The 66,193-nt window shown below is 46.6% G+C and overlaps 2 protein-coding genes across 2 annotated transcripts; one reads left to right on the top strand and one right to left on the bottom strand.

Moving 5' to 3' along the window:
- Positions 1–13,240: 13,240 nt before the first annotated feature.
- immp2l (inner mitochondrial membrane peptidase subunit 2) lies at positions 13,241–32,192 on the bottom strand. The gene is made up of 4 exons (XM_034678608.1): positions 32,094–32,192; positions 27,988–28,053; positions 19,225–19,327; positions 13,241–13,763 (listed from the first exon to the last, which is right to left on the bottom strand). Exons 1-4 carry the CDS (start codon positions 32,153–32,155, stop codon positions 13,638–13,640), a joined length of 357 nt encoding a protein of 118 aa, XP_034534499.1. The 5' UTR covers positions 32,156–32,192; the 3' UTR covers positions 13,241–13,637.
- An 11,289-nt stretch (positions 32,193–43,481) lies between these two features.
- Positions 43,482–46,012, top strand: LOC117808935 (leucine-rich repeat neuronal protein 3-like). Its single transcript, XM_034678607.1, has one exon. It carries the CDS (start codon positions 43,482–43,484, stop codon positions 45,582–45,584), a length of 2,103 nt encoding a protein of 700 aa, XP_034534498.1. The 3' UTR covers positions 45,585–46,012.
- The last annotated feature ends 20,181 nt before the right edge of the window (positions 46,013–66,193 follow it).

The raw sequence follows: 66,193 nt of genomic DNA, 5'->3' as shown, positions 1-66,193 counted from the left end.
CCCAAATGTGGAAAGTCCACGGACACTTAAACCAGTGGGAACACACATACCACAACGAATAATCCAGGTCCATGCGCAAGACCCAGAAGCTCTGCGTCCCTTGGAGGACAAATCCTCCATAGGGGACTTGGACCTCACACTACATGAGGAGGCTGCCTCAGATTCGGAGGAGGAATTCTTGGACAGTTCTTCGGTTGCAAGTAAGACAGAACCAGAATCACAAAGAACCTCAACTCCCACCGAGGAACTTTGACCTGGAGACGGAAAGCGAACAGGAAGATGTAGTGGACGAAGAAGTGGACCTCTCTTCCAAAAAAGGAACCAAGGAGACGGTGAGTCTTCAAAAACCACATTGAAACCCACCTTCCACACAAAAGATAGCGGACTGGACACTGAGAGCACAAAAAAAGTGGTTGATCATCGGGGACTCCAAACTTGCCAGAGTCCCAGGATTCAATATTCCGGATCTTCAGGTGGAGAGCTATCCAGGTGAGAATTTCCGTCACATGGGAACCATTCTTGCCAAGCTATCTCCTACCAACACAGTAGAGAAAGTGATTCTTTCAGTGGGACTTAACAACAAAGGACAAAAGCCCAAGGCAACGTCTATCAAACAACTCCAGGGTTCCCTGAGAGCCACCAAAACGGATTTTCCTGTGGCTGAAATATGGATCCCCATCATTAACTTCTCCAAGGAACTGCCCAAGACGGAACAAGAGAACTTTGAGATCATCAACAACCACATTAAGACACACATGCCGTTCTTACCACCACTACCAGACAAGGACTTTAACACAGAATGGGACAGGATACATTGGACCGGCACAACAGCATCAGCTATGCTGGACCGCTGGTCCTCGTTGTCAAACTTGGTTGCCCGTTAAGGCCAAACCTTTGGACAGGGCTACCAAGAGTTCATGAAAATTCATGTTCAGATCAAAAGTTTATATGAGACATACAGGCTAACTTTGAAAATGTTGTTGTATTAGCTAAAAACTTTAAACCCACATATCACCAGTTAAAATTGGTCTTACATTTATACCCACTACCAACATTAATAAAAATCAAAAATCACAGATGATGGTCGACATACAGACCTATCACAGGAGACTTGGGTTGGCAACATATTTTGAAGAAGGAAAAAGAGAGAGCATTTGCCCTTCAGACCCAACTCTAATTGGACCCCTAACTTGGGATCACTTCCACCCTTGATCGGATCCCTAATCAGAGCGGATCTATACGCAGTAAAAAACTTTAACTGGGATATCAGGGACACTCCAAACCTATCTCCAGAAGAGATGGAGGCTCTGGGACAATTAAAGACCAACAATCATATCGTCATTAAGCCAGCAGAAAAAGGTAGTGCTGTTGTCATTATGGACAGAGAACAATATATATGGGAGGCATAAAGACAATTATCTAATAAACAACACTATAAAAAATTGGAAAAACATCTTTTTGGACACAATACCTGTAGTGAGCAAAATATTAAACCAGATGTGTATGGAGGGCTACATAGACCAAAAACAGAAAAAATACCTTCTAGGAAACACAGGTCCACGTCCCAGAAGGTTGTACCTTCTACCAAAAATTCATAAAGAACCTGCACAGTGGAGCAAACCCTTTGAGATACCCCCAGGACGCCCCATAGTCTCAGATTGTAATAGTGAAACATATAAAATTACAGAATTCATTGAATATCATCTGAACCCGATTTCCAACAAACATTTTAGTTACATAAAAGATACATATGACTTTTTAGATAAAATTAAGGAGTTGCAAATACCAGCCAATTCATTTTTATTCACCATAGATATTGAAAGTCTTTACACCAACATCGAGAGAAAATCAGGTATTGAATCCATAAAAAGAAGCTTTAGGATGCATCCTAATCCCAAAAGACCAGAGAATCATTCGATTCAGTTGTTGGAGATCAATTTGAATAAGAATGACTTTGAGTTCAATAATGAATATTATTTACAAATTAGTGGCACCGCCATGGGTAAAAAATCCGCCCCCTCTTATGCAAATATTTTTATGGCATATTGGGAGGAAACAGCATTAGAAAAATCCCCCAAAATACCAATGTATTATTATAGATTCTTAGATGACATATGGGGCGTTTGGGTTCATTCCAAGGCAGACTTTGAACAATTCATTAAAACCTTGAATGGTCATCATCCATCAATCAAAGTGAAATGTAGCTCTAGTGAAAGTTCAGATGGGAAGACTATAAATCAATCACAGCAGTTTAACTCTCCTCTCCCTCGTTCAATACCTCAGCCGCTTCCAGCTTCACGTTCCGGAGCTGTCATTGGCTAATCAGCAGCGGCGTCATCCAATAGCTCAGTGACACGCCCTTATCATCAGCCTATCAACTCTCTGCTGTCTTTTTAAATGTGTCTCTCTCTCCTGCTAGTTCCTTCTTGCATTGATGGTGCGCACCCCTCCACCTCCCCGTCTCTACCTGGTCTCTGCAAGTCTTCAATTCCTTGGACCACCACCACCAGAGTCTGGACTCTAGGGGGATTTCTTCAGCTGCCAAATTCACGCATCCTACGCCCATAACATTATCCCCATAGAGTCCTTACGCCAAAGACTTCTGTCAAGTTCCAGCATTCATTCAGTTGTAATAAATAACCTTAATATTCAAATTGTGTCTCTCCTGATTGAAATATATTTTAAATGACAAACCCGTCATTTTTTTGGATGTGTTTACATTCAAAGACGACACATTTGAAACAATAGGTCAGTTACATTTTAAAGTTTATTTCATATAAACTGACACACATGCTCTACTTTGGAAAAACAGTTTTCATCCAAAACACACCTTTAGAGGAATAGTTAAGTCACAATTGCTTATTTTTCACAAAATCTGTAGTAAAAAAATGTATTTCGAAGAGGCTACGTCAACCGTGTTTCGGGCCTTAGGAAGCGCAGGTATTCCTGTTCATTTTTACGTGGTATCCGTAGGACCTTTCTGGATCCAAGATCGGAGAAGGAGAGCATATATCACAAGTTAAAATACGGGACAGAGTTAAACCAAGGAGAGATGAAGATGCCAAGCTTTGAATCAGATACCAAAGACTCTGAGGTCTCTGCTGTTCCTGACAACAGTCAGCTCACCTGGAAACAAGGAAGACAATTACACAGAGATGTGAAGGGTAACGTTGGCGGTCACCAAATTGTAAATTCTAACTCAACTTTACTTTTGGTCGACCTAGCATGAGGCAAAGAGGCGAAGCGGGCCTTTAGCTTCCTTTTAGGGGAGTTTAGCGGTGGTTACAGAACATAGTGAGGCCTTCAAAATCAAACATGGCCACTGGTGAAAAGCTTGATTATTTCTACATACTACTTTTTAAAGTGTGCCAGGTATATTCGTACCTGATACTGCCACTTATAGGTGTCCGACAAAATAGTAAGACACATTATTTGACTTTTCGTTTGCATGCCTCAGGTAAAAGCTCCAAACTGTCACAGGTATGGGTTAAATACAGTTACAGGAGCTTATTTTGTGAGGGTGTTCGTAGTCATAGAGAGTGTGAATCCACACACTCACTGATTTAAAAGAGCAGATGCAAAGTGAATGTTTGACTCTGCCATATGCGGCTGTCTTCATTTCCACCTGCAGCTCATCTCCGTGTGAGACGCCCTGAGGGAAACACAAACACCATATGAAACGTGTCAGCCGGCAGCACTCTGCACATTTCTTAATTACCCTGTAAGACCTTCCACAAATTGCCTGTTGTTGCCACCAGTGCTGCAGATAGCGCAGGTCGGACCGGTGTTCCCATGGCGGGGGGAGGCACTGTGGGTTGTTGTAATACACAACATCTGAACGCTTAACCGCTTATCAGCTAGCCCACGCCGTCGCTCTCTCTGCAGGACTTTAAATGGCCGAATTGAGTTTTTAATTGGTTCTGCAGGAGCCCGTGCGGGAGAGTCGTGTCGGCTCCGTTTGGAGGAACAGGCTGTCGGGGACTCGGCGTGTTGATACTGCTGACACCCTGCTGAGAGGTTCAGGCTGTCAATAGCTGGGTGCTTTAAGCTGCTGCAGGTTTGATTTGGAGGTCAGAGTAATAAAGGAGAGAGCTGTCATGCAGCTGCAGGCGGGAGGGGATTAAGATAACATTTCATGTATAGTGTTCGAATATTTCTATTACTCTAAAGTGCTGAGAGAAAGAGGAACATGTTCTGCTGCATTTTCCTCCCTATGGGTGTGGGAGGTTCTCACGAAATCCAAAATATACATGTAAGGCAGAGTTTCAAATGAAATTAAAAGGCCTTTATTTATATTTGATCATCTCAATATACATTTGTTATTGTGTTTGGGGTCAGTGATCAGCACACATTCAGTCTCAGCTTCAGTGTAAACAGTTCCACAGTCTCAGTTTCACTATAAACAGTTCCTCAGAGTCTCAGTTTCACTGTAAACAGTTCCTCAGAGTCTCAGTTTCACTATAAACAGTTCCTCAGAGTCTCAGTTTCACTGTAAACAGTTCCTCAGAGTCTCAGTTTCACTGTAAACAGTTCCACAGTCTCAGTTTCACTATAAACAGTTCCACAGTCTCAGTTTCACTATAAACAGTTCCTCAGAGTCTCAGTTTGACTGTAAACAGTTCCACAGAGTCTCAGTTTCACTGTAAACAGTTCCACAGAGTCTCAGTTTCACTGTAAACAGTTCCACAGTCTCAGTTTCACTATAAACAGTTCCTCAGAGTCTCAGTTTCACTGTAAACAGTTCCTCAGAGTCTCAGTTTCACTGTAAACAGTTCCACAGAGTCTCAGCTTCACTGTAAACAGTTTGACAGAGTCTCAGTTTCACTGTAAACAGTTCCACAGAGTCTCAGCTTCACTGTAAACAGTTCCACAGAGTCTCAGTTTCACTGTTAACAGTTCCACAGAGTCTCAGTTTCACTGTAAACAGTTCCACAGTCTCAGTTTCACTATAAACAGTTCCACAGAGTCTCAGTTTCACTGTAAACAGTTCCATAGAGTATCAGCTTCACTGTAAACAGTTTGACAGAGTCTCAGCTTCACTGTAAACAGTTCCACAGAGTCTCAGCTTCACTGTAAACAGTTCCACAGAGTCTCAGCTTCACTGTAAACAGTTTGACAGTCTCAGTTTCACTGTAAACAGTTCCACAGAGTCTCAGCTTCACTGTAAACAGTTCCACAGAGTCTCAGCTTCACTGTAAACAGTTCCACAGAGTCTCAGCTTCACTGTAAACAGTTCCACAGAGTCTCAGTTTCACTATAAACAGTTCCACAGAGTCTCAGTTTCACTGTAAACAGTTCCACAGAGTCTCAGTTTCACTGTAAACAGTTCCACAGAGTCTCAGCTTCACTGTAAACAGTTCCACAGAGTCTCAGCTTCACTGTAAACAGTTCCACAGAGTCTGAGCTTCACTGTAAACAGTTCCACAGAGTCTCAGCTGATGGTGTATATCAGAATATAATGAGGACGAAAGATGACCCCCTGCGGACGAGCTGTATATATGTTAATAATATACAGAGTACGGTGTAGACAACACGATGGAGGACGAAGGCACAGAGACCGACACTGAAACCACGTGGAAACCGATGGATGTGCGTCTTCACTGTTCTTCAACCTCTGATGTTTAAATTAATTCCATAACTTGTCACTCTCACGTTTACACACTCGTTACCCAATAAAGAGACAGCTCTGCACGTTTACACACTCCTGTTGAATTTTTCCAGATATGGAAAAAGTCTGAATAACATCAGGTTGAAACACTTGGATGTTTCCCAGCAGCAACACTGAGATGGAAGAAAGGAAGGAAGTGAGCTGAGCTGGAAACATCCTTCCACCTGTAAATATCAGGCGCTACATCCAACATTTATGAGCCAGCTGTAATGTGTTTCATGATGAAGGTGAGGGATGCGTTTCATTATCTCTCTGGGATATGATATTAAGGCTCACACGTTCTGAAGGATGTGTCTGAAGACCTGATGTAATTAGAAACGATTTATTCCAGGCGAGTGTGCGCTGATATAAATCTGTGAACCTTAATCCAACATGGCAGCTAATGCTGCCTCTTTAATGTTATTACTGGAGGCTTTAAAGTCCAATAAAGAACCATTTCTTTCTCTTTCATTTGCTTTATCTAACAGACGGTGACATCCGCAGATAATGAACTTTAATTTCTGTCACAGCCGCGGAGTGAAAAGAGGAAACTTTATCAGGGAACTTTTTTCTGTAAAATATCGTATTTTTCAAAATAACTTTTAAATTATTCACGAAAAGCTCATCAGCTGTTATCTCTGCGAGGCAATATTTCTTTTTCATTGAGGAAGCGTAATGTGCCAATAAGAATGAGCCGTGGCTCGGCGTGAGGAGTTCACTGGGATGAAACGTATCACAGCCGCGTGGAGGAGAAACCGCCGGAAGCTCACGGAGAGACAATGCAGACGTTTAATCTCTCTGTAACACTCAGTTACATCATGTTTAACTGCTGCTGCATATGAAACCTCTGCACTCTCTCCTTAAATCAACTCTGCACAATGACGTCAGTATTTTACAATCACCTCTGCTCACAGCCGGGACCTTTGAACTCCTCTCACACCACGAAAAATCAGAGAGCAGTGTCACAGTACTCGTGTCTGAGTTCTGATAGTTTGAGGAGCTCATGTAAGATGCTGTTTCTTTTTAGGTAGATGACGACAAACAGGTCGTAAATTAAAGAAGACAATAATTTAAAAAGACATATGAAAGCGTTGTAAAATTCAGTCAGACAACTCACGTTTACTGAAGATAAGTTTATTATTAAGTATTGTGTTTGGTGTACGGGCTCCGAACCACATTACTCCTCGTAGATTATTTAAATGCAGACATTTAGGAGTAATGGGACAGGACTAACCCCCCTCGGAGCCTGCAGGTGGAAGCCGGGGAGGAGGTGGGTACGAAGTTTTCACACAGCACTGAGCAGGACAGCAGGAGCGCTGGCAGAGCAGAGGCAGAGACAGGGAAACTTGCAGCTTAAAGAGACCGCCAATGAGAGGATGTTGAGATCAGCTGATAGGGAGGATGACGACGTGTCACTATGAATGAGTGCAGCTTGAGTTGTCTGCCTGAACTAGCTTGCAGGCGGCGCTCCATTCCTGTGGAAATGACTTCATGTCAAGGACAAAGTTCCTTTAAAAGGCAGAAACCTCCAGCAGGACCAGACTCATGTTAGACACACATCTGCTGAGACCGTGTTGGAGAGAGGGATAGAGGGAGATGAAGAGAGAGAGAGAGATGATAGTGGGGAGACGGATAGTAGTAGTTGCAGCAGCTCGAGTCTGGACCACGTCCACAGCAGCAGAGATCCAGAGGAACCTACGAGACAAGGGAGCTCAGGGACTCCAGAAAGGGAGCAAGACTTCAGTTGTGTTCACACCAAACTCGATTCAAATCGTTTGTTGAGTGAAATACACGTAAAGTCATTTTAAAGACCAAGCGGCGACCTCCGTCGCGAGAATAGGAGCCAATGCGGGAGTGTTAAAAAACGCAGTTCCTCAAATGTCCAATAGAGGCTGGCTGCAGAAACACAGGAAACCACATACACACCCATTCAAAGAGACGATCTTTAAATAAACATGTTTACAGCCTGGATCAGAAAACAGTTCAGGTCTGAAGAGATCATTTCTCTCTCACCCTGTACGGGGGGAATTTATTATTACTTGTTATTTTTGAAGATATTAAATGTACGAGTTTTGCCCAAATAAGGGCGTGGCTGATTCGACTGACAGGCGATCACTGTAGCTGTTAGCGAGGAGGTTGAAGCTCCGCCTTTTTACCTCACAGACGTTAGGTTGAGTTCAGCATTTCCAATATGGCTGATGATCGGCTTCAGGGACAGACGGGTGATGTCACGGAGACTTTAACTTACCATTTGAATCTGTTATTCTCAAAAGCTCTTCCCGGGACGGGTGTTGCTAATTAGCATTAGCTACAAACATTAAGATACTCACGTTGATGGCTGTTCTCAGTTTGTCTCTGTGATCTGTATCTGTCCCGAATAAATAAACTATAAAGTAATAAAATCAGACGTGAGAATGGTGCAAATTAGAGACGTTTAAATCGCTTCATTGGCTTTTTTATAAGAGTTGAAAAGTCACAACATTGGGGGGATGTTTCTGCAGGAACATGCTGATGCTTTGGTGTCAACCTGAGAATCGGCGTCGACTTCACGGAGCGGCAACTTAACCCAAAAGTTGTGCAATAACAAATCTATCAGGATGAGCAAACAGAGACCAGTTTCCACGAGCACAGACACCAGGACGTGAACATATCCCATTTCCTCCACCAGTCAGACTCAGTGTTTGTCTGACTGTCTCAAAGTTAAATCCAGTATGTTGACTCTGCTCCTCTGCCTGTTTAAAAAGCACTCTGAGAAAAATGAACAATCTTTGACCAAAGAAGAAACAGAGAAAACAGTCTGAGAGGAAGAGACGGCTAACGCAGAGGAAGATTAAACTTTGCTTTTTAAATAAGCGTCCCGGGGAGAGGATAATTAGAAAACTTAGAGAGTTTGAGTTTCAGTAACTTGGAGAACTAAACTGCTCAAACTTTCAAACTTGAGATAATTTATCTTTTTAATCTGGCTGTGGAGGTTTTGGTCATTTAGGGTTCTTCTTAAGTCTGCTGAGCCGGCCTTTTAATGGGCTTTAATTAGTACATCCTCTCTGGATTGCAGCTGATGGTTTGTGAAGTTGCTTTTGTTTTAAAGGTTTTCTTAAGCGGTAAGCAATTATTGTTACCATTAAGAGGGTAACGACATGGAAACGTAATAAAAGGAGAAATCCTGCAGTAACCTTTTTAAAAACAGGGAGAGTGGAGTCAGAAAATCTGATCCTGGAGATTAAACTCACCCTGATACTGGACTGAGGAGTCTGTTAAAGAGGGTCATCATTCGAGGACAAACTCAGCAGTTTGAGCAGTAAAGTTCTGTAGGGAACATTAAAGAGTGTATTTGTGATGTGATTGTTCTGGTTGTCGTTTTCTACCTTTTGAAACTCGCCTCTCTCTCTGCTCTGATGTTTCAGGAACGTTAGCCATGAGTTACTTCAGCAGGTTGAATCAGAGTCAGGCGAGCATCAAGTTGCCGCAGTTTCTCTGCAGGGCTCAGCGGCTCAGCGGACGAAGGTCAATCTCCACAGCTCTCCTAGACTTATCAGCAAAGTGCTGTTTAATATCTATAACAGGGCCGCATGAAACGCCTTCACTCACAGGGCTGCAGGGCTCAGACGTTCACAGGGAGAGTGAAGGCCCAAAGTGCAGCGCTGACCCTGCACGCTGCTCAGATTAGCATAATTGCATTTCAAACTGGTCAAGATCGCCGCGAGAGAGGAGCGATCAAACAGTCAAATGAGCCATGCAGGGTTTATAGACGGCTCCCAGATTGCATTAGAATCCAGAAGAAGCCGGCGTGGGGCAGTAACGGGGCAAACTGTTGTAATATGCATGACCACATGACATTGATATGGGGATAAATGTTACATCCACATGAGCGGTTTGATTCATTACCCAATGAATCCAGTGACAGATCACCTGGTGGAGCTCTGCAGGGATCTCCAGGCTGACGCAGAGACATGAAGGCTGTCAGTTTGATTCTGCTTTAAGGGAGATGGATCAACAGTGAGAGGTTTTAATGAGAGGTGGATCCTCCATGAGAATGAACCTCATTTCAGTATGTGGTGTAATATGCTCCTGTAATATTTGCATGTAAAAAGATTCATGTTAAATTACAAACAGCCCAACTTTAGATCAACCAAAACATTACTTTTTAGAAAACTGGATTCTTGATTTGTTCCTGAACGTTCTGTTTAAGTAAATATAATCAACCAGCTGCTGTAACAACGGTCCATGTAGGTTTGCTATGCAGCTAACACAGTGTATGTTGATAAGGTGAACATGGTGTGGACCATGGGTTGTGTCATTATGTAATGAAAAACAGTGAGTCAAACACTTCCTCTGAAGACGCTCTTTCATTCAGCTCTTTCTGATGTAACTTCTAAACAATTGAAGATAGGGGGTTAAACAGCAGAGAGGCAAGGAACTCTGGATTTTAACATTTAGCATGATTTTTATTCAATATTTTATTCTATCTTAATATATCCCTTTTTATTTTTATTTTACTTTTCAGATATTCATCTGAATTTTGTTATGGATTTTATTGTAAAGATTTAATTGTGTTTTCTTTTTACATTTCTCAGATTTTATTATAATGATTTTATTTACATTAATTAGACTTTTATTGGTTTTATTGTTTTTTTTATGATATTTATCCGTCTGTGACCTCCAGGGCTCCTAACGAGCCCATCATGGAGAGCACCTGCCCTCATTGCACCCAGCTGGAGCTCATCAGCCTGGCTGCTCAATCAAAGGAGCTCCTTTCCCTCAGTTAGGGGTGCAACAGAGAAGACAACACCTTCAGGTGTTTCCTCTGGGTTTGTTTGAAGAGTGTGTTGTGAGAGAGTGTGTATGTTTGTGGATGTATTGTGGAGGGAAGGAGGGAAGGAGGGTGGCAAAGGTAGTCCTGTTGTCACCAAGTCCCAGTCCTGAGAGCAGGAGCTCTCTGGGTTCATGTGCTCACAGTTTACACATCTGCTCCAGCAGGTGAAGCTGATGAGTGCGCTGCAGGCGGAAGAACATGCATGTATAAAACTCAAAACGAAGTGAAATGATGGTAGCATGCACTCTTTCGTCTCCTCCATGGCTTCTACTGTTGATCTCCACGAGGCCGTGTCTCAGTCTCACCACAGTGACGCTGGTATCCTAGCAGCAGCAGGCGGCGGTGTTTGTTGGCAGAGCAACAGAAGCTCGGAAACAGACTGTCTTTCCAGCTCTTTGTAAATAAGGTAAATGCAGAATGTAAAGTACCATAAGATGTGCAAACACAAGCACAAACATCACTCAGTCAGAGCTGAGGCAGTCATATTCCTGTGCAGGCTGCAGTTAACTCATTAAAGTCCACAGAGGAGTTTATGTTTCCCTTACAAGCTCTTAAACCTGCTGAGGTAACATCAAGTCCATGCACCGAATCATGCCGATCCTACAACCAGTTCAATGAGGACTGAAACTTCTGTACATGGGGCGCCTGCTCACCAACTGAGCTAAACTACACCCAACCTTTGTGCCACTTCCAAAAGTATTCTACAGAGTTTTTATCGTAGCCTGCATGAAATAAGGACGCTGGCTGTGTCTTAATCCACAAATTAAAGTCTCTGAAAGTAGTATGGGAGGTAGAGCCTTCAGTTCTCAGGCCCCTCTCCTTTGGAATCATCTACCAGTCAGGGTCCGGGAGGCAGACACCCTCTCTACTTTTAAGAGTAGGCTTCAAACTTTCCTTTTTGATAAAGCTTATAGTTAGAGCTGGATCAGGCTTGGCACAGGTCTTAGTTATGCTGCTATAGGCTTAGACTGACACACTGGGATCCTGTCTTTCCCTCTCTCTCCTCTCTCTGCCTGTCTCTCACTTTAACTCTTCCTGTCCCATTAAAGTTACTAACCATAGACCTTTCTGGAGTCCCTGAGCTCCCTTGTCTCGTAGGTTCCTCTGGATCTCTGCTGCTGTGGACGTGGTCCAGACTCCAGCTGCTACAACTACTACTATCCGTCTCCCCACTATCATCTCTCTCTCTCTCTTCATCTCCCTCTATCCCTCTCTCCAACACGGTCTCAGCAGATGTGTGTCTAACATGAGTCTGGTCCTGCTGGAGGTTTCTGCCTGTTAAAGGAAGTTTGTTCATGAAGAAGACGCACAATAACTTGATGGTTAGAAACTAACGGCATGCTGACAGTAAAGTTAGTCGCAGTATGTAGTAGGTAGTACCTTTGGAGGAGGGTTTTGGACACAAAGGTAGTCCAAATGTCGTCACCCATTGGTTTCCTAAGAGGCGTCATGAAGCCCATAAATGGCGACCGCCATTGTGGACATGCTGACTCCAACCAACTACCTGCTAATGTAGAAACCAGCAAAGAGGTGGAGTCAAGGCCATGGCTTAGCTTTTACTCAACTACCTGTTGCTAAAATAATCCATGACTCTATTTTCCTGGGTCTTCAGGTGGGCATAGAGGCTGATTCTGGACCCACATTATATGGTGCATGTTGGTGGTGTTGGGTTTTGTTCTGGCCTGTTTGATCCAGGAGCTCTTCTTTCTCAGTCTGCGTTTGGATTCTTTGGTTTCAGGTGTCAAGGTCATTATGGCTCCTGCTTTGTAGTCCGGGCTTGGAGATCCTGGGTCTCAAAGACTCAGCATAGATGATCTGAATTATTTGTCTCGTCCTCCTTCAGAAGAACTTTCTGTCTGACTTCTCCGTCAAATACTCAAAGAAGGAGCTCAAACATAAACCCTAAACCTTAAATGTCAGTCTCAACTGGCACAGAAACGCACATCACACTTGAGTGAATGAATAATGCAGAAGAGAGCGCTCGACTGAGGGTCGAGTACACCTGCATTTAGCCCCACTTGTGCCTTCAGGGTCCCACTAAGCCATGACACAGCTGTTAGCGTCGCAGAATCAACCGCTACATCAGAGAGCTCCATTTGAATGAATTTAGCACAAGTGCTCCTTCAATTTGATATATGCAAATGAGCCACGCTCCCCTTAAAGACGGAGCTGCTCAGCTGTTTGAGAGGCGGGCAGGAGTCAGCTGCTCTGTTTGTGTGCTTTCTCTCTAATTGAGACTTCAGATCACCTGGAAGATGGGGGAGGTGAAAGCTCATTCTTTAACTAAATACAAAAGGGAATATTTATGCCATCTGAGAGAACAATAAGCAGCACTCAGCTCAGGGTGACAACAGCGGCCAAACACACAAAAGCACAGTAATAACAGAAATCTGAGACAATGACAGACGCCGTTTTATCCCATCACACTCAGAAATAATTGGGAGAATTGGGAGTGCATGGACGGCATTTGCAAGAGATGGTGGAGGAGATGTCAGACGCAGCAGGAAAAACAAGTCAGGGGATCTGGATGATGAGAAATGTCATTTAGGGGCCAAAATAAAAGTCAGACACAATTGTTCATCTCCTCTTTCTCTCCCTCCCTCTTGAGAGTGGGGGAGTAAGGGGGAGGTCATCTCTCTACATGCTCTCATCTCTTGTCTTAGCTTGATAACACTGTTTTCATGTAATTAAACACATTTCTTTATATCCTTAAAGTTTAAACAAAACTAATGATGGTTAACCCCCCGGTTCCCGGGGCAGAAAGAAAGGTTTCAAAAGTCTTGTCTTCAAATCTCTTGTTTTATTCAACCAACAGTCCAACGCCAAAATGATTTCAAGAAATTAAACAGAACAAATCAGCAACTGTCCCAACGCGGTGGAACCACAGAGGGTTTTGGGTTTCCTTGTTTGGTTGTTGCTTTTAGACTGAGTGATCCGTGTCCCTGCTAATGACTAGACTGTGGCCATATGAATTAAACCCAAACACAAAGGTATAGAAGAATAATGGATGTACACAATCAGAGAGAAGCTTTTTCAGCATCATATGACATTTTAAAAAACATAAGAGAGCGGTCCGAGTGATACAGAGCCATCCAAGAGGCTGCCATCACTTTAAACATTTCATTACCATCACTGTAAACACTGAGTGTGTGTGACTGAGTGTGTGTGAGCATGTGTTTATTCCTCTTCTTCCTCGTTGTCCAGAGGTCCTCGGTTTGGAGGGAGACTCGGTTTGATTTGCTGCCAACGATTCGGTGGCCAGATGATATGAGAGGCCCGACCGTGGAGCAGCCCAACAGACACCTGGGGAACAAGGAACAACAGGAACAAAGAGGTCAGAGGTCATGTTTCAAACTGTTCGTACATGTTTCCTGTTCATCAGATCTTCTTTAAACAACACTCTGTAAACGTTGGTGAACCCAGGAGACCAGGTTCTGGACTTTAAAGTGAAATGTGGTCCCATTCTTGCCTTTCTCAAGTCAGGACTGCAGGCAGGCCAGTTCAGCACCCGGACTCTAGTGACTTCCACTACAGAGTCATGTCTGTGTTTAATGCAGTGACTTCCACTACAGAGTCATGTCTGTGTTTAATGCAGTGACTTCCACTACAGAGTCATGTCTGTGTTTAATGCAGTGACTTCCACTACAGAGTCATGTCTGTGTTTAATGCAGTGACTTCCACTACAGAGTCATGTCTGTGTTTAATGCAGTGACTTCCACTACAGAGTCAGAGTCATGCAGCGTTGATGAGGGTAAATAAACTCCTGAAATGTGTAGAGACAGATGAGTTAAACGTTCAGTTGGAAGTTTTTGGCCCATCTGCTCTGATTTTGTTGGAGCTTCTGAAAGGAGGATTAAAGATGGCGGAGAGCTTCACTCTGCAGAGAAATGCTTATTTAGAGGATCTTAAACCGTCTGCTTTACATTCACACTCCGGTCCAGAGAATCACAGACATCACCAGCAGAGATAATTAAAGCTGGCAGAGTGACAGCTGAAGATCTGCTCGCTCGCTGTTGTCCAACACCGTCCTCGCTGCATCAATTAGAGCTGCTTTGCATAACGTCGAAACACACACACACACACACACACACACACACACACACACACACACACACACACACACCATAAATGTCAAACCCTTTTAATGACGCCTGTTATCACTGGAGGCTGCTGTCTAAATTGAAAAGCATCAGCGCTGCATTCATCTCCGTCTTCAGAGGACGCTGCAGCAGGTGAGCTCCGGCTCGTCAGGTGATCTGAGGCCGGCTGCAGACGGATCAAGTTTGACTTTCACGGCGTCCTGCTGGCATCAGATCCAACACCCCAGTTTTTCTTGGCACCTCCTTTTGTCTGAACAGTCTATCTCTGATTCAATATGAAGCTCTGAAGACGCAGACATCTGAACTGAGCTCCAGCTCTCTCTCTGACATCGATCCACAATCAGTATCGACCCGTCCTAAGATGTATGATGGTCATTCTGCGCTGTGGACTCAACAGAAGTCTTATTTATGGCGCATTGAAACCCTTTACTGGGCCATACGTCGCACAGAGCGGGATCCGCTGGCGTGAAATGTTCACTCCTCTCTGTTTTCTTTCATTTCATATTTTTCAAAGTTATAATACTGGAGGGAAACTTTCAGCTCTCACACATCAGAACTTTTTTAGAAAGGTGAGGGTAAGACCTGCTGGTTTAGCTCAGAGGTTAAATCCTACCTTCCTTGTAAAGCCGGCAGCCCAAGCTCAAGATTTGACCCTCTCCCTTTCCAACTCGTTTCTCACTGAAACGCCACACGTCAAATTTACTGATCTGACCTTTGGCCACAGGGGGCGCCAAAATCAACACCAAAAGTTCCTCACTGGAGCTTTAAAGAAAGTATTTTCAAAATAAAGCATTTCAGCTCAACAATTCAGCTTTTCTTTTAAGACAGCAAATTAAATTCTGCATTACATTTTCTCAATGTAAGAGAAAGTCAAAGTGTTTGAATCTTAAATGCATCACTTCCTGTTTACCAACTATCAATGCTTCACGTCTCTGCAGAGGGATCTGTAAATCCAGCTGAGCTCTGAGCCCACGTGTCCTGGGTCTGAGATCTGAGAGGATTTCTTCTGATCTCCTCGGCTGGATCTCTCTCAGCCCCAGACCCTGGTCTTCTGTCTAGTTTGAGGTGTGCTCTCCATAGCAAACAGAACCTCCTCTCTTTAAACTTTCATACGGCTGCATCCGAGAGGGGCGAACTACAAACAGCACGCAGAGAGGCGGAGTCAGAGCCAGGATGTGGATCGTGTTTCTGCACTGAGACGAGGCCGAGCAGCGTTAATGAAATCTTGATGTTTGGAGGAGAAGACGCAGCAGGCGGAAACATCCTCAGCCTGTAACACACTCCTCTTCATCATCATCATCATCATCATCATCATCAGCCTGTAACACACTCCTCTTCATCATCATCATCATCATCATCATCAGCCTGTAACACACTCCTCATCCTCAGCCTGCAACACACTCCTCATCCTCAGCCTGTAACACACTCCTCTTCATCATCATCATCATCATCATCATCATCATCAGCCTGTAACACACTCCTCTTCATCATCATCATCATCATCATCAGCCTGTAACACACTCCTCATCCTCAGCCTGTAACACACTCCTCTTCATCATCATCATCATCATCATCATCATCATCCTCAGCCTGTAACACACTCCTCTTCATCATCATCATCATCATCATCATCCTCAGCCTGTAACACACTCCTCATCCTCAGCCTGTAACACACTCCTCATCCTCAGCCTGTAACACACTCCTCATCCTCAGCCTGCAACACACTCCTCATCCTCAGCCTGTAACACACTCCTCATCCTCAGCCTGTAACTCACTCCTCTTCATCATCATCATCATCCTCAGCCTGTAACACACTCCTCATCCTCAGCCTGCAACACACTCCTCATCCTCAGCCTGTAACACACTCCTCATCCTCAGCCTGTAACACACTCCTCATCCTCAGCCTGTAACACACTCCTCTTCATCATCATCATCATCCTCAGCCTGTAACACACTCCTCTTCATCATCATCATCATCCTCAGCCTGTAACACACTCATCATCATCAGCCTGTAACACACTCCTCATCCTCAGCCTGTAACACACTCCTCATCCTCAGCCTGTAACACACTCCTCATCCTAAGCCTGTAACACACTCCTCATCCTCAGCCTGTAACACACTCCTCATCCTCAGCCTGTAACACACTCCTCATCCTAAGCCTGTAACACACTCCTCATCGTCAGCCTGCAACACACTCCTCATCCTCAGCCTGTAACACACTCCTCATCCTCAGCCTGTAACACACTCCTCATCCTCAGCCTGTAACACACTCCTCATCCTCAGCCTGTAACACACTCCTCATCCTCAGCCTGTAACACACTCCTCATCCTAAGCCTGTAACACACTCCTCATCCTCAGCCTGTAACACACTCCTCATCCTCAGCCTGTAACACACTCCTCATCCTCAGCCTGTAACACACTCCTCATCCTCAGCCTGTAACACACTCCTCATCCTCAGCCTGTAACACACTCCTCATCCTAAGCCTGTAACACACTCCTCATCCTCAGCCTGTAACACACTCCTCATCCTCAGCCTGTAACACACTCCTCATCCTCAGCCTGTAACACACTCCTCATCCTCAGCCTGTAACACACTCCTCATCCTCAGCCTGTAACACACTCCTCATCCTCAGCCTGTAACACACTCCTCATCCTCAGCCTGTAACACACTCCTCATCCTCAGCCTGTAACACACTCCTCATCCTCAGCCTGTAACACACTCCTCATCCTCAGCCTGTAACACACTCCTCATCCTAAGCCTGTAACACACTCCTCATCCTCAGCCTGTAACACACTCCTCATCCTAAGCCTGTAACACACTCCTCATCCTCAGCCTGTAACACACTCCTCATCCTAAGCCTGTAACACACTCCTCATCGTCAGCCTGTAACACACTCCTCATCCTCAGCCTGTAACACACTCCTCATCCTCAGCCTGTAACACACTCCTCATCCTCAGCCTGTAACACACTCCTCATCCTCAGCCTGTAACACACTCCTCATCCTCAGCCTGTAACACACTCATCATCATCATCGTCTGCACAGAACCAGACATGAAACAGGAAACATCATCTGTTGCCTCAGTCTCCTTCAGATTACTGCAGAGCCTTACTCAGCCAGGAGCGGATTCAGGTAAACCCTGACCTGGGACATGAGACACACAAACACTCACATTTATAGACACTCAGCTTTTGTCCTTTTTCCGCCTGACTCTGCTCTACAAACACGAACATGACTCTCCTGCAGGGACGGGAGGCAGACCTGGACCTTTATAAAGTCTTTGAATTAAAAAACGATGGGGTCCAAATGAAGAATGGAAACAAAAAACTTTAGATTGGCTCGGATAGATCGCTCAAGACAGACCCTTTTGTCAAACACAGGATGATTTTATATCTGAAGAAACCTCAGCAGTCTCAGGCGGAGACTTAATACACGAAGACTGTTATTTTCTACCTCGCAGAACGCTGAAATACAGACGAGGATTCAGGTATTTAAAGACTTTATAAAGATTTCAAATTCAGAATTTAAAAACAGAAGAAGTCAGATCTGGTCCAACTCGATTTATGTGCTATAGAGCCTTCAGCTATCAGGCCCCTCTAGACCTCTACGCTCCAACATGCAGGCCTGCTCATCGTACCTAAAGTCTCTGAAAGTAGTATGGGAGGTAGAGCCTTCAGTTCTCAGGCCCCTCTCCTTTGGAATCATCTACCAGTCAGGGTCCGGGAGGCAGACACCCTCTCTACTTTTAAGAGTAGGCTTCAAACTTTCCTTTTTGATAAAGCTTATAGTTAGAGCTGGATCAGGCTTGGACCAGGTCTTAGTTCTGCTGCTATGGGCTTAGACTGACACACTGGGATCCTGTCTTTCCCTCTCTCTCCTCTCTCTGCCTGTCTCTCACTTTAACTCTTCCTGTCCCATTAAAGGTACTAACCATAGACCTTTCTGGAGTCCCTGAGCTCCCTTGTCTCGTAGGTTCCTCTGGATCTCTGCTGCTGTGGACGTGGTCCAGACTCCAGCTGCTACAACTACTACTATCCGTCTCCCCACTATCATCTCTCTCTCTCTTCCTCTCCCTCTATCCCTCTCTCCAACACGGTCTCAGCAGATGTGTGTCTAACATGAGTCTGGTCCTGCTGGAGGTTTCTGCCTGTTAAAGGAAGTTTGTCCTTGCCACTGTAACTTGCTAAATGCTGCAAAGGTCTCTGCTCATGGTGGATTAAGATGAGATCAGACTGAGTCCTGTCTGGAAGATGGGACTGGATCTGATCTGGTCTTGATGTTGGGTCTTTGTTAATAATAGAACAGAGTAAGGTCTAGACCGGCTCTGTTTGGAGAGAGTCTGAGGAGAACGTTTTTTGTGACACCCAAAATGTTCCTCACCAGCTGGAGCTTAAGTTGATTTAATTCATGTCTTGAGTTTGAAGACTTCAGACTCTGTGTATGTAAATTTACCCCAAACTTTAAATGAAGAAGTTAAATTTACTTTAATGAGATTTATTTTTAACCACCTTTATGAGAGTGAAGTTACCACCGTACGTAGACGACTGGATTTCTTCCTTTACTCTGCAGCATTTTAATAACAGTCATAAATATGTGTTATAAAGTGATCTTTAACTTTTTAAATGTGGATGGTTGTAAGGACTGACTGATGTGTTCGGGTCTTACCGGTCCGAAGCTGTTGCTGTCCATACTGTGTCCGTGATGATCCCCCTCGATCCAGAAGTGACCGTCGGGGACTCGTACGTATCTTTGCTTGAAGCTCAGAGTCCTGAAGAGAAGAGAGTAAACAGATTTTAACCCCCTGTCTTTGTCCGTCCTTCTCCGGGCACTGAAACCTGAGGATCTGTGAGAGTTTGTTCAAAGACGTTTGATTTTCTGTCGACGTATTCGAATGACCAAATATCTCTCGTCTCTCCAGTCTGAGTTTCACTAAACCAAAAAGAAGCCTTTCTGGTGCCTGTATTTTCATTTACAACATTTTAGGAGCAAACTTTGAACTAAGTTCTCTCCTGTGAGTGTTTGGAAGTTAGATTTACTCCTCAGATTTACATCGCTACAGACAGATCTCTGTTCTTTCAAACCGCGGATCACAGTTTTACATATTTTGGGGTATTAAAGACTAAATGAGGTCTCAATGTTCTCCCAAATGAGCAGCAAAAAACTTTGGGATTTGGTATTCTTTAGCAGCTGATTTGGTCAGTATTATTTAATTAGTAATTTACCAATCACAGAAGCGGCATGGAGTAAACAGTGGGACGTAAACGCTCTTGGTCTTTCAAGTTCAGGCAACTAAAGACTTCAGGAAGATCCTGTTCTGTTGATTATTACCTTTATTTAAGCTCTAAAGTCATTGAGGGTTGGGCGTCTTTACAATGACGCCACACCAAAAGACAACAGGTCAGAAAATACAAAAAAACAAGAAATAACCAGCTTAGAATGAGAAAGTCGGGGCGCCGTTGGCCTAGCGGTCTAAGCGTGCCCCACATACAGAGTGGTAAGTTTTTGATGTAGTTTGTTGGTAAGACTAGAGGAAACTCAGCTGAACTTAAAGTTACGAACAAGAACGACGGTGAAAACCCGACCGTGTAAGGAGGAGAGTTAACGATCAGCTGGAGCGTAAACACAAATAAATCCATTAATCCACGTTAAAGTCTCCTTCAAGTTTATCACGAAGAAGATAAAGGATCTACAGGGGAGCGTAGGGGGAACTTTAATACTTGTCCTGCCTTCAAGATGGAAACAAAGTCGAAAGTGAAAGTTCTGTCTCATATTGAGGCCTGCCCCGAATAAAAGCCTGGGCTACAAATTTACAAAATGAGTTTTATGGTATCTTTATTTTGCCAAATACAGAATCCCTCCAAAAGTTAGGACAGTATGTAAGGTGGGCTCATGTAGTTAAGGTTTAAAGGAATGGATCCACCCTACACCAGATCTAAGACTTAAATAAATGAAGAGTCCAGTGAAGTCCACCGTCCTTGTTGTTGCTGGGTTTTCACACCCTTCCTGTCTCAGATGTTGCTCAGAATCGGTGTCATGTGGGCTGTAACCTTTTTTATTCCTGCAAAGAGGTCCCAGCTTGTTTCTTCTTTGTGAGTCAGTAAATTCAGCTGCTGTTGCTAAATCAATATTTATGTATCCAAGGCCTCTTCGGTCGGCCGGCCTCCTGGACCGGCGCGTACACACTCGCATTAAGAATCGCAGACAAATTTCCATTTAAAAAGTCACTGAGGCTATAACTCACAATGTTCCCCTGCTAACGGATAAATCAGAGCTGGAACGGGCCTATAACCGTCTGCAGGGATGATGAAGGGCGTCGGACCTTCTCCTCATAAACACCGTGACCTGAGAGGAGCGGCTGCAGGAGGAGACACACACCTCCTCCTCCTCCTCCTCCTCCTCCTCCTCCTCCTCCTCCTCCTCTGTGTTCATTAGTCTCAGTGTGTCCTCACATCCGATCTTTGTTACAGTGAGGAGGCGGCGACAGGAGGAGACACACACCTCCTCCTCCTCCTCTGTGTTCATTAGTCTCAGTGTGTCCTAACATCAAATCTTTGTTACAATGAGGAGGCGGCGAAAGGAGGAGACACACACCTCCTCCTCCTCCTCCTCCTCCTCCTCCTCCTCTGTGTTCATTAGTCTCAGTGTGTCCTAACATCAGATCTTTGTTACAATAAGGAGGCGGCGACAGGAGGAGACACACACCTCCTCCTCCTCCTCTGTGTTCATTAGTCTCAGTGTTTCCTCACATCCGATCTTTGTTACAATAAGGAGGCGGCGACAGGAGGAGACACACACCTCCTCCTCCTCCTCTGTGTTCATTAGTCTCAGTGTTTCCTCACATCAGATCTTTGTTACAGTGAGGAGGCGGCGACAGGAGGAGACGCCGGGGGGATGATTTAAAACCCGATGATTAACCGTAATGAAACGAAAGAGGTGATCGTACCGAAGATTTGATCCGACATCAGCTAACACCTTCCAGACAAATTTCTCCTCAGTCTAAATTTTTGCAGAGAAACTGAAGCAGCTCACATGGAGAGGGAAACCTGCTCCTCACCGTCCAGACTTTACAACCCCAAGATCTCTAATGTGCACAGCCATTATGGGGCGCGATTAGACCGCTAGGCCAACGGCACCCCAATCGAGCATCTTACACAACTGGAAGATCAGTAAGAGAGAATACAGGTAATAAACTATATACTTGGGGTTAGTTAAATGAACATTGAACACATTTATCTGGTCCGAATGTTAAAACTTCCTTTCTGTGTTGTAAGGATCTCTGAAGAACAGGAACAACTCTTTAAAAAGGCAGGAGTAAACACACCTCACACCTTTGTTTACCCTCACAGGAAGAGAGTATTTTTAAGAAACGCTTCATTCAGCCTGATGTATGTGGTGTCCCTGAGAAGTGAGGGAAGGGAACAAGGCAGAAGTTGATTCAGTATTCGAGGACAGTTTAGTCCTGACCTGAGTGGAGTTATTCAGTGAGGGCTAAACACCAAACTTTTAGAAGGTAAGAGCCTCAAAGAGTGGAAATCAAGAGCAGAATTTATTAGAATAATGAATCTAAAAGTTGCAAAATGTTGCATTTGGATGAACACACTAGATAGAATGTCTTTACATTGTTATCATTGACTTAAAGTTGTTTTAAAAACAACATGATGGAGTTTTTAACACGGTTCCTGTGGCCCCCATTAGTGTCTGTGTTTCGGCAGAGGGGTGAAGTCCTGGGAAGATTATGCCAATCAGGCCAGTAGAGGGCAGTAAGACAAAGATGACACCATAGAAGGAGATGGACAGGCTAACATCATCATGGGCGACACTACAGTTAGCCTGTTAGCATGAAGGAGATTCCTCTTGTGCTGTTTTTGAATCAACACGTTGAAGGAGGTCTCGAGACAAAGAGGATTCAAAACGTCTGAAACGCTCGACTTAAAGAAAACAGATTTTAAAGAGGTGTCAGAAATCAGCCGGTGTTCTGGTTTAAACAGCGACCCTGTTAACTGGAGACTCTCAGCGGGATGCATCCCTCATAAACGTCTTTAGACCATCATTAAATATCTGATGAGGATATTTTGAAATCTTAATAAAAACTAAACTAGTTTGCATTCCCAGGAACTCCCTCTGTGTTTCAACAGCTGTGTAAACTCCACAAACACTGACACGTTCAGCTGAAGGTCTCCAGTTTACAGGGTCAATTTGAAAATCGGAACACCGGGAGGAGAGACGCATTCACACTATCAGGCTCAGAGAAGACCGATGTTCAGGAGTTATTAAACCAAGTGAATCGCAGGTGTTTGAGATGTGATGAGAAAAAAATACTGTGGGTACTCTACCAATCAGAAATGTCCAGCATTGCAGGCCCCGCCCCCAAAGATCCTGGACCTTTGGGAGCAGGGGCTTTCAGGAGGAGATTACTACATTTAGACCCTGGTTCAGATTTAATGAGACTTTCAAAACCCCACAAAGTTTCCTGCAGCAACAGATCAGGGTAACTGGATGACAATCTGATGGTTGTAAGACTTAAATCTGACATTATGACCAGCGGACTCTCGTCAGGTCCGAGCGAGCCGCCCTGTCCTCGTCTCCTCTGTCCTCGTCTCCTCAGTTCATCAGCGTTGGTTCCTTCAGAGAGCAGATCTGTGTGTTTTCAGAGAGCATCACTTTGTTTGAGTAGGAGTGACTTTCCGTGTCAGTGGTGGCCGCCTCCTGCTGGATCTCGGCCTGTATAATGGTTTTACAGTCAAATAAACTTTATTTATGTGTTACCATTAGCTCATTGCAGATGCTCCTGCACCGCTGCAGTCAACACTCAGCTCCCTCCGGCCCGACGGAGAGCAGGGGGAGATTTATGTTCAGCCTAGGCCTCTCTGTCTGGAGATGAATCTGTGAAACAATCCCCGTTCTGGCCCGTGAGGCCGGATTAAAACCTGAGCTGTGATTTATGCAGACCTGGTCCGTGTAGGACAACACACCCTGACAGCCGGTGTCATCAGCGCCAACTCCGCCAGGAAACCATCACAGGTCTGTTAATTATTCATCCGCTCCCGGCCGGTGACCTCTGACACAAACAGCTGCCGGGATGAATCACATGATGATGTTATGATACTGTGAGCGCTCCTCTGTGGGTCTGATGCGGACTCCATGCATGCTGCTGCAGATCTGAGGCCTGATGTGTTTGTGGGTCTTCTGGGAGGCGCGTGTTTCCTGTCACTGTGATGGTTTCTCTCTCTGAGTGACTCTGAGGTTCAGACTAAAGACGCCTGAAGCAGGACCTCCGGACAGCTGGAGTCATGTGACCGAGGTTTCCCCTGCAGTAATCCCTGAATCAAGGATTCTCCTCCTCCTCCTCTCCTCATCCATGTTGTCTCTCTGGTCCTCTGAAAACCTCTGACCTGTTGACTCCAGGCCTGGCTCTGCTCATCATGACGGTTTGTTGTAGTAAAGCTCGTGTCTCTGATCATGTCTTTCACTCTTCAGTCAGAAGTTTGGTGTGTTAGAGTCTGCAGAGTCCGTGTCTGCAGATCCGTGTCTGCAGATCCGTGTCTGCAGATCCGTGTTCGTATGAAAGGGTGAAAAATGAAAGAGACTGCATGCTAATGGTCAGAGAGACAAACCAAGCACACGATGGTCTCTGTTATGAATAAAAGAATGTCTGACAATCAGACGGTGAGTCTTCAGAGGAGCCGCTGTATCAGAGCCAGCATCTCCGGCCTGATCTGCCCTCCTGCTGAGACTCATTATCTGAACCGTGCCGCTCATCTCCTCACGAGAACGCCGAGTAACGGAGCCGAGAACAACTCCGCCTCCTGCAGGAAATCCAGAGAGAAGAGCATGACTCCCTCTCTCACACACACACACACACACACACACACACACACACACACACACACTCACACACACACACACACAAACACACTCACAAACTCACACACACACACACAAACACACACACACACACACACGCACACACACACACACACACACACACACACAAACACACACACACACACACAAACACACTCACAAACTCACACACACACACACAAACACACACACTCACACACACACACACACACACAAACACACACACTCACACACACACACACACACAAACACACACACTCACACACACACACACACACAAACACACACACACACACACACACACACAAACACACACACACAAACACACTCACAAACTCACACACACACACACACAAACACACACACACACACACAAACACACTCACAAACTCACACACACACACACAAACACACACACTCACACACACACACACACACACAAACACACACACTCACACACACACACACACACACACAAACACACACACTCACACACACACACACACACAAACACACACACACACACACAAACACACACACACAAACACACTCACAAACTCACACACACACACACACACACACACACAAACACACACACACACAAACACACTCACAAACTCACACACACAAACACACTCACACACACACACACACACACAAACACACTCACACACACACACACACACACACACACACAAACACACTCACACACACACACACACACACACACAAACACACTCACAAACTCACACACACACACACACAAACACACACACACACAAACACACTCACAAACTCACACACACACACACACACACACACACACAAACACACTCACACACACACACACACACACACACACAAACACACTCACACACACACACACACACACACACACACACACAAACACACTCACACACACACACACACAAACACACTCACAAACTCACACACACACACACACACACACACACACACACACACTCACACACAGACCCTGCTCTCATCCAGGAATAAGAATAGCTTTCTGCACCCTCACCTTAATGTGTTCTTAATGTCAGTTTAAATGCAATTCAAGACCAATTTCATGCCGACGTTAAGTCTGAAGAGTGAAACTCCTCCAGAGAAGTTCTCTTAAACACACAGATCTCCCACCAGGGGAGAAAATAACCCTTAATTTTCAGACTCCAGCAGAGTGTGCTCTGAGATGCTGCTGTAACACGGTTCAACACTGATCATGACGCTTCAATCTCATATTAGCCTCGTTAGGACAGAACTTAAAGCGTCCTGCATGGTTCTGTTTTACAGTGAAGGAGTTTAATTCCTGTTCCTGTTCGGAGCCAGCTCGGCCGACAGAACATCAGCCGCTTAATTTCATCCACAAATCTAAAGCACAAAAAGCTGCCTTGACACAGAAATATTAAAAACACATCTCTGGAGCGGACAGGATTTTCCTCTTAAAACAAAGAGATAGTTTTAAAATCGGTTTTGGAAATATCCGTGTTTGCGTAGACTTAATCATTACATTGATATTTTTAGACATGAGCTTAAAGACTTGAAAGCACTTGTGAAATTCCAGCTTAAAATTTGACCTCAAAATACTTGGTGTTGCTCAGTTTGTTTTCCCCTCAAATATCCATTTGTTTAAGAATTTGAAGAATATTTTTGCTCAAATTTATGCAGATTTTTTTTTAGTTTATGCCACTAAGATTTATAATAAATATAGAAATGATATATTTAATATATTTTTAAATAATTCAAGTTATTTTACAGGAATTTTATTTATTTTAAAATATATTTTATTTCTTTATCTTCCTTTTATGCTCTCTAAATAAAATTATAATAATTATTTTCTAACTTTAACAAACTTAACATCTTTAAATTATCTCCTTCATTCTCAGAGCTTTTGTACATAGATAATTCTAACTGTGCTTCTGGATATCCTTTATTATTATTCTATCTTATTCTATTTTATTTGATTTAATCTTTATTTGATTTAGTTTATTTTTAAATTTTCATTTCATTTCGTTTCGTTTTATTTTATTTTATTTCATTTGTATTTATATCTTGTTTTATTCCTTCTTCTATTAATATTTTGATTTTCCCTCCCTGGGATAAATGGAGTATTTCTGTCTGATCTGTTAAACACTAGTTTTTCCCGCCTGCTTGAGATCAGTCTCTTTGTTTTTCTTCTATAGAGGGCGCCGTATTAAGTGCTCTCCACCATAAATCCACCTAAAGCTCTCTCCCAGTTCCTCCGGTGTTTCTCTGCCTCTTTAAATCACACATCCTGAAGGTGAACCCAGAGTTCCTGTTCTGTTCCCTGCAGCACAGACTGAACGTTATGAGTCTTTAAACCCTGCATGTTCCTCTCCCTGAGTATTTAGAGTTAGCTCCGGAGCAGAGCAGTGATTTATTTTTGCCACCAGGTGATGCCAGTTAATCTGATTAGACCTCAGTCTGATGGAGTGAACCTCTTCACTGAGGGGTGATGTGATTAGACGAGACCCGGCTCTGACTAACAGGCTGCTGTTTCCCTACAACCTCAGGAAACCTTCAGTTTATTACAATACAGCTGTGATATCAAACATATGAGCTCCTTCATCAGAGGAGGAGGAGGAGGAGGAGGAGGAGGAGGAGGAGGAAGAGGAAGAGGAGGAGGAGGAGGAGGAGGAAGAGGAAGAGGAGCAGGAGGAGGAGGAGGAGGAGGAGGGAGAGGAGGAGGAGGAGGAGGAGGAGGAGGAGGAGGAGGAGGAGGAGGAGGAAGAGGAGGAGGAAGAGGAGGAGGAGCAGGAGAAGGAGGAGGAGGAGGAGGAGGGAGAGGAGGAGGCTCTGACTAACAGGCTGCTGTTTCCCTACAACCTCAGGAAACCTTCAGTTTATTACAATACAGCTGTGATATCAAACATATGAGCTCCTCTATCAGAGGAGGAGGAGGAGGAGGAGGAGGAGGAGGAGGAGGAGGAAGAGGAGGAAGAGGAGGAGGAGCAGGAGGAGGAGGAGGAGGAAGAGGAAGAGGAGGGGGAGGAGGAGGAGGATGAGGGGGAGGAGGAGGAGGAGGAAGAGGAAGAGGAGGAGGAGCAGGAGGAGGAGGAGGAGGAAGAGGAAGAGGAGGGGGAGGAGGAGGAGGATGAGGGGGAGGAGGAGGAGGAGGAGGGGGAGGAGGAGGAGGAGGAAGAGGAGGAAGAGGAGGAGGAGCAGGAGGAGGAGGAGGAGGAAGAGGAAGAGGAGGGGGAGGAGGAGGAGGATGAGGAGGAGGAGGAGGAGGAGGATGAGGAGGGGGAAGAGGAGGAGGAAGAGGAGGAGGAAGAGGAGGAGGAGGGGAGGAGGAGGTGTGGGGGGGGAGGAAGAGGACAGGAGGGGGAAGAGGAGGAGGAGGGGAGGAGGAGGAGGAAGAGGAGGAGGAGGAGGAGGAGGATGAGGAGGATGAGGAGGAGGAGGAGGAGGATGAGGAGGATGAGGAAGAGGAGGAGGAAGAGGAGGAGGATGAGGAGGAAGAGGAGGAGGAGGAGGAGGAGGATGAGGGGGAGGAGGAGGAGGAGGAGGAGGGGGGCTGCAGCCTACCTGATGAAGTCTCCCTCCAGGCCAATGACCCGCTTGATGATCTTCTGCTTGGGGTTCCTGGGGGACCTGAGGAGGCAGTAAACAGATAAAAGGCAATGAGCATAAAACCCAAACAGGAAAACACGGGCGAATAAAAGTCATACGAGCGAGCGGCGGCGGCGGTAAAGTGTGAACAGCTCTGTTCAGGGAGACGCCGTCTGTGCATCAGGCTCCGCTCTGCTTCAGACCTGATGCACAGATGTTTCCAAGGATCACTCCTCTTTGATTACCAGACTCTCTCTCTCAGTCTCTCGTCGGCTTTAAGGATTATTTTTTGGGCTGATATTTGAGAGAGACAGGAGACGTGAGGAGAGAGAGTGAAGACCGGGAATCAATCCTGCAACCTGTGCGATGTGGATTGTGGATTCTGTACATGGGGCGCCACAAATCCTTAATCCATGTCAGAAGGAAGTAAAAGCAGCAAAAATAAATCCATGGAGGCGGAGCTGAGGACGCTGCGGCAGGTTTCAGGAGCTCTATACTCAAAGTTTCCCAAAAAAGCTCATTCAGAGCGTAATGTCTCCCCCTGCTGGACGGAGGGTTAAAGTCTGCTCCTCCTTTCTGCTGTGTCTGATTTCATCAGTGTCATATGTTTCATCACTGATGCTCGCTCTGTTCTGTACCCCGGGGGTCTTTGCTGATGCTCTCCCTGCCTGGGCCTTTCATGTATGCTCATGAAAGAGGGGAGGTGTGCTCTCCCTGCCTCAAGGTTTGGTGTTTCATGTAGGAAATGGAAGGGCAGGGAGCTCCTAGAACAGAGTCTGACTGAGAGTAGAAACTGAATCAGACTTCTCTACCAGTCCGGGTCCGGGAGGCAGACACCCTCTCTACTTTTAAGAGTAGGCTTCAAACTTTCCTTTTTGATAAAGCTTATAGTTAGAGCTGGATCAGGCTTGGACCAGCTCTTAGTTATGCTGCTATAGGCTCAGACTGACACACTGGGATCCTGTCTTTCCTTGATGTTGGGTCTCCTACTTTCAGATCCAGCCTCTTGTGGCCGTTTGAGGAACTTCAGCGAATTAAAGAACAAACTCAGCTCTGTGTCGAGTCCTCGTTGTTTCTACGTCACAACTTAAAACACAATTCCCAGTTTTTCATCCTCCGTCGTCCTCTTCCTCATATTCCTCCCCTTAATCCTCTCCTTCTTCATCCCTCCTCCCCTCCTCTCCGTTGCCGTGGGGATACAGGAGGGTGGTGGCTGATTGACAACTCGCCGAGCCAATCGGATTCCCTCACAGCCGCAGAGCTGAGCACTCATTGGACGCTCTCTGGGGAGCTGGATCACATCGATGTGTGTATTAGTGTGTGTGTGTGTGTGTGTGTGTGATAGAGTGATGGATGATCTCCTCTCCAACAGCAGAGGAGAGAGAGAGAGAGGATAGAGGACTGACAAACACAAGCTATCATTCACTCTCTGTATCTCTCTCCCTTCTCTCTCCCTTGTCTCTCTCTCTCTCTCTCTCTCTCTCCTCTCTCCCTCCCTCCCTCTCTCTCTCTCTCTCTCTCTCTCTGTCTCTCTCTCTCTCTCTCCCTCCCTCCCTCCCTCTCTCTCTCTCTCTCTCTCTCTCTGTCTCTCTCTCTCCCTCTCCCTCCCTCTCTCTCTCTCTCTCTCTCTCTCCTCATATCTCTGTAGCTGCTGAGCGGAGAAGAGAGGAGACGCTGGTTCTTGGAGATACTCGAGGAAAAACAGGAAAATATCTGCTGCTGCTGCTTCTGGATGTTAACATGCATCGCTGTGTGCTTTAAACACACACACACACACACACACACACACAGAAACACACAGACAGACACACACACACACACACACACACAGACACACACACACTCTGCTGCAGCCATGCCAGGAATACCTGCTGAATATCTGCTGCTGCATGGGACGTGATGGATGCTGCTTCCACTGGTGAGTGTTTCATTGCTGTACGACTTATGTGCGTGTGTGTAGGAGTGTGTGTGGGGGAGTGTGTGTGTGTGTGTGTTGGGAGGACTGCGGTAGTCCTTGAGCGTCTGTGGCGGCTCAGCCTGCGGTTCTTACAGCTGAGGGGAATGAGAAAACAGGGCTGGGGGATGTTTCAGAGTCTGTGTCTGCAGAGCGAGGACGCGGAGTCAGAGTCGCTCCACAGGTTCATCCCCCTGAAGTCAGAGAGGTGCAACAAGACCGGATTCAGCGGCCGGAGGAGGGGAAGAAAAAGAAGGGGGTGTTTTAAAGTGAAGTGAGGAATGACACGCAGCTAAAGTCCTGAGGCGGCGTCAGATCGATGAACACGATGTCACTGAGGAAGCAGAGCCGCCGACGCCACCATGGCTGCTTCCGGAGCGCTAACGAGGTGACAGAGTCGGAGTGTCGTCGGCTCTGGTTGGAGCAGGTGTGAACAGACGGCGTATGCTGCTGCTGCTGGTGTGTGTGTGTGTGTGTGTGTGTGTGTGTGTGTGTGTGTGTGTGTGTGTGTGTGTGTGTGTGTGATATCATGAGTCAGAGAGAGAGCGGTGCGGTTTATATTCAGGCGGGTGCAGCCAGAGTTTAGCAGAATTTGGCTGCAGGGCGATCTGCTCGAACAGGAGGACAGACGTTCCCACCACTGCCTGCTTAATTTACCAGAACCCCTCTCCTCCCTCCCTCCCTCCCTCCTCCCTCCCTCCTCCCTCCCTCCTCCCTCCCTCATAATTAAAAGCTGGGCGTCCATAAGTCTTTAAATTCATCACTTCTTCCTGGAGGTGGAGTAATCGGGGTCAAAGCGACATGCAGCAGAGTTTACAGACACAGCTCCACAAATCATACATCAGTGTTGATCTCATGACTCCCAGAGGGCCGGAGGAGCCTTCGCTATCAGGACATCACTCCTGATTATCTGACAATAGCAGGAGGATTACTCCAGAGAGACTTGGTGCTGATCTAATAACCACAGCAGTCCGTTTTCTCTGGATATTTACTCCCTGCTCATAACTTACCACAACAAAGAGATCACGCTACGAGAGAGGGGCAGGATCAGGATCTCCGTCTGAGAGTGAACACAGAATACCACCTGTTTTCATCAGTTTGCTTTTCATGCTCATTTCTTCATGCATGGAGAATTCAATTCACAAAAACCGGGCTGGTCCCTCAAGGGGAAGTTCAAAGATGAATGAATGTGCATTAAAAACTTCACCCTCTCATCACAGAGGGAGTTTAGTGAAGCCGTGTGACCTTATAGAAGAGCTGCAGACGAGTTTGGAGTAAAACCCACCACCAACAAACTCCTGCTGCATCAAAGTTCCAAAACTCAAAGAGGCATCGCTGTGTTTCTCAAACCCGGTGCAACATAATCCTCCATGGATCAAAGTGAGTCCACTAACAGGTCTTGTTTTAGTCCCTGACAGGCTCAGGTCTAAGAGTCTGACATCATTCCAGAAAGGAATCGGATCAGATCCACAAGCCTTCTATTTGTGCCGGATGCCGGAGCACGACGCATCAATCTCAACAGAGCAGATGGAGCGGGACAGGAAGTCAGGTTTCACCAAAACAAAATGAAAACATCCGGTTAATTTTCAGAATAAAACACTCTGTGTTATCACCAGATCGTATTTCACTTAACTACAACAACAAACCAAAGTCATGATGAGCGGAGCCAGGCCTGGAGTCAACAGGTCAGAGGTTTTCAGAGGACCAGAAAGACAACATGGATGAGGAGAGGAGGAGGAGGAGAATCCTGGATTCAGGGATTACAGAAGGGGAAACCTCGGTCACATGAGTCCAGCTCTCCGGAGGTCCTGAGGTCCAATGTCAGACTCATGGTTCGGAAAATGGCGTGAAGGACTCGATTCTTATAGCAGGCACTAGTTCTAGTTATCTGTTGATTGTGGGGCAGTTTATAACTGTGCTCACCTGCAACATGCATGTAGAACCAACAGGACTAGACTCTGACTCAGGTCACATTCTTCTCTGGTGACTTGGACTTGAACACGAAGGACTCAGGACTCGACTTAGACTCCAGGTTTGGTGAATCGACTACAACACTGCTTCAGAAAGAATCTGCTGGACCCGAAGAAACCCTCCCGAACCCTAAACTACCAACTTAACTCAAACTCACCAGGACGGCGGATCAGCAGCTCCCGTGTCCTGCAGCTGTTTCTGGTCTTTCTCTGCAGACATCACTTCTGTTTTCAGACGCAACCATAAAGATAATGACGCTAACATTTGAACACAGAACTGCTCGACTCATCTAGACTAGTATACCGCCAACAAGCCCATCATACCGCCTGAGTACCTGCTGTTTGAAGTAACCTGAACGTTATCCTCCTGTCTTATACCACAGAATCCAGAATATAAGTCCCCCAGTCTATGAGACGTGGTCTGTTTCTGAGCGGCTCACAGAGGGGGAAAGGTTTAAAGTGTGTCCCTGCATCTGCAATGTGCAGTCTCTGTGCAGACGTGCAGCTCTTTGTAGCCGCCCTGCATGCTACGTGTACGGTAGAAAGAAGCAGACAGCCTGCTGAACCTCCCTCTCTATCCATCATGCATGCACAGTGAAGAACACGCTGGCTTCTTTAACATCCTGCAGGTAAAATACAGTAAACAGGAAACAGAAATACGAGTCACACCGCTGTACAGGACTACTTACAGTGCGTCTTGTGCACTAAGTTTGATGGTATATTAACATAAACTTAGACATTATGTTTAAATAGATCTGAGTGCAGAGTTTCTGGTTTCAGCAGGAGATGTTTTAAAAGAGTTCCCTGCCCGTCTGTCCTGAAAGTGACACATTAAGGACACAGAGTCCAGAACCAGTGACTCCCTCCACCTGCAGATCAGAGCTCCATGTTCCCCTGAGAGAGAACAACGTGACCTCCTATAAAAACACAACATGTCCTCGTCACGTCTCCACTCTGCCATCGTTTATTCTGCAGGAACAATATTTCCTTGAAGTCTGATGAGAGGGTTTTCATTTCTCAGCCGGGTGCTCGTCGGAGGACTCCTCAGAAAACAAACTGGGCCTGTGATAAATACTGATGGAAACTTGTTTGTCACATAAACGATGATGTATGCTCGGCGCCGCCTCGTCGTGGGAGAGCTCAGGGATGGAATCAGATCTCAGAGGTTCTCTTTGTAAAGTGTTTCAGCAGGAAAACTTCAGAGACAGCCGATGATTCGGGTCTTTAGGCGTCATGAAATATAACATCAACAGCTGCACCAGTAACAAAACTCCTCAATCTGAAGAGCTCATGTTTGAGATCTCTGATTTTATGAATCCCATTGAACCGGTCAGATCTGCAGACGTGTGCGAGACGAGCTCAGAGCTGGATTTCATTCATTAATCCTAAATAAAGGATCAGACGTCCGTAATGAAGTTTGTCAGGACTCTGTTCTCTGATTCAGGTTCACCTTGAGAGCATGAATCAGATCTGATGCAGAGCGTCCCGGTCAGCCCAAAGCGCTCACCTGAAACCGCTCAGAACACCTCGCCTGGAGGAACGCTCTGTCCGATGTTTGGAAATGAGATTTACTGAGTCGTATTTATTGGATTAATCACGAGATAGAAAAAGGTGTGATTTCAGAAACAGGATTATCTTTTGATTCTGCAGGAGAAGACTTTTCAGATGCTGAGTTATTTTAAATGCTCATTTTTCAAATGTATGATGGAGTAATAGATGGAGACAGAGGTAGATCAGCAACTCCAACGCTCAACTTGTTGTTGTCAAAGGAGTCTGGTGGCTTTAAAGAGAGCCTTTCTTTACTTACTATAAAAAAAAAGGTTATTTAGCTGGAAGAACACAGGAGTTGTTGGTCTAGTGATGGATCCACTTATGAGGTAACTTGAAATAACATGAAGAAGTGACGCTTTGAGACAGAGGTAGAGCAACACCTCCCACGTGTTGTCAGTGGAGTCATGTGGAGAGAGAAATATACCCGGATGTTTTTATGGTTAATTAATAATCATGCTTTGTTTCTTTAAAGTCGTAACACTCCAATGACAAGACCAGCAACTTAATCCACATTGTTTTAGTGTTGCTGTGTGTTACATGAATCATTCACTGCACAACTACTGTGTCCCAACTCAGGGAACTGCAGAGAAAGTTGAAATGTTGGTGATTGTGTTTAAGTCATGTGATGCTAGCTAGCTATGACAGCTAGCGTAAGTACAGGGCAGGCTGGTGACGTAAACAGGGATTAGTTCATGGACCAGACGTCTCAGTTCAGTTCAGACAGACCGGTCTACGAAGGCTGCAGGCCCTGGATTAGGACCCAGCTGATGACACTAAAAATGACAGTTTTGGATGGAGGTAGAGCAGCAGCTCCCTCGCCCTGTGAGGTCAAGTCATCTTCATCTTTTCTGTTATCAGACGCTCAGAATACCGATCTGTGCCCCTCACTGACAAGAACAACAACCTTTACAGGATGCAGTCTGATCACACAGTCTTAATGTTCGTCCTGTTTGTCTTCAGTGAACGTTGAATCCTTCCGGGACTTTGTTCGCCCGGCGTTCGGCCCACACACCTTCAGTCTGAAGACGATACGCAGCAGCGACCTGTCAGAGCGGATTTAAAAACCATCTGTGCTTCCTCCTCCGCTCTGAACACTCAGGTGACTGCAGCTCGACACGTGTACGGCTCTGAACCAACAAACAGGGGTCACACCGAGTGTGTGAGTTTACAGTGTGTGAGTTTACAGTGTGTGTGTTTACAGAGTGTGTGTTTACAGAGTGTGTGTTTACAGAGTGTGTGTTTACAGTGTGTGTGTTTACAGTGTGTGTGCTGCATGTGTGTGTGCGGCTAATTAACAGGCATCTGATTAAAGAGAGGAGTGTGACTCTTGGGAGAGGAGGCTAAGTATGAGTTTCTGATGCTAACGAGGAGTACGTGGAGGAAGAGGAGGAGGAGGAGGAGGAGGAGGAGGAGGGGGCAGACTGGTGGATGGGGTCACATGGGACTGGTTTAAATGGGAAATCGATGGTGGATGGAGGGAGGAGAGAAGGCAGGAGGGAGGGGAGGAGATCTTATTAGGGTGGCGTCTGCGTCATGCCAATAACATCCAGAGGAATCAATTAAAGAGAGGAAGAGGTGGAGGAGACGGAGTCAAGAGAGGAAGAGGTGGAGGAGACAGAGTCAAGAGAGGAAGAGAGGAAGAGGTGGAGGAGACAGAGTCAAGAGAGGAAGAGAGGAAGAGGTGGAGGAGATGAGTCAAGAGAGGAAGAGAGGAAGAGGTGGAGGAGATGAGTCAAGAGAGGAAGAGAGGAAGAGGTGGAGGAGACAGAGTCAAGAGAGGAAGAGAGGAAGAGGTGGAGGAGACAGAGTCAAGAGACGAAGAGAGGAAGAGGTGGAGGAGACAGAGTCAAGAGAGGAAGAGAGGAAGAGGTGGAGGTGACAGAGTCAAGAGAGGAAGAGAGGAAGAGGTGGAGGAGACAGAGTCAAGAGACGAAGAGAGGAAGAGGTGGAGGAGACAGAGTCAAGAGAGGAAGAGGGGAAGAGGTGGAGGAGACAGAGTCAAGAGAGGAAGAGAGGAAGAGGTGGAGGAGACAGAGTCAAGAGAGGAAGAGGGGAAGAGGTGGAGGAGACGGAGATGTAAACATGAACCGATGAGAGGAGTGTTTTTTCTTTAGCTCTCTTTAAAGTTTGAGCTGATTTTTACCCGTCTGTGATTTAAATTTAAAAACATATGTTAAAGAGAGCAGGAATTAGAAACAATGCTTGGAGCAATTAAGAAACATTGTTATCGTGTTGTTCGTCCAGCAGGGGGCGCTCTGACTCTGAAGTTTACGATGCTCTGAGCACTTTCTGAAGCACGTTTGGATCGTAGTGTAAAGAAGTATTTGACCTGTTGTAACTTCGCTCTCTTTGAAGACACATTCAATGTTAAGTTGCTGATTTAATAAATATTCAGTTGTTTTTCTGTTTTTGTGAAATGTTTGAGTTTTAAAAGGTTTACAAAATCTAAATGTGAATATAAATAACCCAAAACACGAAGCATCACATCGTATTAAATCAAACCCAATAGAATCGAACTGTATCGCATCAAATCTGATAATCCAGTAGAATCGAACTGTATCGCATCAAATCTGATAATCCAGTAGAATCAAACTGTATCACATCAAATCTGATAATCCAGTAGAATCAAACTGTACCGCATCAAATCTGATAATCCAGTAGAATCAAACTGTATCACATCAAATCTGATAATCCAGTAGAATCAAACTGTATCACATCAAATCTGATAATCCAGTAGAATCAAACTGTATCACATCATGATTCATGTTCATGATTCAGAGCTGAGTGAGGACAGCGCCTGAAACAAACTTTATATCTGAACTCCTGCTGGAGTTTCTCTGTCGGTGAGTTCGTCCCTGCGTCAGATAGGTCGGGTCCTCGCTGTGCCTGCCTCCCTCTCGTGTGTGAGCACTCGTTCATGGACTCAGAGATAAAAACCCGCGTTCTGATTACTGACGTCACTCACACTCGCTCTCACTCTGAGACTCTTCTGCAGAGACGCTGAGCTCTCAGCCGAGCAGGTGGAGGAAATAATCCTCTCCCACTGATGAGGCTCTTCTTCTGTTTCTTTTAATTAGCACGCATCTCTCTGGGAAGCATCCAGGGATCAACGTGTTCTGTAAAACTGGCAAACACCAGGAAACTTTATGTGATGGCAGATCCACAGAGGCCGCTGAGTCCAGAGTTTTTAACTTGAGTTTATTCAGAGGAGTTATAGAAAGTAAGGAGGACGGAGGTACGAGACCTCTTCAGGTCATCGTTTCCTCTTCGTGCTTAACATCGCTATCCTCGTCTCTGATTAACTTCTTTATGAAACAAACACTGGAGAGAAATGTACGTCTGTGCAACTTGACGTTACTCTCCCGCAAAATCAGACAACTGAGCGTCCTTTAACTTTAATGCTGAGAGGACAGGAAGTACTGGCTTTACCAGGACGCTGAAAAAGTTCAAACACGCCAAAATATACGAAAATACTGCTCACAAGTTTTTAACCCTTCAGAAAGAAGAAACAGAAGTTATGATTCTTCTTCTTATTGTAGTTTGTCATTAAATAGATGGAAGGAAGGAAGGAAGGAAGGAAGGAAGGAAGGAAGGAAGGGTGGGTGGATGGATGGATGGATGGATGGATGGATGGATAGATGGATGGATGGATGGATGGATGGATGGATGGATGGATGGATGGGTGGGTGGGTGGGTGGGTGGTTGGATGGATGGATGGATGGATGGATGGATGGCGCCCCATGTGGTGTTGCTATGTTATGACTAGAGATGTCATTTCAAGCCGAAATACTAAAAGGAAGTCACTGGCTCGTATTCTGCGATCATCTGTAACCAGTGAAGCGTGTTTTGCAGGCAGCATTCTTCTTCTTCTGTTATTTAATTCGTATGGCAAACAGCTTTCAGTGAAGCTGCAGCCCCCTACTGGCAGGAGTACTGTATTACAACCGGACACAGTAAAACAATGGAAAGTTATGTTTTTGAGATGAGATAATATTCACATTAAACTTTGATTTTTGATGAATTAATAAATATTTTAGTATTCAGAAATCATGACCCATTGTGTTCAGACATTTTGACTTGAAGCTTCTGAACACATTGAAATCTGTTTGTTTTTGTCCTGCAGACACGCTCAGAGCGTTTTCAGGTTCAGCTGTGAGGATGAGCCGCAGAAAGAAAAGCTGCTTCATGTTTGAGGTGAGACAGAGCGTGCGGTCAGGGTAAAATAAATCCCTGCAGCTCTCAGACTGACAGCAGAAACTAATTTGGACAAATGGAGAACACTGACTCGGTGCAGACGCTCTTTGCAGATAAAAAGGATGAATTTTTACTTCAAAATCTCGTCTGGAGCGGCTCTGAGAGCGCTTAAGGAATAAATTGGATTGAAGTTGAGATCTGCTGTGTGAGATGTCCTTGAGCACTAAAAGCACATGTGCTCATTTCAGGATGTTTTTTCTCCTCACTGCTGCTGCAGCGGAGAAATACATTTTCCTCTCTCCGGCGGGGAGGTCAGAGGTCAGAGGTCTGAGAGGAGGGTCAGGAGGGCAAACACAGAGCTGCTGGTGCTGCGGGATGTTGCTCAAAGGCACTTTTTTTATGAGGTCGAGGAGTTAAAGGTCGGGAGCTTGATTTACGGGGTCAAACCGAGACGCCCGGATGTTTTTAACGGTGAAAACTCATAAACATGAGAGGAGAACTCTCACAGTGCTCAGCACAACGCTTCTAATGTGTCCCAGCTCCGTCTGCACATGTGCATCATGTGAAATAAACACCTGAATGTGTGCATGATGTTCAATCACAGCTTATACAGAAACCTTTTCCCACACATGGAACACAGATTTCAAAATGCAAAGGAAAGATTTTTAATTGGTCCGCTCTCGTCTAACCGAGGCTTTAAACGCCGTCTTCAGGAGGAGTTTCATCAAACTAAAGAGGAGCAGCATCTTTAACATTTGGTTCAATCACTGCTTCAGGTGAACGACTTTAAAACCTCAAAATGCCAGACGCTCAGGATCTCTTACTTCCTGATTAAAAATGCGCTGTGGCTTTTCTTAATGTGGCGTTTTAGGAGAGATCTCCAGGGCGCCGATCTGAGGTCCGCTCGTATCATCCAGGATGACGACAGCTTTGCAGCGTGTTATCGGCGGGGTGTGTGTGCAGCTCTGTGAATCACTGAGTGCTTAATAAAACATGGCGGAGTGGGACCACTTTATGAGACGTCTGCCACATTAGGACGGCACGCCCTGAGAGCTCGGCCCTCGGCTCCCCCTCCTCTCTCTCTCTCTCTGGATAAGAAACACATAAATATTTTACATCAGTGCGGCTTTAATCCTTTCACTGAATGTCAATACTCAGCACTTAAAAAGCGCTCAGCCCGGCGGTCCTGCGGGGTCAGAGCGGGCCGCTCTCTGGTCTGTATGCGTGTCGTATTATGCATCACTAAATACTTCTGTCAACAACAGGAGACTCTTTATCTCGCTCGGAGTGGAGTGTCTCTGAGTGCTGCATCTGCAGAGAGAAACACTTAACCCACGGACGGATCAAGTGGATGCTTCCCTCAGCAGAAACAGCCTTCTTCTTCTTCTTCTTCTTCTAGTGTTGAAATAAATGTAGAAACTTAAAACTGTGACCTCGGAGGTCTGGACAGCTGCGTGAGGAGCGGTGAAGGTCGGGATGGAGAGCTTGGATTTGAACTGAATTGTCCTCGGCTAGATTTGGATTAATCCTGTGCTCCCTGTTTGAACTTTGAGGAGGTGACGGCTGCTCTGTAAAATAAATCTGCTAAATCAAAGTACGTCTAAGAATATATCATTAAGTTTTACATCTTCAATGTGCTTCAGAACTGTTCCTGCATCTTAACGACGGGAGATAATGAAGTTTAGAGTGTTTTAAAGTATGTTCAGTTTCATGCCTCCTCCACACGTACCTGGACATCTCTCTGTGTTTTGACCTGTAGAAACTTTAAGCCTTCTAAATGTGTCTGAGACCATCAGCTGTGTTGTTCAGAGGGAGGGTTAGAACACATGGAGAGCTCTGTTTGACTCCTGTTGTAATCCAGATTATGGTGAAACCAGATTATTTGATAGTGTTGAAGTCTTCAGTATTAATCTACGATGTTGAAAAGAATTAAAATAGTTAAAATCACTGAAGGAGAAGGTGAGTCCAAACTTTTGATGGGTAGTGTATAAAGAATTTAACTTCCTGTAAAGTGTGTACGAATAAAGAACTAAGCTTCATATCGTTTTTCAAACAGGCTGAAAATATGTTAAATTTTTTAATAATGGGCTTTTTAAAATTTATACACAATAAATTAAACTTTAAGGTGATTAAGAAAATATATAAAAGAATATTTGAGGGTGAGGTGGAAAATTATAAATGGCAACACAAAAAAGAAAAAAAAGAAAAATTAAATTAAACATCCAAAATAAAAAAGTGTAATTTTAACCTGACGAAGAAATAATTCCTCATAAAGATTAGAACTGTTCTGTTTGATTTCGTGTTTCAAGGTTTTGATTTTATACATATTTTTTGAATGGGTGTTAATGGGGACTCTTTAGCTTTTGGGACGAGCACCAAGTGGACACTGGTGGTACTGCAGTTTTCAGTTTCCTTTCTTTTTAGAGGAGGTTGCTGCTTGTTTAGATTCTGTTAAAATATCACAATAAGATTTGAATCTGAAGTTTAGATCTGTCCTCTGTGTTTTAAACTGAGCATCGAGTCGTGTAGAGCAGCTTGTTCTCTGTCAGGGGAGGAGCTGTGACTTTGTGTAACTCGAGGCTGTAATAAGACGACCACACTTCTCTGCTCGGTGTTTAAATGAAGAGATAAACTCACCCTGAGGAGAGGACTTCAGTGGAGCCAGTTCTGCAGGATGATTGTCTGAAACTACCTCTCTCTGTCAGGACATATTGTTCTGCCTTATTCCTGCATCTGAATCACAGCTGACACTTCTGTCCCATCCTGTCACTGCTGGTGTTATATTTCATCTCCATTTACATAAAGATGCTTTAAAGAAGAAAGCTTCATATTCCCAGCATCGTGAGAGTCAGACACAGCTCTGCTTTCAGAGTGTGCAGCGTGCACGCCAGACGCTCAGAGAGAAGTCACTGCAGGCTCGTATTGTTAAGTAATAAGAGAGGAATGAGTGTGTGAGCATCGCGGAAGTAAACAGGAGAAATTAAATTAGCGTTCTCCGCCGTCTCCCGAGAGCACACTCTCCAACGAAGAGAGAAAAACATCCGCTATTAAACCCTCGCTCTAACATTCACCGCACGCTCGCTTCATTAGCATAGGAGCTGCTTCTCTGCCCGCCACCTAAATACTGTACATAACTGTGTTCTTCCCTCCCTGAGGAGAAACATCCATCCTCCCCGAGGAGAAACATCCATCCTCCCCGAGGCTGAAACATCCACTTAATACTGTAACGTTAGACGCCGTGCAGCAGCAGCAGCAGCAGCAGCTCCAGCAGCAGCAGCAGCAGCAACAGCAACAGCTGCAGCAGCAGCAGCAGCAGCAGCAGCAGCAGCAGCAGCTCCAGCAGCAGCAGCAGCAGCAGCTCCAGCAGCAGCAACAGCTGCAGCTGGAGCTGCTGCAACAGCAACAGCTGCAGCAACAGCAACAGCTGCAGCTCCAGCAGCAGCAACAGCAACAGCTGCAGCAACAGCAACAGCTGCAGCAGCAGCAGCAGTAGCAACAGCAGCAGCTTGCCTCCTCCTCTCTGGGTGATGGAGATAGATGCCTGCAGGGCTTTTAGCGGGTTGCATAAGAGCAAAACAAAACAGCCGAGGAACAAATTGGAGCGAGCCGTGCACGAATAATCAGACGTGAGTGTGAAGAAAAAAGGAGCAGAAAACTCTCCAGTATCGCCCGATTACATATCGACTGAACGGAGACTTATGTGTTGTTAAGAAAGATTGATTTGCTCCAATGCTGTTGTCACCGAGCAGCTTGGATGTGTGCGTGTGTGTGTGTGTGTGTATGTGTGTGTGTGTGTGTGTGTGTGTGTGTGTGTGTGTGTGTGTCTGTGTGTCTGTGTGTGTCTGTGTGTGTGTGTGTGTGTGTGTGTGTGTGTGTGTGTGTGTGGTGCCCACAGATGGCGGAGAGAGAGAGAGAGAGAGAGAGAGAGAAGAGAGAGAGAGAGAGAGAGAGAGAGAGAGAGAGAGAGAGAGAGAGAGAGAGAGAGAGAGAGAAGAGAGAGAGAGAGAAGAGAGAGAGAGAAGAGAGAGGAGTGCTCAAAGTGTCATCTTAAGAAAAAACAAGTCATCATTTCTAAAAGAAGAGAGCTCAGTTATAAGTGTTGAATCTGAGATGATATAAAATTAAAGGAAAAAGCACACGAAGGTTTAGAGTGACTTTATGACTTCATGTAAATCGTCACTTCTTACCTAAACTACAAAAATCAACCTTAACACCATCAACCAGTTTCAGGAGGCGAGAAATCAGGCTGTGGACGAGCAGCAGAGACGTTCAAACCAAGCGGCAACCTCAGACGTTTATGAGCTTCTACTAGAGATTATTAATTTATGTTTGAGGAAGTGAGAGAGCAGAAAGTATGCAGAGAGACGGAGAGACAGAGAGACAGAGAGACGGAGAGACAGAGAGACGGAGAGACACAGAGACAGAGAGACACAGAGACGGAGACAGAGAGAGAGAGAGACACAGAGAGACAGAGAGAGAGAGAGAGAGAGACACACACAGAGAGACAGAGAGACGGAGAGACAGAGAGAGAGAGACACAGAGAGACAGAGAGAGAGAGACACAGAGAGACAGAGAGACGGAGAGAAAGAGAGACAGAGAGACGGAGAGACAGAGAGAGAGGCACAGAGAGACAGAGAGAGAGAGAGACGGAGAGACAGAGAGACGGAGAGACGGAGAGACAGAGAGGGAGTCTTCCAGGTGTGTAAACCTGTCCTCACACTCTCCCATAAACAAGCTAATGTATGCGTGAAGTGTCACGGCTCTTCTTCCTCAGCAGCCGGCCGCCGGCTCCAGACTTCAGCGGCAGCTTCATCTACTGTCGTACACTCGGCCGCGGCTCCTGCACTCAAGGTCACAAATGAATCAAAACATCAATACGTGGAGTCGACGTGGGGCAGAGCGCGGCGTGGACCTGTCACCTGGTCCAACAACAGCGACGCAGCACCTCATGAATTATGCACGGAGGGAGTCGCGGCGGCGGCACGAGAGCAGCTGCGAGCTCCTCGGACGAGTACTTCAGGTGACGAGGCTGCAGCACACTGTGTGGGGGGGGGGTTTGTGGAGTGTGTGCAGGTGCTTTGAGAGGTTCAGGCGGGGGTGAAGCTTTGTTAATTACAACGCCGGGGAAAACACGGGGACTTGAAGTGTTCTGCTTCTTGAATCAACGAGAAAACTTTCCTTTTATTTCCCACAAAGTCCTCTCGCCCTTCAGCGGGGTAAAACCTCCTCCTCCTGACCCGTCAGATCATATATATAAGGTCAGCTTAATCATGACTTACAACACCAATATGTGAAGAAAGCACTAAAATCAAATGAGCCTGAAAAGATTTAATAAGTCTCAATATCCCTAAATGTCACTACGCCGTCATTCCTCAACTGAACTCTGAGTGATATCTCTCCTTTCTCTCTTTTCTCTCCACAGATGGAAACTGACACCGCTGACAGCGACGGAGGATAAGAATGATGGAAGGTGGAGCGATTCGTCCCCAGCCGGAGCCGCTGCATTCCTCAACCGCCCCTCTGCCGAGCGCCGCCGCTCCCTGAAGGATACGGAGACCTTGACATATCGCAGCGTGTGCATGTGTGAGCGTGACAACCTGGCACACACACCGATCTGAAAGGTTGCCCGTCCGCGAGCCAAGAGCTGGAAGACAACACGGCGGACGCTTCAGGGACCGGGAGTCAGCAGAAACCCACTCTGTCTTACCGCAGGAACAAATGAGCTTTTATTGGTGAAGTTAACGGCGCTAACAGCTGACTCCGTGAGGGCCAATTACTGGCTGAAGGGAATACGGGCCAAGATGAAGGAGACAGCGGTTGTGGCTTGTTTGCTGGCTGAGCTGTCTCTGGCTGCTTTTGTTCTGGCCTCTGAGGGGTCCGCTCGCTGCCCCGCATTGTGCCGGTGTGAGATACGACCCTGGTTCTCTCCCAGCTCCGTTTACACCGAGGCGGCTACAGTGGACTGTAATGACTTGGGCCTCTCGGCGCTGCCTGACGGACTCCCCTCAGAAACACAAGTGCTGCTGCTGCAGACCAACAACATCATTACTGTGGAGAAAACTTTGGATTACTTGGAGAACATCACAGAGATCGACTTGTCTCAGAACAACATTTCCTCTGTGGGCGACGTCTGTCTGGGGTCGCTCCCCCGGCTGCTGTCGCTCCACATGGAGGAGAACTGGATCCAGGAGCTCTCAGACCGCTGCCTCTCTTTCCTGCCCGGCCTGCAGGAGCTCTACATCAACCACAACCAGATCTCCTCCATCAGCCTTGGAGCTTTCCAGGGCCTGAGCAAGCTCATCCGGCTTCATCTCAACTCCAACCGCCTGACGAGCGTGAACAGTGAGTGGTTCCAGCACCTCCCCAACCTGGAGATCCTAATGCTGGGGGAGAACCCCATCCTGGAGCTGACAGACGTAAACTTTAAACCTTTGGATAAACTTCGGAGCCTCGTGCTCGCCAAGATGAACCTGACTGAGGTCCCTGATAACGCTCTGGTCGGCCTCGAGAGCTTGGAGAGCATCTCGTTTTTCGACAACCTGCTGAACCGAGTCCCGCGAGCGGCACTAACAAGAGTACAGAACCTGAAGTTCCTGGATCTGAATAAGAACCCCATTGAGAGACTCCAGAGAGGGGACTTCATGGACATGATGCATCTGAAGGAGCTCGGCATCAACAGCATGCCCGAGCTCGTCTCCATCGACAGCTTCGCCTTGAACAACCTGCCAGAGCTGACAAAGATCGAGGCCACAAACAACCCCCGGCTGTCATACATCCACCCACGGGCCTTCCACAAGCTGCCCCACCTCGAGACCCTGATGCTGAACAGCAACGCTCTGAGCGCGCTCCATCACAGCACCGTGGACTCCCTGCCTAACCTGCGGGAGGTCAGTCTGCACAGCAACCCCATCCGCTGCGACTGCGTCATCCGCTGGGTCAACATGAACAGGACGGCCGTGCGGTTCATGGAGCCGGACTCGCTGTTCTGCGTGGAACCTCCAGAGTACCAAGGCCAGCACGTCAGACAGGTGCACTTCAGGGAGATGACGGAGATCTGCCTCCCTCTGATCTCACCTGGAAGTCTCCCAGCTCGGGTGGGGGTCATCAAAGGGGGCTCTGTGTCGATGCACTGTCGGGCGTTTGGAGAACCAGAGCCGGAAATCTACTGGGTGACGCCATCAGGGGACAGGGTCTTACCGGGGAGCGTGTCTGATAAGTACTACATGCATCCAGAGGGAACGTTTGACATCTACGACGCCACCGAGCAGGAGGCCGGATCCTACACCTGCATCGCTCACAACCTCGTCGGAGCGGATCTGAAGTCAGTGATGGTTACGGTTGACGGATTTGCCTCTCAGGCTTCAAACCAACCTCTACACGTGTACGTCACGTCGGTCCAGTCTCACTCGGTCATGGTTTCCTGGGAGAGCACGGTTGGTTCGGTGTCCCAGCTGAAGTGGTCCGTCTTAGCCGACAGGAGCCACGTTCTGATGCCGTTCAAAGCCCGGCTTCCTGCTGGCGTCAAAGACTACCGCATCAAACACCTGAAGCCTTCCACGAGCTACAAGGTCTGCGTCGAGGTCCCGGCGGCACAGGCGGGATTCAACAGGGACTGCGTCAACGTCACGACGAAGGACGCACTCATCCCGAGGGAGAAGATCCAGAACTGGGACAGTTTGGTGATGGCGTCTTGTGCCGTGTTTTTTATCGTGGTCGCCGTGGCGTGCTCCGTCATCTACACGTCTCTGTACAGCCAAGTGTTTTACAGGAAACTGATCGCGGACCCGGGTGAGATGCTCCTGATCCCAAACACTCAATCGTCCTCTTCTTCTTTCCTGGATTTTGGTACGTCTGGGGTCAAAGTGAGGGCGACTGTAATAGACTTACAGGGAGGCTCCATGTAGAGGATGTCCTCTTTGGGATTAAGTGGCGGACTCTGGACAGCGTCCTCTCTTATCGGGACGTTTTGCCCTTGGAGGGCGTCCGAGGAGAACTCGTAACCAGCTAAAGCAGAGACTGTTTTGTATTCCAAACTTGTGTCATTATAACGAGCTTCACCGGGCGGGTACCTCGACTATAATCTTTGTGGCTACAGGTCATTCATGCAGTGCGCCCAGAGTAAAGCACAGCCCTCAAACTGTCCTGTCTTAAACACGATGTGGAGACGTCGGCTTGATGTCTGCGAAAAGCTTCTTCTTTGCTGTGTTACATTAAGCGGTGCCGAGCGGAGACAGTTTATAAGCAGATATAAAAACCTTGTTAGTCTAGTGTAATATAAAGCCACTATAATGTAAACAGTTTTATGAACAAATACATTTTTCATTAAACCTGAGTGGTGTCTTATAACTCCATCTGTTCTCGTTACCTTCTGAAACAAACAATGAAATTCAAGATGTTAACTGGTATGAATGTGTTAGTGTCAGGGTTTAATATTCACCAAACAAAGAGGATCAGTTCAAAGGTAACACAAACCAATCACTGGCCGGGTTTTTAAAGGTATGATCCACTTCACTGGGTTTTTTCTGCAAGCTAAGTTCAACATCTCAACCTTTTACCTCTCCCAAGAGCAACTCAGCCTGTTAAACACATGGCTGCCACTTGGTTAGCAGAGGTGCCTTGCTTGCTATGGTTACTTCGCTCATGGGGAGAAATTAAGTAACTCACAGTGTCCACCTCAGAAATCTAGTCATGCAAAGATGGAGAGTTTCCCATAGTCTGCTCGTCTTAACGTTTGTGCATCTGCTGCAAGACTAGTTCCCCCCGATGATTCTCCATGATGAAACCTGTGAGCCTTTTCAGCCACAACCTGCTGAAGTTTTTGGTTATCCATGCATCAATAGTCTGTTGACATGCAAAGATCGGTAAACCGGTTTCACTATGAACCACATTTAAAAGTGTCACGGTTAACCTAATCGTGACGGCTCCGCTACACCGAGTTTGTCTATTGTCTCAATCAAAAAGGGGGCGGGGACATTATGTAGGGCGCCACCTGTGCAGAGTTTATCCGTCAGGTAAGAGTGCGAGGCAGCCGCCTCACAGTCAGATGGTGTTCTCCTTTCTAACTGCAACATTACATCGACATGAATCTTTTAAATTAAATAATTCCAACTTTAGACAGTTTCAAGACAAAGAGGTGCAGAAGAACACTCCAGAATAAATAATGTGTTAGTCACTAAAAGTTCTGAGGAAGGACCCTCAGAAACTGTTGGTACTGAAGGCATAATAATTGTGATAATAATGAAGACGTGATTATTCCTCTGACAATAATCAGACCAACAAAGTCTCTAATCGTTGCATCCCTACTCAAGACTCTTTCAAATCTGATGCCTGTTCAAAGTTTGGTGAGTTTTCAGGTTTGTTGGAGACTGTGCCGTTCATTAGGACTCCTATCTAACGCCACACAGTGTTAGTTTGCGTCCTCTTGGACCCGTGCAGGAGGGATGCACAGTCCTGGTTCGTGTGTTTGCGTCCTCTTGGACCTGTGCAGGAGGGATGCACGGTCCTGGTTCATGTGTTTGCGTCCTCTTGGACCCGTGCAGGAGGGATGCACGGTCCTGGTTCGTGTGTTTGCGTCCTCTTGGACCTGTGCAGGAGGGATGCACGGTCCTGGTTCATGTGTTTGCGTCCTCTTGGACCTGTGCAGGAGGGATGCACGGTCCTGGTTCATGTGTTTGCGTCCTCTTGGACCTGTGCAGGAGGGATGCACGGTCCTGGTTTGTGTGTTTGCATCCTCTTGGACCTGTGCAGGTGGGATGCACGGTCCTGGTTCGTGTGTTTGCGTCCTCTTGGACCTGTGCAGGAGGGATGCATGGTCCTGGTTCGTGTGTTTGCGTCCTCTTGGACCTGTGCAGGAGGGATGCACGGTCCTGGTTTGTGTGTTTGCATCCTCTTGGACCTGTGCAGGTGGGATGCACGGTCCTGGTTCGTGTGTTTGCGTCCTCTTGGACCTGTGCAGGAGGGATGCATGGTCCTGGTTCGTGTGTTTGCGTCCTCTTGGACCTGTGCAGGAGGGATGCATGGTCCTGGTTCGTGTGTTTGCGTCCTCTTGGACCCGTGCAGGAGGGATGCACGGTCCTGGTTTGTGTGTTTGCGTCCTCTTGGACCCGTGCAGGAGGGATGCACGTTCCTGGTTCGTGTGTTTGCGTCCTCTTGGACCCGTGCAGGAGGGATGCACGGTCCTGGTTTGTGTTTCGTGCAGCATCAGAAGTGTGAGATCTGCTGTAGACAAACACGATTACAGGAGCCGCCCTTCAGAGCAGACGCGCTAACACTGTTAGGGAAGTGCAATCCAATCTCCAGCAGCACGGCCAGCATGTGAGATCTGTGTGTGTGTGTGTGTGTGTGTGTGTGTGTGTGTGTGTGTGTGTGTGTGTGTGTGTGTGTGGATAATGGGTGGGTGTGTGTGTGTGTGTGTGTGTGTGTGTGTGTGTGTGTGTGTGTGTGTGTGTGTGTGTGGATAATGTGTGTGTGTGTGTGTGTGTGTGTGTGTGTGAGGAAAGTACAAAGACATTGGCAAACCCATTGACTTTGAATTGCATTATATTCTCTTTCATTAAAAATCCAATATGGATGCCCAACACAAACCTGAGCGAGGTGATGAATCGCCGTCACACTCAAACTGATGGGAGGCATTTATCAGCGCGGCTCAGTCATAGATCAACCGAGTTTCAGCACCTTGGACAGGGCTTTTAGAGCGCGGCCATTTGTCACCGCCACGGGAGCTAAAATATGACCCATTAGAGGCAGGTAGTGAATAGGTCAGCAAGAACACGCCGCACCAAGCCGTCCCCTTCCTCCCCTGACCCTGGAGAGACGCTGCCACCGTCGCAGGAACAGCTCAGCAACTCTCGGGCTCATTTGTTAAGCGCCCAGATCGAGGAGGAAGGAAGACAAATGGCGCACGAAACCAGGACAAAGTCCTGAGGAGGACAGAGGACGCCACACAGAGCTGATGTGCTCTCCTGCACGAGATAACCAGACCGGGTTCATTAAAGAGTTCCCTGCTTCAGTACCGAGCACTCTGGGTCTTTAAGGGAACAGCTGCAGCAGAGAGGAAGGATTATATAAAGGAGATGACAGGTCGCTTTAGAGGCTTCTTCCTTCGCTTTTGCTGAGTTCAACTCTGGTTCACCCCCGCTGAGAGGAGAGAGGGATATGTCAGAGTCTAATTCTTACAGAGGAACAAAATAAAAACACAAGTTTCTCTTTCTTTGAGTCTGTCAGAAATAAAAACAAACAGCAGAAAACAAGAAGGAAGAGACGATCTCATCCGAGGTAACAATCTCTCTGTAACTGACCATCCAGCATTTCTATGGCGGGCAGTCCGGCTAGTAACCCGTAGGAGGCCGCACTGACAGACTGTGGCTTAGATATCTGCATCGCTTTATGATGCTTTTATTTTGGTACTAAGGGCGCCAATACAAATCCACAGTACTGCCGCCTAGTGATGCAGGACAGAAACTTTAGGTTAGAGATCTCTACAGAGAAAGTGAAACCCTGAGCGGTGGTGATGAGAGCAGCAAGGTTCAAAGATTTAAAGGTGTGTGAAGCGCAGAGCTCAGAGAAGAAGGAGAGCTGAATGAGGACAGGTTCATGTTCAATCCAACAGAAGAGAAGAATCCATCACCATGGAGCGATCACTGACAAGGAATCACTGTTTTTACACTGAGACCCTGTCTTTGGGTTTACCATCTGCAGTGCAGCGTGTGTAATCTGACCCAGACCCCTCTTCATCACTGAGAGCTCACATTAAACTTTAAATGTCCTGTTGTCTGTTTGCAGCCTGCAGCACACTCTCTCCTACGACACATGCAGCCTGGTGATGCAGTCCACTCCTCTGTTTTTGAATCAGCTGAAAGATGAATCATTTTTTCAGACTCGGCTCTCATCGCCTGTATCCACGACAAATCCAATAAATGCCCGAATCACAAAGTCATTAATTCTGCAGATTTTATCACAGGAAGCGATTAATATCCCGACCACACACCTCCATCCATCACAGAGCGACGTGCAGTAAAGGAGGCGCTGCTCCACACAGTAAAGGAGGCACTGCTCCACACAGTAAAGGAGGCGCTGCTCCACACAGTAAAGGAGGCACTGCTCCACACAGTAAAGGAGGCACTGCTCCACACAGTAAAGGAGGCGCTGCTCCACACAGTAAAGGAGGCGCTGCTCCACACAGTAAAGGAGGCACTGCTCCACACAGTAAAGGAGGCGCTGCTCCACACAGTAAAGGAGGCACTGCTCCACACAGTAAAGGAGGCACTGCTCCACACAGTAAAGGAGGCGCTGCTCCACACAGTAAAGGAGGCACTGCTCCACACAGTAAACCAGGCGCTGCTCCACACAGTAAAGGAGGCGCTGCTCCACACAGTAAAGGAGGCGCTGCTCCACACAGTAAAGGAGGCACTGCTCCACACAGTAAAGGAGGCGCTGCTCCACACAGTAAAGGAGGCGCTGCTCCACACAGTAAAGGAGGCACTGCTCCACACAGTAAAGGATGTTAATAGAGATTGTGGGTGTTTGTGTCCTTTAGCTGCAGCCAATCAGAGGGAGGCGTTCCTCTGCCGCAGACATGATTAACTTGGCGATGATTTCCTTGCAGAAACACGCCCGCTCGTTAATACAGAGCGCGGCCAGCCAACAGACTCCAACTGCTCTGCCAATAAACGATGATGAATGAGAGAAGACTGAGATTAACCAACCAGATCACAGATTATAATCTCTCTATTACTCTCATCAGACGACAGGATGAGCAACTGATTCAAGAACAAGGACTTAGAGACTCAGAGACTCAGAAACTTAGAGACTCACAGACTCAGAAACTTAGAGACTCAGAGACTCAGAGACTCACAGACTCAGAGACTCACAGACTCAGAGACTCAGAGACTCAGAGACTCACAGACTCAGAGACTCACAGACTCAGAGACTCAGAAACTTAGAGACTCAGAGACTCAGAGACTCAGAGACTCAGAGACTTAGAGACTCAGAGACTCACAGACTCAGAGACTCAGAAACTTAGAGACTCACAGACTCAGAGACTCAGAGACTCACAGACTCAGAGACTCACAGACTCAGAGACTCAAAGACTCACAGACTCAGAGACTCAGAAACTTAGAGACTCAGAGACTCAGAGACTCACAGACTCAGAGACTCACGGACTCAGAGACTCAGAGACTCACAGACTCAGAGACTCACAGACTCTGTAGTGGAAGTCACTGCATTAAACACAGACATGACTCTGTAGTGGAAGTCACTGCATTAAACACAGACATGACTCTGTAGTGGAAGTCACTGCATTAAACACAGACATGACTCTGTAGTGGAAGTCACTGCATTAAACACAAACATGACTCTGTAGTGGAAGTCACTGCATTAAACAAAGACATGACTCTGTAGTGGAAGTCACTGCATTAAACACAGACATGACTCTGTAGTGGAAGTCAATGCATTAAACACAGACATGACTCTGTAGTGGAAGTCACTGCATTATAAACAGACATGACTCTGTAGTGGAAGTCACTGCATTAAACACAGACATGACTCTGTAGTGGAAGTCACTGCATTAAACACAGACATGACTCTGTAGTGGAAGTCACTGCATTAAACACAGACATGACTCTGTAGTGGAAGTCACTGCATTAAACACAGACATGACTCTGTAGTGGAAGTCAATGCATTAAACACAGACATGACTCTGTAGTGGAAGTCACTGCATTATAAACAGACATGACTCTGTAGTGGAAGTCACTGCATTAAACACAGACATGACTCTGTAGTGGAAGTCACTGCATTAAACAAAGACATGACTCTGTAGTGGAAGTCACTGCATTAAACAAAGACATGACTCTGTAGTGGAAGTCACTGCATTAAACACAGACATGACTCTGTAGTGGAAGTCACTGCATTATAAACAGACATGACTCTGTAGTGGAAGTCACTGCATTAAAAACAGACATGACTCTGAAGTGGAAGTCACTACATTTAACACAGACATGACTCTGTAGTGGAAGTCACTGCATTAAAAACAGACATGATTCTGTAGTGGAAGTCACTGCCTTATAAACAGACATGACTCTGTAGTGGAAGTCACTGCATTAAACACAGACATGACTCTGTAGTGGAAGTCACTGCATTAATAACAGACATGACTCTGTAGTGGAAGTCACTGCATTAAACACAGACATGACTCTGTAGTGGAAGTCACTGCATTAAACACAGACATGACTCTGTAGTGGAAGTCACTGCATTAAACAAAGACATGACTCTGTAGTGGAAGTCACTGCATTAAACAAAGACATGACTCTGTAGTGGAAGTCACTGCATTAAACACAGACATGACTCTGTAGTGGAAGTCACTGCATTATAAACAGACATGACTCTGTAGTGGAAGTCACTGCATTAATAACAGACATGACTCTGTAGTGGAAGTCACTGCATTATAAACAGACATGACTCTTTAATGATAGTTTCAGGGTCTGGGGGGATTTCTATCTCTATATATATGATATAAATTTAATATTGTAAGTGTTAGAATGTTTGGTGTCTTCTTATATTCGGGGCTGGGGTTTAAAAATATCACATTACTCTTTAAGCAAACAAGTGGAGCTGCAGGAAGGATGCACTCGTGCTTTAACATTTTCCCTCGTCAGTTTTTGCCTTTAAGGTCTTGAATTAATGAGCTGCTTCAAACGGCTTTTTGCAGCAGCACGATCCAGGCCCAGAGCTCCTACCCGAGCTTTCACTCCTCTCCTAACTCCTAACTGCACCGTGAGAGGAGTGAGAGCATCTTTGGCTACTCCGAAACAAAAATTCAGAACTCCTCGACTGCCACAGAATCCCTGCTCTCTGATTCCCGTGTTGGAAGAGTGAAATGAAAGGTAGAGTTTGTAGCGGCAGGCTGCTTTTAGTTTGGGGTCGATGTTGGAGGAGAGGAAGATCAAAAATCCTTCAAAGACCGGGGAACAAAGCCAAGTGCTGCAGAGAGTCTACAATCAGTGAGAACAAGACCGCCGCCATGCTTAACGAGCTTAACGAGCTCCGACTGCACGTTTAGTCTGAGCTCAACATGCAGGGTTATCCTCCGACGCCCTGCTCTTCATTTTCAGCTCATATTGCATGAATACAGTCTGACCACGCCGGCTGAGATGTACTTACACTTCCTCCTTTAAACGTCCTGTTTCTGCTAAAACCCGGTGAAACAAACCTGATGAGGAAGCAGAAGCACTTTCTGTGAGTTATTGCCCCATTAAAGAATCTGGTATTTAGGTGTGCAGCTTGTTTCTGGGGGTAAGTAAAGCTGGAGGAGCTCACATTCATCCCGCTCTCCTCATGCAGAACCTCCCGGGCTTTAAGCAATTATTCCTGCGCTCTCCGGCCCATTAGGCTAAAACAACACGGCTGACTTTGGCTGATCTTGGAGCGCACGCTTTCTTTTTCCAGCCTTTATTGCTGTTTGATGATGGAGAATCACACACTTCACCTCTGCTGATAAACTGACACTCGCTCTCTACACAAGGTTGTTTCAGGAAGAGAAGCAGGAGCCATTCAGGGAGATTTACGACTTCCTCCTTCTTATTTTTCTGTTCTCCTCGGCTCTGCGCCGGCTTCTTAATCTTTTCCAGGAAACACTGAGTCAGGACGTTTCAGACAGTCACATTGGAGGCGTGAAGAACACAGTCAGTCCTCCGCTGTGAGAGACTCCTCAGAGGATCGGCGCTTTGCTCAAAGGAACCGTTTCAGCTCGGTTTCTTCTTCTTCTGTTTACAAGTTAACCTGTGAGTTCTGGGTGATGAAGAGGGGTCCGTGTCAGAGAACACACGCTGCACTGCAAAGATGGTAAGCCCAAAGACAGAGCTGCAGTTTGTTCTTGAATATCATCAGAGCAGTTTGCTTTGGGACAAAGAGCTCGAGGTGGAGCGGATAGCAGGGAAGCAGAGGAAAGGTTCAAGTCTCAATGATGAGATGATTCTAGCAGAGAAAAGAAAAAGATTCAGAGGAAGGTTTTCACGTTTAGGACTTTGTTCTGAATTAAAAATGCAACAGCCGTGATCTCCAACACATGATCATAAAAAGGAGGGACTGAAGCGTCTCTCTGATACGAAACATCTGCTCTGTGATCGACGGGATTCAAACACGAGTACGTTTTTGGATCTCAATCCTGGTCTGGACTCGTGGGGACTCAGAGAGTCTTCTGGATCACACCTGAGTCTGACAGCAGCTTCCCCACCTCGCAGAGAAACCGCCCCAGGTCTGAAAAACATCCTCTGTACAGAAGCGTCCCCTGACCCTGCGTGTACACGAGGTGACCACCTGTGGGGCTTAGACCGAGCTGACGCCCCCCCTGCAGAGCGCTGCTGGGATCCCTCCCGCCCCGCAGAGCCCTGAGAGTCAGAGCATCATTAACAGAGTCCTGGTGTGAGGAGGACCAGGTCCCAGCTCCGGCTAACGAGCTGCTTTCAGACCTGTGGTGGATCACCTGTGGATTCATCACGGCTCCCTCACCTCGCCGCGCCTCCATTCATCTCTTCGTTCCCTCCTGGCGCCCGGCCACGGCGCAGGGAGGGAGGGGGTGTGGTTTCGCTCTGGGAGACAGCAGGCCCTGGATCCCCCGGTCCTCCGGCGCAGGCTGCTCCATGATTACTCTCTCTGTAATGAATAATTTACCTTTTCCTAATCAGCCGGTAAGCGGCTTCATTTAAACGCTGGCTTCCTCCTCGCGCGGTGATTAGAGCGCAGAGCCAAGGTGAGGGAGGGAGATTACAGGGAAATTAAGACCGGGCTGTTGTGAGCGGCGCCGTCCTGCTGAATGGCGCTGCTCTGTTAGCTCTGCTCATTACTGCTCGGCCAAAATGTCACCGCCACGCCTGGAAGACAGCTGTCAAAAAACAGGAGGCATGATGGGAGAAAATAACTCCATCCTGAAGCTCCGAGCTCGACTCGACTTTAAGACCCGAGAAAAACAAGAAGTCTTCAGTCTGCAGGGAGTCACCCAGAAACCTTCTTTATGGATGAACTTTAGTCTCAATGTGAACAAACTCAGACTGACTTCATTTCACTTCATATTATTTCATGGATATATATAATCATATATCATAATAGAAGTCTAACTGGACCTCGCTAATTTAGCATTCTTCAAGCAGCTAGCTGGTGCTAATCGGACGCTCACGTTGTGCTTAGATCGTCGTGTCACGTGTTGGAATGTCGGTGCTGTTACTGGCAGTGTCGTAGGACTAGTAGGACTCGTAGGACTTGTAGGACTCGTAGGACTTGTAGGACTCGTAGGACTCAGGACTTGTAGGACTCGTAGGACTCATAGGACTTGTAGGACTTGTAGGACTCATAGAACTTGTAGGACTTGTAGGACTCATAGGACTCATAGGACTTGTAGGACTTGTAGGACTCGTAGGACTCATAGGACTTGTAGGGCTTGTAGGACTCATAGGACTTGTAGGACTTGTAGGACTCGTAGGACTCATAGGACTTGTAGGACTTGTAGGACTCGTAGGACTCATAGGACTTGTAGGACTCATAGGACTTGTAGGACTTGTAGGACTCGTAGGACTCATAGGACTTGTAGGACTTGTAGGACTCGTAGGACTCATAGGACTTGTAGGACTTGTAGGACTCATAGGACTCATAGGACTTGTAGGACTTGTAGGACTCGTAGGACTCATAGGACTTGTAGGACTTGTAGGACTCATAGGACTCATAGGACTTGTAGGACTTGTAGGACTCGTAGGACTCATAGGACTTGTAGGACTTGTAGGACTCGTAGGACTCGTAGGACTTGTAGGACTCATAGGACTTGTAGGACTTGTAGGACTCATAGGACTCATAGGACTTGTAGGACTTGTAGGACTCATAGGACTCATAGGACTTGTAGGACTTGTAGGACTCGTAGGACTTGTAGGACTCGTAGGAAATCCTTGTCGGTGCAGAATTGGATGAATCTGATGGTTGCACACGTTGGAGCTGGACAAACAGAGCCTTGCAGCCGGGTCAGTCTGCCCTCCTCTAAAGACGGTCTCTGTGAAAAACAAACTTCATTCAGAGCTTCAGGATAAACTCTGAGATGTTTGAAAATAAAGACTCAAACTCTGAGAGCTGTAAGTGAGTCACTGCTCTTCCAGTGAGAATCATCACTTCTTCTATGGATGTATTTTAGTCTGAAGTAGAGCTTTTAAGAGAGAGAGAGAGCTGAGGCTCAGTGATGCAGGAACGTAAACATGCATCTGGACATGAAAGCTTTTTAAAAGCAGCGATCTGACTCAGACGGACCTCAGCAGCACTTCTCTCCGCTGCAGCCTTCACCCCGATGATGCTCAGACACAGAGTGCTGCACACTAAATTATTCCTCACAGAAACTCGGACCGACCAATGACGGGAGGCTGTCAGCATACCTGAGCGCCCGGCAGGTGGGAATGCTTTCAGCGAACGTCTGAGAGACGAGAAGTTCAGAGCTGGAAAAGCTCTCAGGGTCTCTAACTGTTCATCAGGATAAACTCATTTCTGTTATTTCAAAACTCGACCAGGACTCAGGGATGGAGAAAACCACCAATATCAAACCTTCAGCTGGACCCAGGTCAGCCGAGGAAAGGTTGAAGATCTGCAACATAGTCTGGGAAGAAATGTGAGCTAACGACTCAGCTGAAGGTTTGTGAAGATCAGAGTTTAGTAGAAAGCTGAGTGTGTCGTAGACGTTCTGAGACCAACACCACGGCCCCTCGTAAATAAAGCAGTGCTCCGTCTATCACAAATCCTAAAGGTTAGCATTCCATATTTTATAAACTTCCAAAAACAAGAAAGAGACTTTAGATTATTTATGACCTCCGCTGGGTTACCTTTGTGCTCCTGTGAATCACAGATTTCAGATTCTGCTTCAAAAAGTTTCCTCCACTTTTAAAGGAGATTTTAGAAGGTTAGGAAACGCCTTTTTATGACCTACACAAGCAACCCAGAACCTGAACCTGAACCTGAACCTGAACCAGAACCAGAACCGGAACCTGAACAGGAACTGATGTTCTTGTGATGTTCTTGTAATTAACGGGTCTTCAGTTTGCTGAAATAACAACATCATGATGCAGATTAGTCAAAAGTCCAAAGTCCAGCTTTGTCAGGTCTGTCCTCAAGAGGAGAAGAAAACTACGTCTACAATGTTTGTTTGTTGAATGGAGGTGGGATCCATCATTTCTGATGCTGCGTTCAGGGAAGTCAGGAAATCTAAGTGCTGATTGTCTTTAGTGACACAGCATCAAGCAGATTAGTGTCTCAGTGTAAATGTTTGATGTAGAACAGATTGTTAGCTGCTCTTCATGCAGAGATCTGTTTATAGAGAGAAAGATTCACATTAACAACCATGAGAGCAAGGACTGTGTTCCTCCTGCTGCTGCTCTCCATACTGACTGTCAACACTCATAGGACTAAAAGAGAGTCTGAGCAGGATGACAGTTTTCTTAAACTCACTGTGATGCTGTAAATCTGCTCCAACCAAGATCATCAATAACGATAAAATAACATTCATCAGTGAGAGGAAGCTTAAGCCTGAGATAAGCATCTGAAAGGTGATTTTTCTGTCACAGTCTGAGAGATCAGACATCCCAATTATATCCTCTTAAATCCCCAAACTGTTAGATAAGAGTGTCTAAAAATAGAAACCAGTCAAAGCGGGCCGTCTCTTTGTGCACACAGCCCAAATAACAAGTATAGGATTCAAATTACAGCCGAGTCTCTGAGGAGGAATCATGAGAAACTGATGTCTGCAAACACAGACGGGGAGACGAGAGTGTGACGAACTGCAGACTAACATTATCCAAACTTTATTCAAACTTCACCCAAACTGAGAGACCCAAACCCAGAGGTCTCTGCTGCTGCTTCACCACCAATAACCTGGACTGTACACCTGGAGGTGAACTCACGGACTCGCCTGAGGCTGCTCCGAACACCAACACAGAGTCAAGCTGAATATTCAACCAGCAGGGCTACAAACTTTGAGTCCTGTGCTGAGAAACTTCCAGTCTCATCTGAGCCGGCTTTAAGAGAGGAAAACAAGGAGACAGAACTTTGGTAGAAACAAAAACAAGACAGAGTTTGTCCTCTGCTGTGAACCAGGAGTCTTAACAAAACTATGATGGTGTGATCTGTAGAGACTCCATCCTCAGAGTCTGTGACCTCCAAAGAGGAGAAGACAGGTGAGAGTGAAGACATCCTGAATGCACATGCACAGCTCCAACCCTAACCCTAACCCCTAAACCCTAACCCCTAAACCCTAACCCCTAAACCCTCACCATAAACCTTAACCTTTAAACCCTAACCCCTAAACCCTAACCCCTAAACCCTAATACCTAACCCCTAAACCCTCACCATAAACCTTAACCCCTAAACCCTAACCCCTAAACCCTAGCCCTAACCCCTAAACCCTAACCCCTAAACCCTAACCCCTAAACCCTCACCATAAACCTTAACCTTTAAACCCTAACCCCTAAACCCTCACCATAAACCTTAACCTTTAAACCCTAACCCCTAAACCCTAATACCTAACCCCTAAACCCTCACCATAAACCTTAACCTTTAAACCCTAGCCCTAACCCCTAAACCCTAATACCTAACCCCTAAACCCTCACCATAAACCTTAACCTTTAAACCCTAACCCCTAACCCCTAAACCCTAATACCTAACCCCTAAACCCTCACCATAAACCTTAACCTTTAAACCCTAACCCCTAAACCCTCACCATAAACCTTAACCTTTAAACCCTAACCCCTAAACCCTAATACCTAACCCCTAAACCCTCATCATAAACCTTAACCTTTAAACCCTAGCCCTAACCCCTAAACCCTAACCCCTAAACCCTAACACCTAAACCCTAACCCTAAACCCTCACCATAAACCTTAACCCCTAAACCCTAACACCTAAACCCTAACCCTAAACCCTCACCATAAACCTTAACCCCTAACCCTAATTCCCGAACTATAACCCTAACTCTAACGCCTAACCCCTAAACACTAACCCCTAAACCCTCATCCCTAAACTCTAACCCCTTAACCCTTAACCTAACCCTAAACACTAAATCCTTTACCCTCAACCTAGCCCCTGAACCCTGAACCCTAACCCCTAAACCCTAACCCTGACAATAAACCCTAAACCTATCCCCTAAACCCGTCACCATAAACCCTAATGATAAACCTAACCCCTAATCCCTAATCCCTAAACACAGAACCCTTAACCCTAAACCTTAAGAGGAAAGGAAAGGTGAGAATAAAGTCATCCTGAGAGTTCGTACAGCTCCAGACGGGAGGACGCCTCGGTCTCAGCTTGCACGGCGTCTAATCTGTCCCCTTAGATAACCACAGGCCGGCCTGATCAATGAGAGAGTCTGGACTGTAGTGGACTCTGCCTGCTGGCTAACTGCTCCAGGGATCGATGACATAATGACCCGCCTGAGTTCATCTGCTCCGAGGTGTACCTCTGCAGTCCGAGCAGTCCTTTCCTCCCCCAGTGTTCCTCAGCTGCCCCCCCCCTGACAGGTACTCTTTACTCCGGCTGGTGATGCAAAAGGAAAAGAGATCCATCACTCTCTCCTCGCTGCTGAGACCGGACATCGAGCTGCAGCGTAGCGGCACCAGCTGCCGTCCTGAGGTGAAACGACCTGAATTCATCACCGGACAGATCTACCCTGCAGGAGTGGAGAGCTGCTGCTGCTGCTATTGTCAATACATGTTTAAAAGTGCTCTCTGAGGTGTTAGAGGAAGCTAATCTAAACCTATAGAGGGTGATTTATCTCAGCTCTGAGCGGGGAGACATCAGGGTCCAGGGAGAATACGAAGCTATAAAAGTGAGCTGTGAGGCAGCGTCTCTTTGGCCTCCTCATCAACACAGGAATAAAAACTCTCATGTTAGACGCCTCACCTTGTTCAGATTGTTTTGTTCTGTAATGCGATGGAGGATTAACTGTATGGATCTTAAACTGACTCAGCAGCTTGTTCGTTCCTCTGAGGAACACTTAGAGTTGATTTAGGAGGAGTGGAAACTCACAGCGGCTGCTGAACGCTGCCTTCTTTTAACAACCTGCTCATGTTGGTGTTACTTTGTGGATAATCTGAGAGTCAGAGCAGAACCTGGGGAGGATGAAGGCCCTGAAGTGTTTCAGAGAGGGAACTCTTTAAATCAGAACCCTATTTCAAGGAGTGATGACATCATATCTTAAACTCTATAGTCGGAGCCTGCAGCGGGATGCCGGCGCCTCTCAGAGGATACTTCATCAGGTGATGGTGAAAGCATTGCAGTTGGAGTTCCCTGCATAAAGCAGCCTGCATTATCCACATTCCTCTGGGTCAGTGTGGAGGATATAACCCTTCAGACCTGGAGGAAGACTCCTTATAAACTTGCAACAACCATTTCACCGCTCCCCTCGAAGCCACAACACCACATGACTAAACACCCCTTGCAGATTAGCTGGGAGTTGGGGGTCTACCTCTGTCTCTTGGGTTTTTGTCACGGCGGGCTGGAGGTCTGATGCTGACCGTCCTCTCCAGATGACCATGAGCTCCTCACACCACACATTCACAACATGACCTCGGAGCTGAGGAACCACAGAGGGACTTAAAGCGCACCACTTCCAGAGAGAAGCCCGCAGGTGGAGCGGTAAGTAGGCTGACGGGAGCGCCGCCAACACCGCCGTCAGCACACATACGTTTAGACACGCTAATGAAGGATGGATCCACGTGACGTTAGCATGTGTGCAGTGAATAATGCAGCTTTTCTATTATTAACCGGCTGAGTTCACACGCTCCGTTTACAGGACTCAGGTCTCATAACCCGGGTCGTCTCCTCTCAGGACTCTCTGCAGTCCGGGCGCATTGCGGGATCCATCAGGATTAATATTCAGATCCATCAGCAGCGTCTGCGTGCAGACGACTGTGGCAGGAAATGAAGAGAGGAGACATCAATGACTTCCTCTGATCGACAAGTCGCAGAGACATCCATGTTATTAATACTATCAGAAGGAGAATAATTAACCTCCTCTTCCTATTCTTCCTCCTCCTCTTTCTACTCCTCCTCCTCTTCCTCCTCCTCTTCCTATTCTTCCTCCTCCTCTTTCTACTCCTCCTCCTCTTCCTCCTCCTCCTCCTCCTCTTCCTCCTCCTCCTCCTCCTCATCTTCCTCCTCCTCCTCCTCCATATTCATCTCTGTGTTGTGCAGCTCTCTGGGCGGTGTGCTTGACATTTCCCAGTCAACATGCTGTTATCAACCTTTAAACTGCACTACATACTGTATATAAGAGTGTGTGTGTGTGTGTGTGTGTGTGTGTGTGTGTGTGTGTGTGTGTGTGTGTGAGAGAGAGTGTGTGTGTGTGTGTGTGAGCACTGATTCTGATCACCACTGTTATCTCAAAGTGCATTTAAGTGCCCTTCAGGAACATCAGATAAACGGAACAATTAGCTCTGCTGATCGATCGTTCCCCGGCGTCGCTGCAGAGCGACAGGCCAGCCTTCATGCTGCAGGTCAGCGAGGTGACAACGCCACGAAGACAGGAAGTCAGGAGGCGTACAGTCAGCAGAAGACAGGAAGTCAGGAGGCGTACAGTCAGCAGAAGACAGGAAGTCAGGAGGCGTACAGTTAGCAGAAGACAGGAAGTCAGGAGGCGTACAGTCAGCAGAAGACAGGAAGTCAGGAGGCGTACAGTCAGCAGAAGACAGGAAGTCAGGAGGCGTACAGTCAGCAGAAGACAGGAAGTCAGGAGGCGTACAGCCCACAGAAGACAGGAAGTCAGGAGGCGTACAGTCAGCAGAAGACAGGAAGTCAGGAGGCGTACAGCCCACAGAAGACAGGAAGTCAGGAGGCGTACAGTTAGCAGAAGACAGGAAGTCAGGAGGCGTACAGCCCACAGAAGACAGGAAGTCAGGAGGTGTACAGTCAGCAGAAGACAGGAAGTCAGGAGGCGTACAGTCCACAGAAGACAGGAAGTCAGGAGGTGTAGAAGACAATAAAACTGCTGTCCTAGGGTACTAACCTGAACCCGAAACCCTAAACCCTCAACCATGAACCCTAAACCCTAACCCCAAACCCTAACCTTAAACCCTAACCCCTAAATCCTAACACCTAGCCCCTAAACCTAAACCCTCAACCACGAACCATAAACCCTAAACCCTAACCCCTAAACACTAAACTTTCACCCCTAAACACTAAACTTTCACCCCTAAACACTAAGCCTTACCTTTAAACCCTAACCCTTATGCTTTGGAAAACCAGGGTAAAAGCATCCTGGACTACCTGACCTGATCCAGGGTAGCAAAACGTGGATTTCGAGATCCAGATCGGTGCAAAAACACAAGTGGGGGCAGTCTCAGACTCCAGAGAATATAATCCCTGTTTTTCCCTCTCCTGGTTAAATGAGGTGAGGGTGATCCAGAGAGCAGCTTCGTGACTCTTTACAGGTCTGACTGTGGAAACCCTCCTCCTCCTCCTCCTCTTCCTCCTCTTCCTCCTCCTCCTCTTCCTCTTCCTCCTCCTCCTCCTCCTCCTCTTCCTCCTCCTCCTCCTCTTCCTCCTCCTACTCCTCCTCTTCCTCCTCCTCCTCCTCTTCCTCCTCCTACTCCTCCTCTTCCTCCTCCTCCTCCTCCTCATCTTCCTCCTCCTACTCCTCCTCTTCCTCCTCCTCCTCCTCCTCTTCCTCCTCCTCCTCTTCCTCACACCATCTGTCTCCATCTGATGTCGGCCTCCAATAATCGCTCTGAAGATTCCATCAAACCCGGCAAACTTCCCCCATCAGGTTCAGCTGTTGGAGAGGTCTACTGAGGACCAGTTCTCTCTTCCTGGGCTCTCGTGACTCTGGCTCGAGTTAGAACCTGGTGAGCGCGGACGCTTCATCGTTTGATCTGAATGTTTTTGTTTCTGAGAACAGGAAGTGTTTCAGTGATCTAAAAATGTTACCAATAAATGTCAGGTTTCTGTCAGATCCTCAGAATGAGGGAGTGCCAGGTTTAGTCTGGAGCCGGGGGAACGGGAGCAGGAGGTAGACCAGAATGCAATGCAGCTCTCAGACAGGTTGTGGTCTGAATAAAGAGGGTCTCTTTCACCAGGGGAGTCTCAGAGCCGGGTTATGTTCTCTGGAGATGAGAATCCGGGCTGAATGAAACACACCTCTGTGGGCATGAAGAGGCGTTCAGGGAACATGAGGAAAGTTAAAACACATGAATCACACGGAGAGGTTTGGATTCTAGCTTCCTGGAGAGTTTTGAGCTCCCCGGCCTGATGTGATCCAACACGGGAGGACATCAGAGGAGGACTTGTTCCCCTGGCGCCGCCTCTTTTCCTCAAAAGAGCTCACAAACACGAAGCACGTTTCCTTTCATGTCCCGTCACAAGTCAGAAAACAGTTTTCATCAGACGCTGCTCGTCCTCCCGGGGGCGACGGCTTATTTATTCAGAGAGAGGCTCTTTGCAGGCCGGCCTCAGCGCGCCGCTCCACATGGCAGAGATGTGAATTCATAAATGGCAAATAGCTTCTAACTGTCAACCCTGCAGCCCAGAGGGGAGCCGGGGAGCTGCCCGCTGCTGTCCACACTTTATTCAGGAAAACAAGAACAGAGCATGTAGAGCGCTAAGATGGAGTCAGTTTGCTCTGACTCAAAGAAAGGCCTCCTGGGAGGTTCATTAGAGATCCGCGGCCTAGTTTAAGACCCTGTTTAAAGCAGAGAGCCGGATCCTTCAGAGAGACTCTCTCAGACTCAACCGGCTGCACACGTTCAATAAATGCTTAATGTCTCGCTCTGCTGATCATAATTAAGTTATACTGAACAGAGGAGTCATGAATTATGACACACCTTTAAGAGCACTCTTTAAATGTTACTATAACCAGCCCGGGGTGAATACTGCTCTCTGATTGGTCAAAACTATAACAGCTGAGATTCATTCATAACGACAAATCAAATCAATCCACAGGAAGAAGTCTGTCTCATTCTCTGTCTGCCTGTTGACCCTGTGGAAAAATGTTAGAATGGAACGTGATGGAAAGGAACAGATCAAAGCAGACTGGAATGAAATGGAACAGATCAAAGCAGACTGGAATGAAATGGAACAGATCAAAGCAGACTGGAATGAAATGGAACAGATCAAAGAAGAATGGAATGAAATGGAACAGATCAAAGCAGACTGGAATGGAAAGGAACAGATCAAAGAAGAATGGAATGAAATGGAACAGATCAAAGCAGACTGGAATAGAAAGGAACAGATCAAAGCAGACTGGAATGGAAAGGAACAGATCAAAGAAGAATGGAATGAAATGGAACAGATCAAAGCAGACTGGAATGAAAAGGAAAAGATCAAAGCAGACTAGAATGAAATGGAACAGACCAAAGCAGAATGGAACACTGCTGAGGGATCAAAGCCAAATAACAACAGCATAGAATTATCAATAACAAAAGCGACACCAGGAACGACCTGATCAGACGTCACATCAGTGAAATCCACAGAAAGTAGTCCGTCACATTCCCCCTCTGCCTGTTGACCCTGTGGTACAGGGACTCGGCTTTGTTCGGTGTTTGTCTTTGTTCCATTTTAATTGGCCCTTAACGGTTCCTCATGATTACAGAAAGGTTAGGTGGTAAACGGGACGTATTTATGTAGAACTAACTCAAAACTATGGACTCTACCTACACTGATGTGAAGGCCAAGATAATACCTCTAGACCAGCATGCACGGAGCATCAGGATCCACTCTGCATTAGAAGCTGAAGAAGTCTAGAATGAGTTTATGAGTTAGTTTAATCAGACTGGAGAAAACAAAGAGAGACACGGCGTGCTGAGCAGCCTCGACAGAGAAGCAGCTGACGTCTGTAACCAGGATTAGTTCGGGTCAACTGGCAACACGTCGACGATCACACTCGAAATCTGCTTCATCTGAGACCAACATCTGTTACCGGACTCTCTGACAGGAAACCAAAACCTCCTCAGATCGTGGAGGGAGGGATCTCTCTCTCTCTCTCTCTCTTTTTATTCTCTCTCTCTCTCTCTCTCTCTCTCTCTCTCTCCTCTCTCTCTCTCTCTCTTTTGCTCTTTTTCTCTCTCTTTTGCTCTTTTGCTCTTTTTCTCTCTCTCTCTCTCTTTTGCTCTTTTTCTCTCTCTTTTGCTCTTTTTCTCTCTCTCTCTCTCTTTTGCTCTTTTTCTCTCTCTTTTGCTCTTTTTCTCTCTCTCTCTCTCTCTCTCTCTCTTTTTATTCTCTCTCTCTCTCTCTCTCTCTCTTTTGCTCTTTTTCTCTCTCTCTCTCTCTCTCTCTCTTTTGCTCTTTTTCTCTCTCTCTCTCTCTCTCTCTCTCTCTCTCTCTCTCTCTCTCTCTCCCTCTCTCTCTCTCTCTCTCTCTCTCTCTCTCCCTCACGTCTGCAGACGGACAGAGCGCTGTGAATCGTTCAGCAGAGAGCTGATGGCGTCTGATGTCCTGATCAAAGACTCTGGTTGTGAGTCTGACCTCGCGAGCCATGAAAGCGTGTCAGGACGTGTCACTCCGGAGCCCACGCCTCCTGTTTGAACATCACAGAGTGATCTCCTCTGAGAGGCGCCGGACTGAAGAACACGGAGAGAACTTGTTTTCCATTTTAATGAAATTATCTGTTTTAAGATTATATAAGCATCTTTTTTGGGGCTGCAGGTGAGCTGCAGGTGAGCTGCTGGTGAGCTGCAGGTGAGCTGCAGGTGAGCTGCAGGTGAGCTGCGGGTGAGCTGCTCGTGAGCTGAGGGTCAGCTGCAGGTGAGCTGCGGTTGAGCTGCAGGTGAGCTGCAGGTGAGCTGCGGTTGAGCTGCAGGTGAGCTGCGGTTGAGCTGCAGGTGAGCTGCAGGTGAGCTGCAGGTGAGCTGCAGGTGAGCTGCTGGTGAGCTGCAGGTGAGCTGCAGGTGAGCTGCAGGTGAGCTGCAGGTGAGCTGCAGGTGAGCTGCTGGTGAGCTGCGGTTGAGCTGCAGGTGAGCTGCGGTTGAGCTGCAGGTGAGCTGCAGGTGAGCTGCAGGTGAGCTGCAGGTGAGCTGCAGGTGAGCTGCTGGTGAGCTGCAGGTGAGCTGCAGGTGAGCTGCTGGTGAGCTGCAGGTGAGCTGCAGGTGAGCTGCAGGTGAGCTGCAGGTGAGCTGCTGGTGAGCTGCAGGTGAGCTGCAGGTGAGCTGCAGGTGAGCTGCAGGTGAGCTGCAGGTGAGCTGCAGGATCTGTCAGCACTGGGGATTCACACTGTGGAAATAATATGAAGTCAAAACAACTCCAGAGGGTTCTGAAGCCCGAAGCTGCATGGACATGAAAACAGCAACACACAGGTACCATGAGGTCATGTGACCCTGTGAACTCTTTGGATCTCACATCGGTGTCATCTTTTAACTCTTTCAGTGTCTTGTACCTGTGATTACCTTTCTGTGACTTTAAGGATACAGGACATTATATGTGTTGAGTTCTTTGAAAGTAATCCAAAATGTAAGGTTGTTAAGATAATGCAGGAATTAAAGGGATAGTTTGTGTTTTTTTAAGTGTGGTTGTATGGGG

This window comes from Notolabrus celidotus, unplaced genomic scaffold (genome assembly GCF_009762535.1).
Source record: "Notolabrus celidotus isolate fNotCel1 unplaced genomic scaffold, fNotCel1.pri scaffold_185_arrow_ctg1, whole genome shotgun sequence".
Taxonomy (NCBI): domain Eukaryota; kingdom Metazoa; phylum Chordata; class Actinopteri; order Labriformes; family Labridae; genus Notolabrus; species Notolabrus celidotus.
The sequence above is the reverse complement of the archived record's forward strand: the minus strand, read 5'-3'. Positions and strand labels throughout refer to the sequence as shown.

Coding starts and splice junctions, on each gene's coding strand:
- LOC117808935 (XM_034678607.1), top strand. CDS start 43,482: ATGAAGGAGACAGCGGTTGTGGCTTGTTTGCTGGCTGAGCTGTCTCTG.
- immp2l (XM_034678608.1), bottom strand. CDS start 32,155: ATGTCTGCAGAGAAAGACCAGAAACAGCTGCAGGACACGGGAGCTGCT. Junction 28,054..32,093: donor GCTGCTGATCCGCCGTCCTG/GTGAGTTTGAGT, acceptor CTGCCTCCTCAG/GTCCCCCAGGAACCCCAAGC. Junction 13,764..19,224: donor ACAGCAACAGCTTCGGACCG/GTAAGACCCGAA, acceptor CTTGTTCCCCAG/GTGTCTGTTGGGCTGCTCCA.